Consider the following 72089-nt stretch of genomic DNA (forward strand, 5'->3'; position numbering starts at 1 on the left):
CCTTCATATCGTTAGAAACATGAGTCGTACATCCAGAATCAATCCACCATGTATTATGGGGAACTTCAGTTAAGTTTGATTCAAAACACACAAGAGCATTAAGCTCACCTTTCTTTTTGAACCAAGACTTATGTTTTAGGCAATCCATCTGGGAGTGTCTAGATTTTCCACAAAATTGACAATTATTGTCCTTTGATGCCTTCTTATGGATTTGCATAGGATCATCATTGATCTTTAATGACCCTTTGCCTTTATCATGCTTCTTCGCTAATTTCTTTCTAGCTCATTGATTTCCTTAGTGGCTTACATAATGAACTAAGTGACTTTCTTGATTCTTAAGCCTCATTTCTTCCCAAACTAGCATACTGTCCAATTCATGCACATTTCATTTATCTTTCATGTTATTATAGCTCATCTGGAACGGGTCATACTCAGATGATAATGAATTTATAATAAACTGAATAAGGAAGTTTTCATTCACAACCATTCCCAAGGTCTTAAGTCTTACTGTAATATTTGTCATCTCAATGATATGTTCATGCAAGGTACGCAAACCATCAAACTTCATGGTGGTTAGTGTACTCATTAATGTCTCAGCAAAAGACTTATTAGTTGTCTGAGAGCGTTTTTCCACTAATTTCATAAACTCTTTAGCATTGGTCTTATGGAGAGTTGTCTTAATACTGTCTGCAACAGTCATTCTCATGAACATTAGGCTGAGTCTACTAGATCTTTTCCAAGCTTTATAATGGGTTTTCTCTTCATTGCTATTAGCATCAATAATAGTAGCAGACTTCTCTTCCAATATAGCAAGATCAAGATCCAAAATATCGAGATGAAATTGGACTTGCTCATTCCAGTTGGAGAAGTTAAGTCCATCAAAGATTGGAAATAGGTACTGCATAATAAAACTTCAAATAAGCATTTTGGGACATAAAACACAAGTCATACATATAATTTATTCATATAACAATCAATGTATATAGATATTCTCCTTTGGGTGATACACCAACACAACATACAAACATGATGATGCTGATAAAATTCTTAACATTATTTGACAATTAAATATGCATCAATTAGTTGTATCTATTTCCTTTGGGTATATAAATAAAACTAATGATACACACAAATCACCTACAATTATATTCATTAATTATAAGAACAACTAATCAACTTTTGGACGATCCATAAATGTCTTATAACAATGAATTTCAATTACCCATAAACCAATAATCATATAATTTAGCATCCATTATTTTATGAGTAATTGAAATAATCATTAATATGAAATTAAATAACCTTATAAATTTGGCCACTTTAGTGACTAACAAATTCATCATACATTTAATTTCAATCAAATATATGACCTACACATATTTATTGCTATTAACAATTCATATCTATTTTATTAATTTCATTCGAGACCAAATAAATACCATACATTCACATTTTAACCAATAAAATAATAGAAATTCAATTACATTGAAACAAATGCGTAACATATACATATTTACTGTTACCGATAATTTTAGAGTATTCACGTTAATTTAATTTAATTGTAGGATATAAAATTTCAATTCTTTAATCACGTATAATAATAATTTTTGAAAAAAAAATAAACAAATGAGATTGAGAATATCAAAAAGTGAATTGCAAATAGCAATTATAAAGAATTCAAGGAAAGGGACAATGTACATGCTCATCCGTATTCTTTCTTTCTCCAATATTATACTTTATCCATGTTCTTTCTTTCTCCAATATTATACTATTTTTTTCTTTTCCCATTTGAAGAAAATCAAAATAATATAATTTTTCGCATTTATATTTATGATTTGAAAGTTAATTTACTTGATATCCTTTTCAATATAAGATTTCATACTTATTGCAAAAAGATTCCTAAATTTTATAATTAGGATTCATGTATAATTGAGAAAAAATAAATTATTATTGGAAAATCAGAAGTTTCATAACTACTCTGATATCACATATAAAAATTTTAAAGGTTTACTAGGTCAATTATAAGAAATCAACATGATTTTGAAACCTACTATTCTCATAAATGTGAAAGATTAAATAGAATATTTTTTTTTAGGAAAATAACCTTGTTTTACATTAATAAGTATTAATTTCTTTTATAATCACACTACTCCCATCAAACAATGTGACACTGCAATGTTTCTTCATCATCATCGCCCGAGAATTTATCTCCAACTTGAATAAAAAAAATACATGTTAACATTCCTTTACTTTTGTCGTGTATGAAGGGAGATCCTGAGAGATTGTCCTATATATATGCAAGTTAAAAATCTGTGCACTATGTGCTCTTACGCGAATGTCTTATTTTACTGATTTTTACACCTTCGGCTTCAAAAATTTGGAAAGTTGGGTCGATAAATCTTTGCTTAAACTCAAGAAATTGATACTAAAAAGATGTTTCAATCCATGGAAAAGAAATGTCCAACTCAGAATTTTTTTATAATCAAAATAAATTTTATTAAAAGATGAATCACAACTTATAAGACATTGCATCGAGTCTTGCTGTTAAGAAATTGTAAAATATATATATACTGATCTAAACATGCAAATAAATTAAAATGACATATTTAGATATTACGGGCGTACCTCCGACCATTGCAAATTGAACGGGAAGCGGCGCATACACGAACCTGAACCTGAAAGACAGTTTTGTTCTTCCACACCCTTATTTACTCTGAATAAATGATGTATATTTTGAAGTGAGTTTGGTGATACAAAACTGAAAGTCCCATCCTAAAAAGTTAGTTATTCAATACATGATTTGTTACGTTGGGTACGTGATTGGAAATATATTTATAAAGATATGGGTTGAATATAGAAAGAAAATGTAGCAGCTTCAGAAGTAACAAACTTTTTCAAAATAATAAAATATAAAGGAACGTGTAACGTGCACCTAACGTGGGACGTGGGCTTCCAACAGAAATAACTCGGCACTGCCCCACCCCTGCATTCAATAATAAAAAAGTATAAATAATATTATCAAGTGGCTCCCACTGTCCCTTCTAAGATCCGTCAATGGTTCTAACTAGCAAGGTTTCATTAAATATATATCGTAACCACTGGTGGGATCAGATTCAAATTTCAATTGTAGGGATTATATGGGAGTTCTCATTAATATAAATTTGTTAAGACAGGTGTTATATGATTCCTATATTATAAGATAATATATAATTATAACTTGCGTATGACACTTATTATTTGCTAATATATTTTATTCAGTAATGAGAAATTTTAACTATTTTGATAATAAAAGTGTTCTTAATTTTTTTTTTTACCAGAGATTAGAGATGTTCCTCAACCTATTCAATTAGAGATTATTTTTATTTACGACACATGTTATTGTTGATCCAATTTTTATTTATTTATGGTGAGAATTAAACATAAATTTTTCTGCTAAATAAATTGTTTACACTCATATGAACATAATCAAAACTTATATCACTATATTAATCCTTTAGGTTAGTACACTTAATGTTATGATACATAATTATTTGTGTTCGATAAAATAGAAGTAATCTTATAGCGTTTTATGATCAAGACTTGCAGTTTGTTTGCGTCTTCCTTGAAAAGGTCGTTTTGACTCATTCGATGTTAATTTTACATGTTAATCTAGTTTTATGAAAAATAATAATACATAAACATTCTTTTATTTTAAATATCTTATTAATACTTTTTTATATTTTTCTCTTTTTATCACGTTATAAATCTTGTAATATTTATATTTTTGTCTCTTTCACCAAGCCTCTAATAAAATCTCCAATGTTTATTTATCTTTTTGCTTCCACCCACGAAAGTAGTTGTCCAATGTTCACCCGTAGAAGGAAAAGCCAATAAGCCATACGGACGGAATCTTGAAGGCAATTGGGCACTTGGAATGAAGCCAATGAGAGTGTTTGACTCAGATAACGAGAGAATTCATTTTCCTCAAGGTATGACGTTAAAAATAACTATTAAATCCCTAATCTTAATTACATGTTCAAAACAACTTCCATTATTAATTGGAAAAAAAGACACAGCTACAAATGTGATTAACTATTTTAAGTAATAAAACTATAAGCATGTTCCATTCATTTTTTTTTATTTCGCTTAGAAATAATTTAGCATGTTCCATTCATTCTATTTTTATTTATTTCACTTTAAAATAATTGAGCGTGTAGCTCATGGTCATGTTTCTATGATCTTTGATTTCTTCTTTCCTTGCCTTTGATCACATCCCTCTACTTGATATGTATATATATAAACTAAACATAACAGAGCAGAGCAATGAATCATAGTTCCCACATCAATATCACAAAAAATGGCTACCATAAAAGCTTCTCACACTGTGGTTCCAAATCAACCAACACCAAAAGGTCGATTGTGGCTATCCAACAGTGACAATTCCACACGTAAAGCACATTCACCAGTTATTTACATCTACAAAGCAAAACACAACATTGAATACAACATTGAGAGGATGAAAGAGTCTCTTAGCAAAACTCTAGTGTACTTCTATCCAGTTGCTGGCAGATTGAGCTTATCAGAAAGTGGTAGAATGGAAGTGGATTGCAACGCAAAGGGAGTGACATTGATCGAAGCCGAAACCGCGAAAACATTGGCTGATTTTGGAGACTTTTCACCCTCTGATTCCATCAAGGAAGAACTTGTTCCAGCAATTGATTATCACTCTCAACCTATACAAGAGATTCCTTTGCTATTTGTTCAACTAACAAGATTCAAAGGTGACCAACAACAACAACATGGCCTTGCCATTGGAATGGCTTACTCACATCCTGTGGCTGATGGGCTTGCTTGGACTCGCTTTGTCAACACATGGGCAACGGTCAATAGAGGAGACTCATTAGATGTTAATGAAATGCCATTTCTAGATCGAACTATACTCAAATTTCCAACATGGTCATCGTCATTGTCGTTACTGTCACCACCACCACTATCGCACTCTGATCACCCAGAGCTGAAGCCTCTTCCACTCATACTAGGCAGATCTGACAGCACTGAAGAGCAAAACAAGAAGACAACAGCATCTGTGTTGAAACTCACATCAAAGCAAGTGGAGATGCTGAAGAAGAAGGCCAATGATCAAGGGTCAACACCTTGTACCAGATTTGAAGCTGTGGCCGCACATATATGGAGATGTGCATGCAAGGCTCGCGGACAACATCACAAGCAACCAACTATAGTTCGGTTCAATGGTGATATTCGCAACAGATTAATCCCTCCTCTCCCCAGGAACTACTTTGGGAATGCATTGGTAGCAACAGTGACACCAGAATGTTATGTTGGAGAAATCACATCAAGACCATTGAGTTATGCAGCAAGAAAATTGAGAGAAGCAATAGCGTTGCTCAGAGATGAGTACATCAGGTCACAGTTAGAAGCTGTGTTTGGTGAGGAGCAATTGAAGTGCATAAGGGCTTTCTTCTTGGGACAAGGTGAAGGTAGAAGTGAACCGTTTGGAGGGAATCCAAATCTTCAAATCACAAGCTGGATCAACTTCCCGGTGGATAGTACAGATTTTGGGTGGGGAAAGCCTGTGTATTTTGGTCTAGGATATGTGTGTGCACTTGATAGGGGGATTATTGTTCGAGATCCACAAGATGATGGTTCTTTGATTGTGATCATGCATTTCCAGATAGCACATATGCAACTCTTTAAGAAACTCTTCTACGAGGATATATTCACTTCAAGGCTGTAATTCGTGGTTGTTTTGCAAAGACTGATATCCATCACCATGAGGCTTAATTTTGATTCACATCATTATAAGCTTCTTCTTTTGTAATGTCTGCATTGGTCAAATCCTAAACTCTCTCTCCCCTTCAAAATTTGAGTTTTTTTTAATCGATTATTAGTTTTGTCTGTATGAGAAGATGGTCTTTGTGGATGTGACAATTTTGTCTTCTTTGATTGTTTGAATTTGTTGGTATGTATGTGATCATTATATGGGTTATGAGTTGTAATGAAAGTTGAGGGTTGTATGTGATCATTATATGGGTTATGAGTTGTAATGAAAGTTGAGGGTTGTTGAGTGTGGGGTAGGGATAGGGATGCACTCTCAAGCCATAGCTAAGAACTCTCAAAATTGATCTGTTGGATCAGACTCCTTCTGTCCGATTCTCATTAGCTAAGATTTGATTTTTTTTATTAGTATGTTATTATTACAAAATATTCATCTATTAATACTTTTACTTGTCACCAAAGATTTATAAATAAAAATAAATAAATTTTACAAGAATTAAAATAAACAAAAAAACTTTAAAGGACTAAAATAAAAAACACCATATTTTATAGGATCAAAAGTTTTGTTTTTGTTTACAAATAAAAGTAATAGTTTGGACTAGGAGTATTCATAAATCAATTCAATTTAATAAAAAAAACCCCAAAAAAAAAGACAATGTAAAAATTGAATAAATTGAATTTTTTTTTATTGAATTGGATCGATTTTAAATTTAATTTTAAAAACCGATTCAATTCCACTCGAATTATATATATATATATATATATATATATATATATATATATATATACATTTATAATATCTCTCATATTTAATTTTTATTTCTTATATATTTATAAATTTAATTATATAACTTATACTTAATTATGAAAAATATATTAAATCAAATATAATTTTTGAGTTTTTTTTTGAAGAAAAATTATTTGAATTAAAATGCATAAATTATAATTATCAAGTTGAGTAAATTTATTTTTGATATAAAATATACTTAGTAAAAATTTATAATATTATTAGTTACATAATGATATTTAAATAAAACATTTAATATTTAAATTATTTTCATTATACTTATATAAATCGTACACCATTTATTCAATAAAATGAAAATAAGATTGAATCCAAAAATTGATCCAATCCAAAATTGTGATAAATTGGACTGATTAAGATCGAATTAAAATTTTAAATCAAATTAATTGAATTACGAATTAAAAAAAAATCGAAATAATTGAATCAAATACACTCCCCAAACATCCCTAGTTTGGACCACACCATTTGCAATCAAATGTGCATTTATTAAGTAAAAAACTAATAATTTCAGTCATTTTTTTTTTCACTTTAAAATAAGTGAAAGGGTGTTGCTCGTGGGCCTTTCTTTATATTTTATTTGCATTTCTTATTTCCTAGCCTTTCACAACATCTCATATAGGTACACAGAGCAGAGTAATGAAGCATACCCAAAGGTGTGAAAAATGGTAACCATCAAAGCTTCTCACACTGTGGTTCCAAATCAACCAACACCTAAAGGTCGATTATGGCTATCAAATAGTGACCAAACCGCACGCCCAGCACACACACCAAACCTTTACATCTACAAAGCAAAACACAACATCATCGAATATGACATTGAGAAAATGATAGACTCTCTCAGCATCATTTTAGTGTACTACTATCCGGTAGCTGGCAGATTGAGTGTTACAGAAAGTGGTCGAATGGAAGTGGATTGCAACGCAAAGGGAGTGACATTGATCGAAGCCGAAACCGTGAAAACAATTGATGATTTTGGAGACTTCACACCTTCTGAGTCAGTCAAGGAAGAGCTTGTTCCAGTAATTGATTATCACTCTCAACCTATAGAAGAGATTCCTTTGGTCTTAGTCCAAGTGACAAGATTTAAAGGTGATAAAGAACAACAACAAGGCCTTGCTATTGCAGTCGCTGTTTCTCATCCTGTGGCTGATGGGTCTGCTTGGATTCACTTTATCAACACATGGGCTAAGGTTAATAGAGGTGACATGTTAGGTCTTAATGACATGCCATTTATAGATAGAACCATACTCAAATCTTCGTCGTCGTTGTCGTCGTTGTCACCACCACCCTCACCACGCTTCGATCACCCTGAGTTGCAGCCTCTACCATTCATACTAGGCAGATCTGATAGTACTGAAGAGCAAAAGAAGAAGACAACAGCTGCTATGTTGAAACTCACATCAGAACAAGTGGAGATGTTGAGGAAAAAGGTTAATGAAAATGAAAACTTATCAACAAAACAAGGGTCAAGATCAAGATCAAGATCAAGACCTTGTAGCAGATTTGAAGCTGTGGCTGCACATATATGGAGATGTGCATGTAAGGCTCGTAAACTAGATCGAAATCAACCAACCCTTGTTAGGTTCAACGCCGATTTTCGAAGCAGACTAACTCGGCCTCTCCCAAGGAATTATTTCGGGAATGCCTTGGCGGCCACAGTGACACCGGAATCTTATGCTGGAGAAATCACATCAAGACCATTGAGTTATGCAGCAAGAAAATTGAGAGAAGCTGTGGAGATGCTCAAGGAAGAATACATAACTTCGCAGTTAGAAGTTGTGTTGGGCGAGGAGCAATTGGAGTCCATAAAGGCTTTGTTCTCGAGACAAGGAGAACGTAGGAATTCTCCTTTTGCAGGAAATCCTAACCTTCAAATCACAAGCTGGATCAGCATTCCACTATATGAAGCAGATTTTGGGTGGGGAAAGCCTGAGCATTTTGTTCTGGGATATGTGTGTCCGTTTGATAGAGGGATTATTATTCGAGGTCCAGAAAATGATGGTTCTGTGATTGTGATCATGTATTTCCAGATAGCACATATGCAACTCTTTAAGAAATTCTTCTACGAGGATGTATTTACATCAAGGTTGTAATTTGTAATTTGTGGTTGTTGCAGATTGATCCATGAGGGAAAATGTTGATTCACATCAAGCTTCTTTTATGTGATGGATTATGTTTTTAGTACTGGTAACTTTGTGTAAATGTCACTTTTATTCTTAAATAAGATTTTTAGTGCTTTTGTTCTTATACTTTCATTGTTGTATGTCCATTAAGATCTTAATTCTTGATGCTTATCCATGAAGCTTCTGGAGAATCACCAACAGCAAATTCGTCGTGCATAAATAGTGATTCTACCATTGGCTCACTCTTATATAAAAACATTAGGTTCCTTTTTATTTCACATACCCAGATCAATTTGCTACAACTTATTCATTTTTTTTTTTCATTTCTTGGATCTATTGCATCACTTAATTTTTCACTGTTCCTTCCAATTCAGCTTTGAGATTTTGGATTGATATTGTTATACTAAGCAGGATTTAATGCAAATGGGTAAGTATTATTGTTTAGTTAGTAGATAGGTGCTGAGTAATTTGGTTTGCTTGTGTATTCTCTGACAAAATCATATCTTACAAAATCATAACTTATTCTAACATGAGTTTCCAAGACTTAAATCACTTAAGCATTATTAAAAAATAATAATTATATTTTACCTAAATAGTTAATTTCTCATAGGGTCATATTCAATAAGTACTCTGAATTCGAATCATAAACTATTTGATCGTTAAAAAAATACAAATTGTTTCAATTATTGTTGATCACATCAAAATCACATACTCATTCTGATCATTAAAAAATTATTGATTTCGAGTGGTATTTTGATCAAGTCTCATGTCAAGTATTATAAATAAAAAAATATAATTAAAAGAACAAATTTATTAAAGATAATAACCAAAATTAATCATATGCAACCGTCCAAGTAATATGATTAAAAAAAAACATACTAAATTTGGTCTCCTTGACACGACACGCCACGCCATGCACTCAACAGTGTTTGTTGTTGTTGTCTCAGTCTCTTTTGCACACCCAACCGTTCACCAGATCTCACTCTGTTCCGTTCAAGAAGAAAATGGCGGTGATGGCGGTTCATCAATTCGCGCAATGCATCACTTGCCACGCTTGGAGCCCTGACCAATCCAGTGATTACTCTCTCTCTCTCGTCTTTTTTCGTTTGGAATCCGAGAAAATTTTACTGTTTCCAGAGAGAATAGAACAGGCCTTTCACTTTTTTCTTTTTTCTTTTACGAGTTTTAGGAAATCCGATTCGACGGTGGTTTCAATATTGTACTTTTTTTTGTTCATTGATGGATTGTGGAGGTTTTTCGCTTTTGTAGATGCGATTTTGATTGGATCCTTAATACTTGGAATATTGTTGATGTTGGTGTGTTTAATCGTCTAGGAATGATGTGTAACTTGTTTGATTGTTTAGATAATCTGTTTGAGTAATTTCGTTTCTGTTTTGAATTTGATTTGAATTTTGTACAAACTAGTCTGTTTTGTAATTGTGGGAGAATGTGATTATCTAAGGGGGGAAAATAGAAGTGATTATATTATTGTAAACTATAGTCTAGGATGTATTGAAGAAGAGCGTAGGATAACAATGCATATGTGTTTTGTGCATTGTGAAATTTTCGGACAAGAAGGGAAGGGGAGAAGTTAGGAGGTTGATTAATAAGTTTTGTTCCCTTTGTTTGGATGTTTGAAATCCTCCAAATTAGTGTGCCTTAAAAAATGTTTATAAAGGGGGAGTTTTGGAGGTTCACGTGATAAACCCTCTTCCTATTTCCTTAATTTTACAAAACTCCCAAACAAGAGGAGGCTTTACTTAAAACCTTCCCTTCCATTTCTATCTCATACATCCAAACATATCTAGCTCAACGAGAAGGAATGAAGGCCTTCATCATGGTTTTAAATAGCGTTCCACAACCGCAATTGTAGCCGCATTAGCTGCATTTTCTCGCAATATAACCGCAACCATGACTGCAATTTAAAACCAAGGCCTTCATTAATTATGTAGGTGTTATTCAATTGTTATATATCTCATGGTTTTTCTTTATTTCTTTCCATTTTATTGCCCCCAACTCCACTTTTTTCCTCCTTTTAAATGAATGACATTTATTGAAAATCTATGAAACCTAGATGGAGCTTTTGCCATGTATATTGGCCTTAGATATCATTTTTTTCCTTGACTAAATCAAATGTGATTCATGAATATTGTTATTGATTTGATCGTGGACTATACCAGCATGATAGCCCCACCAGGCCTCCAGCTGCAATGAATTTCAGTTTGTGAAGCACTTTAACATCATGTGTGTCGCATTGCAATTTGCAGCCAAAATCGCCGCCATTCTCACTGCTAATACACATGGAGCGTAAAAACCCATTTTGCTCCATTTTCTGACTTTTTGTAACCTATTATTGAAAACTCATCTTTGTTCCTTTCCAGTCATTATTGTTTTAAGCAAGCCTATGGCTTTCTCTCCACCCTCATGAGCTCAAGCCCTCTGATTGCTGGCAGTATTTCTGGTCTCCGGAGTCTCTTGCTACCTCAATGCACTTCTATGCAGCCCATCCGCTCACACTCTGTTGACCTTGATCACCCGCTGTTCTGTTACTCAACCCACTACTGCCCTATTCTTTTGACTGTGACTTATTAATTATGAATGTATTTGATTTGAATATTTTTATTTTTTATTTTTGAGTACTTATGTGTATAATATAAATTATTAACTATGTTATCTACTATCCCACTATAGCATTTTTGGGGTCGTCCACTTTGTGCTACTATCCAAGATTGACATGTTCCTGAAATGTGTAATCAAAGCATGTTTGAACTTGGAAGTATGATTTCAATTAGCAAAAATTATAGTTTGAATACTTTCTGATATTTAGTTGCTTGTTGGCCACGTGTTAATACTAGGAAATTTATTTTAAGTTGTTGTTTTGGACCAAATTGATGATTTTGCCTCTAGACATAATTGTTGTAAAGCTCATCTAACAGTGGAAATAATTTGGATGTCTTTGATTGTTTTGTTTTATTTTATTTTAAATTACTAACATCATCTTTGGGAGTTTTGCTGGTTTATGAATATGATGGGCTAACATTTGAACATTTCATGTATCATTTTACATACTCAAGATAAAAGGTACAGTTTATGGGGCTGGCTTACAATAATAATTCTTTTTTATTTTTATTGTCTTTATGTCATGTTATTGCTGCTTTTCTTAATTCTTCAAATATTATAATATATTTTTCTCCTTCTGTAGTGGTTGCTTTATGCCCAAACAATAATGAAGTGCACATCTATAGGTTGGTTGAAGACAAATGGGAAAAGGTGTATGTTCTTCAAAAGGTACTCTGCTAGTATTTCTCTTGTTTCTCAATTAAAAGAATGTTATTAATTCTTACTCTTGCCTCTGGATGTGGTCACAGTAGAAGATATTCAAAACTGGTCTTTTTGGTGCTTATAAAGTTAATTTAGATTGTCAGAAGTGATTGGGCAGGCAGTAAGAATGAATGCAATTTTTTTGGCAATAAGTTATACTTATATTTTTAGTGTATATCATACTGTTTTATGAACTATCTGAGTCCAGTAGCATTTGATTCTTTGTCCATGAACTCATGTACTCATCTGATCAATCACTGAAGTTGCATTGGGCTTTGTTTGTTATATTCAGTTAATGTGTTTGTTATAGTTAGTTGAGTCAACTGCCTATATAATACACTTATGTGAAGCTTACCTAGTTTTTAATTTAGTTCAAAATACATAAATTAACCTATTTCCATTGTTCTCCGTATTTGGAATTTCTCTCATTTTTCATACTTTCACCATATACCGAAGTCTACTAATTCAACAAAACTGATTTCTGAAAAATGCTTCTAATTTTTTTTTTTGGATTGCTCTGCAATCTCTTTTCTATGGAATAATTTCTTTTGTATTTTTGGCAGAGATTGGATTTGCCCCAAAGGATCCCCATAAGTTCCTTTGTGTTAATGTTGGAGATGTTTCGATTATGTGAGATTATGGGTGATTGTCATAGGTTATGTTCTGATTTATTTGCTATTCTTAGAATGTGAGTTTGAGCCTAACTCAACCCCAAAATGTAGCTAGCTCATTGGGTGAGGGTTGTCCCTCACTTATATATTCTATCTTGGCCTTATCTCCTGATGTGAGACTTGGGTTTTTTCCAATAGTTATTATGGATGTATATTTTTTGTATTTGAAGAAGTTTTTCTAGATCATAGTATATCAGGTTTTTCCCTTCTAGATTCAGGATAATTCTTTCCTTTTTTCTCTTGTGCCTTGTATCTATTTATACATGTATCTCGGTGCTTTGTATCAAGTCAATAAATAAATATCAAAATATTCATTTTTGCTTTGTATCTTAAACAATTCTTCGCTTATCGAAATAAATAAATAATCATAGGATTGTCAGATCCTATGAGTAAACATGCACTTGGACAACCTTGATGCCAATAATATATTGATTCATTCCATTTTTCTATATAATGGATTAACTAATTTGGTTGGAGACTTCGTGAATAGTTTCTAAGTAATTTCTTGGCTTATTTCTCAGCATGACCAGGTAATTTCTGGGATAGACTGGAGTGCAAGATCAAATAGAATAGTTACTGCATCCCATGATCGGAATTCGTGAGTGCCTGCATGATTTAGAACATTAGACTTATCACCCTAGGTCTTGGTGACTTTTTAGCATCATCTTCTTTTATATATACACAATACATAATAACAAATTAAGTTACAAACCATTTGGTCTTTGTAGATATGTTTGGAACCTTGAAGGATCAGAATGGGTGCCAACTCTTGTTATCCTTAGACTAAACCGTGCTGCCCTTTGTGTTGAATGGAGTCCAAAAGGTATGAAGCATCTGGTCATGTTTCAGTTCCTTCCTATATTATTCTCTTCTTAAGTATAGAAATCTCAGAGAGAGAGAGAGAGAATATCACTAACAGAATTGAGGTGAAGTGAAATATTATTCAATCCAATGAGAAAAAGGTTACACCTCAGTTTATATAGGCAGTTACACAGATGTAACTGTCAACTAACTCTACTGTCAACTGACTCTAGTCAATTAACTACAGCAGTACAATAGACTGAAGTTAATGTTGAATGTTTTTGTATTTTTATCTACATTTGGTAGCTTAGTTGGTAAGCTTGTTCAGAAGGGCAGCAGTGAGTTGTCATTGTCATTGCCCTTCTCTCTCTATTGTATTTTATATATATGTAACCTTTTGAATTTTGAAAAAAAGCTAAGAGGGAAAGGAGGGTATTTTTCACTCCTTCAGTTTCAAGTTGGCATCAGAGCGGGTTCGTCCGCCGCCGTCCGCTGCGGCCATCTCCGGCCAGTTTTCTCCGGCGAGACCAGGATTAGGATCGCCTCGAAAAGCGTGACTTACCCCTAGAAGTTGCGCCTCCAAAGGAGCTGCCACGCGCCGCCTTTCTCATGCGCGTCCTCCGGCGCGTGAAGCCCACGCGCCGCCGTGCTGTCATCGGAACTGTGCCGTGCCGCCACCATTCTGTTCGTTGGCCTCTTCTGAGTCTATTCCAGCCCTCAGTTTCGAGTTTTTTCGCCTGGAACGTATCACCCCTCTCTTCTCTCCTTTTTACCCCTTTAGGGTTTCATCTTGTGGGTCAAAATGGCTGCCTCTGGACCTATTTTCTCCTTCTCCGGGACTCCGACCATCACTACTGCTAAGCTGAACTGGAAGAATTATCCCTTGTGGCTGCTTCCGTGGAACTTTGGTTTCTCGGTCAAGGACATCATGACCACTTGGAGAAAGCTTCCGATTCCGTTCCAAATGACAAGAGACCTGAATGGGAGAAGCTTGACTATCAGCTCTGCGCTGTATTATGGCAGTCAGTTGAGCCAGATATTTTGGAAATTCTTAGGTCCTTTAAAACGTGTCGTTCTTTTTGGAAGAAGGCCCAGGAAATTTTTGCCAATGATATTCAAAGTCTGTTTGACGCAACCATGAAGGTTACAACCCTCAAGCAAACTAGTCATGACATGATCGCTCATGTGGGTAAGGCTCGGGCTGCCGTGGAAGAGCTGAGAAAGTTCCTTGTAGCTGATTCATTGGAAGAAGTGAACAGGAAACTTGACAAGTTCTACATGGTCCTTATTCTGAGGAGCCTACATTCAGACTTTGATCATGTTTGTGATCAAGTACTTGCTGGGGACCAAGTTCCATCTATGGATTCCCTCATCACTAGACTTCTCCGCGTGCCTCATTTATTGAAGGATGAGAATCATGTCGATGGTGTGGAGACGTTAGCCATGGTCGCGTCTCGAGGAAGAGGAGGCAACTGCAACAACAGAGGAGGTCGCAGTGGAAGGGGTGGACGTCCTCATTGCACTTATTGCAAGAGGATGGGTCACACCCAAGAGAATTGTTATTCGTTGCATGGGTTTCCCGACAAGGTCGCACAGGTCTCTAGATCAGAGAAGATAGAGTCTAGATTTTCTGATGAGGAGTATCAGGAGTATTTGAAGCTTAAATCCGAGAAACCCAGCAACCAAGCTCAAGCCTCATCTGTACCATGTTTTTCAACAGCTTGTATCTCTCAATCCATTGAAGGTTCTAGTCCTTGGATACTCGACTCAGGTGCCTCTGATCATATTTCTGGTAATAAGTCCTCCTTTTCATCCTTCTCTTTTCCAAAAATTCCTCACCTTGTTACTGTAACCAATGGTTCAAAGGTTGCGTCTCAAGGAAGTGGTCAAGTTTCTTTATCTCCTTCTCTGAAATTGAATTCTGTGTTATTCATTCCTCAGTGTCCCTATAATCTAATTTCATTAAGTCAGTTAACTCGTTCGTTAAATTGTTCAGTAACCTTTACTGCTAATTCGTTTGTTATTCAAGAACATGGGACGGGGCGACTGATTGGAGAAGGACATGAATCACGAGGACTTTACTACTTGGAATCCAGTCCACCTAGGGCTTGTTTTGCAATCTCAAAGCCCAAACCTTTGCATGATCGTCTAGGTCACCCAAGTTTACCAAAACTGAAGATGATGGTTCCTAGTCTCAAGAATCTTCGAGTCTTAGATTGTGAGTCTTGTCAACTAGGAAAACATGTCAGGTCGTCATTTCCTCAAACTGTACAAAGATGTAACTCAGCTTTCTCTACCATTCATTTTGATATTTGGGGACCAAGTTTGGTTTTCGATATTTTGTAACCTTCATTGATGAATTCTCCAGATGTACTTGGGTTTATTTAATGAAAGACGGATCTGAACTTTTGTCTATATTCGTGTTATTCTACAATGAGATTGAGAATCAATTTGGAAAAACAATTAAAATTTTCAGGAGCGACAATGCTAAAGAATATTTCTCTCATGACCTTTCTTATTTTTTGTCTTCCAAAGGTATTCTACATCAGTCTACATGTCCTCACACACCACAACAAAATGGCATAGCAGAAAGGAAAAATCGTCATCTTCTTGAAACTGCACGTTCCCTAATGCTAAATTCAAATGTTCCTACACACCATTGGGGAGATGCAGTGCTTACTGCTTGTTTCCTAATCTATAGGATGCCCTTTTCTTCTCTTGAAAATCAAATCCCTCACTCAATTGTCTTTCCTCATGATCTACTATTTCATGTCTCTCCTAAAGTGTTTGGTTGTACCTGTTTTGTCCATGGTTTGTCTCCTGGTTTAGACAAACTCTCTGCTAGGTCAGTCAAATGTGTCTTCTTGCGTTATTCTCGTCTTCAAAAAGGTTACAAATGTTATTCTCCAACCATGAGACGATACTACATGTCTGCAGATGTAACCTTCTTTGAAGACACACCCTTCTTCTCACCCTCCGTAGACCATTCTTCGTCTCTCCAGGAAGTCCTTCCTATTCCTTCTCCTTGTCCTCTAGATGACTCAAACCAAAATGTCAGTGTTGTTCCATCCTCCTCACCAAATTCACCTGAAATTGTATCTTCACCTTTGATTACAGATCAACCCAGGACAACACAGATTGGATTTCCAGTACCTGAAGCTTCTCCTCGTGACTCTCGTTCTTCTTTAACCAGTCCTCCACTCATGGATCCTTCCACTTCTTCTTCTCATTCTGACTCACATTGGCCCATTGCCATCAGGAAAGGTACTCGCTCTACTCGTAATCCTCATCCTATTTATAATTTCTTAAGTTATCACCATTTGTCTCCTTCATACAGTTCCTTTGTTTTCTCATTGTCCTCCCTTACTATTCCTTCCACTGTCCGTGAGGCACTTGATCATCCTGGCTGGCGACAGGCTATGATTGATGAGATGCAAGCCCTTGAAAATAATGGTACTTGGGAGCTTGTTCCTCTTTCTCTTGGTAAGACCACTGTGGGTTGTAGATGGGTCTACACTGTTAAAGTTGGGCCCAATGGTAAGGTTGATCGGCTTAAGGCTCGCTTGGTGGCTAAGGGCTATACGCAGGTATATGGCATTGATTATTGTGATACTTTCTCTCCTGTAGCCAAACTCACCACTGTTCATCTGTTTCTTGCTATGGCTGCTATTCGTCACTGGCCCCTCTATCAGCTTGATATTAAAAATGCCTTCCTCCACGGTGATCTTGAGGAGGATATTTATATGGAGCAACCTCCTGGATTTGTTGCTCAGGGGGAGTATGGTCTTGTGAGTAAGCTTCACCGATCTTTCTATGGGTTGAAACAATCTCCTCGTGCTTGGTTTGATAAATTTAGTCATGTTGTTCAAATGTTTGGGCTGAAACGGAGTGAAGCTGATCATTCTGTATTTTATTGTCATACATCTCCTGGAAAATGTGTTTATCTAATGGTCTATGTTGATGATATAGTGATTACAGGGAATGATACTACTAAGATCACCCAGCTAAAAGAGCACTTATTCAGTCATTTCCAGACCAAAGATCTGGATTCTTTGAAGTATTTCCTTGGCATTGAAGTGACTCAATCAGGAGATGGTGTGGTGATCTCTCAGAGGAAGTATGCTCTTGATATTTTAGAAGAAACAGGTGTGTAGAATTGTAGACCTGTTGAGAGCCCTATGGATCCGAATCTGAAGCTCATGGCAGATCAAAGGAAAGTTTATCCTGACCCCGAGAGATATAGGAGACTTGTGGGAAAACTCATTTACCTTACCATTACCAGACTTGATATCTCCTTTGCTGTGGGAGTGGTTAGCCAATTTATGCAGAATCCTCATCTGGACCATTGGAATGTTGTCATGCGTATTCTGAGATATGTTAAAAGGCTCTTGGTCAAGGGTTGTTGTATGAAGACAGGGGTAATACCCAACTATCGGGATATTGTGATGTTGATTGGACTGGCTGTCCCATGGATAGAAGGTCTACATCAGACTATTGTGTCTTCATTGGAGGAAATCTTATTTCTTGGAAAAGCAAGAAACAGACAGTTGTCGCTCGGTCCAGTGCAGAAGCTGAATATTGATCTATGACTATGGTTACTTGTGAGCTCATGTGGATTAAACAATTTCTGCAGGAATTGAGGTTTTGTGAAGAGTTGCAAATGAAGTTGTATTGTGATAATCAGACTGCTCTTCATATTGTCTCAAACCCAATTTTTCATGAAAGGACTAAGCACATAGAGATTGATTGTCATTTCATTCGAGAGAAGATTCTGTCCAAGGAGATTGTCACTGAGCTTATTGGTTCAAATGATCAGCCAGCGGCCTTAAGAAGACCCAGAATTCAGGCTATATGTTCTAAGCTTGGTGCTTATGATTTATATGCTCCAGCTTGAGCGGGAGTGTTGAATGTTTTTGTATTTGTATCTACATTTGGTAGCTTAGTTGGTAAGCTTGTTCAGAAGGGCAGCAGTGAGTTGTCACTGTCATTGCCCTTCTCTCTCTATTGTATTTTATATATATGTAACCTTTTGAATTTAAAAAAAAAGCTAAGAGGGAAAGGAGGGTATTTTTCACTCCTTTAGTTTCAAGTGTTAATTCTATACATAGAAGAAGGAAAATCAGTCTATCGAGTAAATATACTCCTATACCCCCCCGCAAGCTCATGAGAGGTTGGAAGTGAAATTTTCAGCCACTGAGCTTGGATCTGTAAGTAGAAAAGTTGGAAGAAGTCAAAGCCTTTGTCAAAATATCAGCCTTTTGACCAATAGCAGGAACATGAACCACTTGAAGTTGCTTCTCCAAAACTTTTTCTCTTACAAAGAATAGATCCAGTTCCATATGCTTGGTTAGAGAGTGCATAACAGGATTGTGAGCAAGAGCAACAGTGCTCAGATTGTCACAAAAGATGACTGGAGAGTGATGTGCAGTTCAGACAGCAGTGACCTAATCCATGTGACTTCTGCTGTGGCTAAGGCTAGACTGCGATATTCAGCCTCTGTACTGGACTTTGCAACAACAGACTGTTTCTTTGACCACCAAGAAACTAAATTTGAGCCAAAGAAGATGGCTGCACCAGAAGTTGACCTTCTGTCGTCAGGATCAGATGCCCAGTGAGCATCACAGTAAGCATGAACTGTAAAGGTGAACCAGTAGAGGGAGGGAGAAACTTCAAACCAAAGTTGACAGTACCAGGTAGATACCTGAGAATTCGTTTTACTGCTGCCCAATGGTGTTCTGATGGATCTGACATGTACTAGCAGACTTTGTTAACAAAGAAACTGATTTCAGGTCGAGTGATGGTGGCATACTGCAAGGCTCCCACAATAGACCTGTATAGAGTGGGGTCAGGGAAAGGCTCATACCCTGACTTAGTCAACTTGCAGCCTCCAGCCATTGGAGAAGAAATAGGATTGGCCTCATCCATTTTTGTTTTTCCCAATAAATCTCTAATGTACTTAGACTGAGTCAGAATAAGAGCACCATTGGGCTGAGGTCTGACTTCAATTCCCAGAAAATAGTCAAGATTCCCCAGGTCTTTGAGTGAGAACTCAGTGTTGAGTTTGGTGACTAAAGGACTTGATGAATATAGGATTGTTCCCGATGACAATAATGTCATCTACACACACAAGCATGTAGATAACAGTATTTTTGGAATCAGTGTAAACAAAAAGGGAGGGATCACACTTGCTGGACCTGAACTGAAACCGAAGATGAGTGGCCTTTAGTTTATCAAACCAAGCTCTAGGAGCTTGTTTGGGACCATAAATTGCCTTGTGCAACTTACACACAAGCTGTTTGTTGGAGTCTTCAAATCCAGGGGGCTGACTCATGTAGATATCCTCTTCAAGAACAAATTGAGAAAAACATTATTGACATCTAACTGCTGAAGACTCCACTTGTGAGTGACAGCAAGAGAAAGAAGAATTCTGACAATAACTGGTTTGACTACAGGAGAAAATGTCCCATTGTAGTCAAAACCAGGTTGCTGGTGAAAGCCTTTAGCCACTAGTCTGGCTTTGTATTTACTTACAGTGCCATCAGGATTTTCTTTGACTCGAAAAACCCATTTGCAACCCACAAGGGACCTATTGGAAGGAAGAGCAGTGAGAGACCAAGTACCGTTTTTCATCAAGGCCTCATACTCAGTTTTCATAGCTGCCAGCCATGTTGGATTAGAAAGAGCAGACTTTGTAGATCTGGGCTCAGCATGAGCTAAAAGAAGAGTAGGCTGCAACCTGGGTTTAACTACACCAACCTTGGCTCGAGTGCACATAGGATGAGTGTTATTAGGTCTGACAAGAACTGCTGGAGTGGGAGCTGCTACAGTGGGTGCTGCTGCTGGAGCTGGCTGAGAGTCAGAATCTGAAACAGAAATTGCTCCCACTGAAGTTGAAATAGCTGGTGAGGAATCATTAACCTCTTTTTCTGCAGGAGTAGGGTTGTCAAGAGTGGGAGGAGTGACTCCTGTTGGAAGTGTAGACAGAACTGTTAAGGTTTGTTGAGAGGAAGAAACAACAGCAGTAGTTGAGGATATTGAGTCTGGTTCTCCAAACAGCCTAGGAAAAGGAAAGGTCAACTCATCAAATATCACATCCTTTGAAATATACATCCTTCCATCTTCAGCCATGCACTTGTAACCCTTGTGTGAGAGAGAATAACCTACAAAAAGGCACTCCTGAGACCTCGGTTGAGGTTTATTCTGATTGTAGGGTCGTAAAGGAGGATAACAAGCACATCCAAACACTTTCAAGAACTTATAATCTGGGAGTCTGTTGTACAATCGCTGATAAGGCATGTCTTGATTAATAGAGGATGATGGAAGGCGATTGATAAGATACACAACAGAAGGAACAGTATGGTCCCAGTATTCAAGAGGCATAGAGGCTTGAGATAACATAGTTAGGGCAGTTTCAACTATGTGTCTGTGCTTTCTTTCGACAACTCCATTCTGATGATGAGTGTGGGGACAAATCAATCTGTGTTGCACACCAAGTTCTGCAAGAAATTTAGTAAAGGGCCTATACTCTCCCTCCAGTCAGACTGAACAGCTTTTATAGGTAAATTAATTTGAGTTTTAACTAAAATTTGAAACTGTTTGAACAGATCAAGAGTCTCAGATTTATTTCTCAACAAATAAAGCCAAGTAAATTTGACCAAACAGAATTCAGAATGAAACTCAAAAAATACAGAATTATCCCTACAGAATTGATTGACACTGATTAAATTTTTGGTAATGGGAGGAACAAACAGGAGTTTATGAAGAACAAGCGAATTTTGGGATTAAAAGGAGATGAGAAGGAGGATAAACCTGAAGAGTTGATATTTAAACCTTGACCGTTACCAATTGCAATTTGATCTGGTCCTTCAAAGGGAATGGTTTGATGAATATTCTGAGAAACATTTGTGACATGGTGAGAGGCCCCTGAATCAAGATACCAACTTGAAGAAGGGACTGGAGGAACACTTGTCAGATTGGCTTGAGGAAAATTAGTGTTTTGAGGGTACTGATTGTACTGAGACTGATGGGATTGCTGTGTCTGATGGGAATTAGTGTTCTGATTCTGAACTGGTTCTGATTGGAGTTAACAGAGAGGTCTGAGATTGATTCTGATCAGGATACTGACTGGGATAATCCATAGGCTGAGTAGGAACATAATCATCATTGTGCCTATGATGACAGTAAGAAGCCTCATGACCATATTTATGGCAAATTTGGCACTGGATATAAGCAAATCGACCTCTTCTGTGGCCACCATTGTGACCACCGCGATTAAAATTCTGGCTGCTGCTGCCACCGTCACCATGGCCAGCCCTGGCGTTAACGTACCTATTTCCACCATTGGGATTATTATAGTTCGTGCCAGAATACGATGATGAGCCAGAACCTTGAGCAACATAAGCTTAAGGATGAGAATCCTGGTGCACTAAATTGGGGCTAAAATTAGGTTTTGCTCCTTCTGCAAGATTAATCGAAGCAACGGATGAGGCTTGTGGTTTCTTGTGAGCGATTTGAGTCTCATGAACCAATAGGAGAGTCGCAACTTCATCAATAGACAGCGACTCAAACTTGCCACTCACAGAAGTGATGAGCGACTCAAACTCATCTGGTAAACCATCAAGAACGATGTCAACATGATCGGATTCAGACACATGCTCGTCAATCAACGAGAGAGAATCAATAATTGTTTGAATTTGAAACAAATAGTCAGAAATAGAACTATTGTTCAGAAAAATGTACGTAAATCATTGCGGAGTTGCTGCTTTTTCGCACGAACAATAGAGTGAAAGTGCATGTGAAGCTTGTCCCAAAGATGGCACACAGTTTTGCAACTGACAAGCCGCGGAAGCCCTGCGGCAGAAATAGTGGATTCAAGCCACAACAGAAGGAGCTGATCCTGTTGCTCCCAAAGCAAAAACTCAACACCAGCATCACGATCGGCAATGGTGAGATGTTCAGGCGGAATTTGCAGTTGAGTGAGAAGATGAAAAAGATGATGTCCTTTGAGAACAGGTTCAACCTGTTGACACCAAAGGAGATAATTGGAATTGGTAAGGTTTTGTGAAATGGAGTGCAAAAACTCCTTCGCAGTGGTAACCGCCGAAGAACCTAGCAGAGAGCCACCGTTCCCTGGCGGAGGAGGAGGAGGAGGAGCAGAAGCGGAAGCCATGAAGATCGAAAACAGAGCTCTATGATACCATATAGAAATCTGAGAGAGAGAGAGAAAATATCACTTACAGAATTGAGGTGAAGTGAAGTATTATTCAACCCAATGAGAAAAAGGTTACACCTCAGTTTATATAGGCAGTTACACAGATGTAACTGTCAACTGACTCTAGTCAGTTAACTATAGCAGTATAATAGACTGAAGTTAATTCTATACATAGAAGAAGGAAAATCAGTCTATCAAGTAAATATGCTCCTATATTAAGTGAGGATACGATTATATATTCACGAAAATTTATGAAGGGCAAATAATTAATCCGAAAGTTATGAGTAGTGTCTGCCTTCTAGAACTAGACATGCATATTTTTGGTGTCTGAGTCATCTCAGAATTTAAAGCAAATGTGTAGGAGTGAAATCTCTCCTTCCTTCCTCACCCTCTACTGTTGGATTACACTTAGGGCCTGTGTTGGAAGATGTTATGATGGCTAAGAGGCTATCATAAGCTAACTCTAGTTATTCCCTTGTCATGCATTTCTGGTGCAATTTTTTATTTGTCAAATTTTTACCATATTGGAGGTTTGATCCTCCACTGGGCCACTTTTGCCCTTCCCTACTCAGGTGCTTGCTCCTTCTTTGTAATATCCTTTTTCTTATTTTGGTTTTTCCAGAATAATTGGCTAAATATTTTTTGTTAATTATTTTGTGAAATTGTTGTTAAAAGTTATATAGCTCTGATGCATTTCCAAATTCTGTTTTGGCAGAAAACAAATTTGCAGTGGGAAGTGGAGCCAAAACTGTTTGTATATGCTACTATGAGCAGGAGAACAACTGGTCTGTCAGTGTTTCCTTGTACTTGATTTCCTAAGTTCATTTGCATCCTGGCAATATAATGGTTATGTCTAGTTTTTGTATTCTAGATTCACCTTAGATCTGCTTAGACTGTAGTTTCAGACTTGGCTGTTTAAAGGTGTGTTTAGAGTTTAGACAATAGCATGTTGAGTCAAATAATCTAACATGTGAAGGATTGTTTTAACTGGTTCACAAGGCATCTAGTGCCCCACAATATATATCTTCTATTACTGGAATATCTGGTTCATGTTCTTTTTTTTTTTTTGATCAGCCAAAATAAGTATATATATATTAGCAAAGTACCAGAGGTACTAGAATTACAAGCTAAGATTCTAGTCTAGTTCAGCACCATAACAATTTGGTTGCAGACCAGAATAAGTTTCATATTATAAGACTAATACAATTATTGAACCTAGATTCAAATCCTCTTCTGCGGAAGAATCCTTCAGATAGATTTGATGACCACTGATTATAGTGGGTTGTGAAATCCTTCTCAAAATTTTTGAGCCAAGTCCATAACAGAAATACTGCATCATCCACCACTTTATTTGCGTTGAAGGCAGAATTGGAGAAAACTATACTATTTCTGTGCTTCCAAATAGTCCATGTTAATGCTAGCCACCACCCCTTCCATCTGTCCAGCTGTATTCCTTCAAATGCTCCATATATGTGCTGAAGAAAATGATGTCTTGGGTGATGTGGAAAGACACCCACCAGATTTACCCAGGACAGCATTTCACACCATATAGGAAACACTTTGCTGCAGTGAAAAAACAAATGACCTGCACTCTCCTCTATTGTTCTGCAGAAAGGGCACATAAAATCTTGTAGCTCCACATGCTTTCTCCTCAAATTGTCTCTTGTTGGTAGCCTATCTTTGAGTAACCTCCATGCAAACACAATTACTTTAGATGGAACCTTCACCTTCCATAGCTCCTTGAACTCTCCGTCCTGGTCCTCCTGTAATAAGTCCTCTCTAAGCACATTGTAGGCACTCCTAACCGTATATTGGCCACTAGAATCTGCCACCCAAACCCACTGGTCAGCCCTGTGGGACCGAATTCTGTTCCCCTCAAGTTCTTGTAGAAATGATACTGCCATATCTATCTCATTGTCGAACAACGGTCTCCGCCATTTGAAGTCCCATTCCCACCCTGAATCTTTGAATTCTCCCATTTGCTGAATGAAATAATTTTGCTGAACAGATATACTATAGAGCCTAGGGTATTTCTCTAGTAATCTGTTATCTTCCCCTAACCAAGTGTCCTCCCAAAATTTAAATTTATCCCCACGTCCAACCTTCCACGCTATCGAATTATTTAGCAATTGACCCTGTTGAGGATGCTGATCTACAATCTTCAAGTCCCTCCACCATGTAGATTCATTATTGGCTGACCTTGCTTCACTCAAATTCCTCCACCCGCCATACTTTGATTCTATTACCCTGACCCACAACTCCCCCTGATTCTGAAAAAGCTTCCATTTCCATTTTCCCAACAAAGATAAATTAAACGAGCTAATATCTTTGACCCCCAAACCTCCATCTTCTTTTGGCAAGCACACCGTTTCCCACCGGATCCAAGCTATTTTGTTTTGCTCCGACACTCCCCCCCATAGAAAATTCCTCTGCAACCTTGTTAACTTGTTCACCACTTTTTTGGGCACCCTGAAAAATGAGAAAAAATAAATAGGAATAGATGTTAGCACTGAATTTATGAGTGTCACTCTCCCCCCAAATGACAGGTGTCTTTGATCTGGTTCATGTTCTTAACGCGTTCATAGATGTTAGCCTTGATAATATTTAATAATTCAAATTGATGGGGTATGCTACTTTCTAGTGAACTTGGGATTTATGTTGACTTTATTTAGAGTTGTTTTATGTAATGAATTTAGCAATTAGCATGTAAATTTTTTTTTATTATATATGACAGACCCATGAGTTCACTCATGAGTGGGTTGGTTGGATCAGGTTGAAGGAAAAAAAGTATTTCCCTAACAGCCTAACCTTAACTTGACCCAGTCCAATCTACTGCTTTCATGAGCAAGTTGGGTCCAAAAAATCCCAAACCCAACCTTACCATGGATACCCATAGTTGATAATGTAATTGGAACATTAAAATTTCAAACTTCTTTTCTTATTCATTGATTATTTTATGTATTGTATCTTTTTTGCAGGTGGGTCAGCAAACTTATCAGGAAAAGACATGATTCTTCCGTGACAAGTGTTTCTTGGCATCCTGATAATGTTAACCTGACTTTCTCACATACATACATGCATGCATGCGTACATACATATGCAAATACATATATAGAGATATATATTCCAAGTGTTCTTTATTATTTTATAGTAGTTATTAAAAGCCTTTCTTGTATACCAAGTCATCTCTAGGTTAGGTTGCACTTGCTTGGTTTGTTGAAAAATTCTCTGAAATCATTTTTTTATATGGATATATTTGTAGATTACTATTATGATTTATTTGTAATCATCAATATTTTAAATATACAATATTTATTTATCCTCTGTTTTCTATTGTGTCCTCTATTGTTTCACCCAGATAATGTCTTGGTCTGTTAAATTATTTTATTTTCAGAATCAAATCTTAGATAATTGTGTTTTGAAATATATTTGTTATTTGATTTAAAAACCCCTATGCACATCTTTGTTTTTATTTTGTTTTTCTTTTAACCGCAGATTCTTCTTGCTACAACATCCACAGATGGGAAATGCCGAGTATTCTCCACTTTTATAAAAGGCGTTGATGCAAAGTATGATAAAAGCAACTCTGAATGGGGCTGACTTTTTCCGTTTATTTTTATATCATTCAAGTTTAAATGTTGACTTGGCACAGGGATTCGAAAAAGGGTACTTCATCAGATTCAAAATTTGGAGAGGTTCTATTTTAATTCATATTGCAATAGAGCCTGTTTATGGATATATTATTCACCTGTTTTTGATTGTAAAGTTGAAACTGATATTATTTTAAAAAAAAAGCTTTGTCAAGGTCTTGATGTCTTGATTTTTTATATTTCAGCAGTATTTAGCATATTGATCAATGACTGAATGTGGCTAAAAGAATTGATTTGTATAAGATTATAATCACAAACTGAATAGTGGTTTCTAAGTAGTTTTCTTGCTAACAATTGTTCCTCCATCTCCTAAAGAACAGCAGAAAATAGAGAAATAACATGAAAACACCTGCTGGATAAGTGTAGCATCTGCTTATAATACCTTTCTTGTCTAACAGCTGATTGTTCAGCTTGATCTCTCATCGTCTTGGACATTCGGAGTCAAGTGGTCACCAAGTGGCAATACTCTAGCGTATGTAGGTGAGAAAATTCTCTCCTCTGGCTGGTTTACACTTGGTTGGCTTAGATTATGGCTGCAAGCTAAATGCTTTTTTTTATTTTTTATTTTTTCTTCTTTATGATGTCAAGAATTATTTAAGATAAACATGCTGGTATGGTTTTCATGGTGCACAAAAGATTTGGTTTATTTATCTTACTTCTTGAAATCACGGGAGCTTTTGAAATCATTGTATTTATTGTGTCTTTTAGTTGTGACCAACTGTATTTGTTGATATTATACAGGTCATAATTCTATGATATATTTTGTCGATGATGTTGGTCCTTCTCCTTTGGCCCAAAATGTTGTGTTCCGTGATTTGCCGCTCCATGATGTGGGTCAGCATCCACTCTGTCTAACCTTTTTTAGTTTCCCATGGCCTTTTCTCGGATAATTTACTGATATTTTTTGGAACTGGTGGATCATTGTATGACATTTTCAGGTATTATTTGTCTCTGAGAGAAACGTGATAGGTGTGGGATTTGATTGTAACCCAATGGTTTTTGCCGCAGATGAAAGGGGAATTTGGTACGTGCAAATTCAGATGTTTCTGTTTTCCTAGATTGGCCTTATCAACGTGACTTGGCCAATTTGTGTGCAATCTTTCTACTAGTAGAGCTAGAATTATTGAGCCTTTTCATCTTTAAATAATGATACTTTTAATTATCTTTCTAGATGGAAGAAAAGTGATTATTTTGGTTCCTCATTTATTTTCCCTTCTCTTTTGATGTGTTTTTTCTCTAGGAGTTTTGTCAGATATTTGGGAGAACGGAAAGCAGTATCTTCTGGATCAAGATATGGCTCACAGGTAACTGAATTTCTTGCAAAAGATTCTTTAATATTGAGCCATGAGAAACATGAATCTCCAGCTGGAAATCAATTATTAATCTTGATGTCTAACATTGAAATACTGATGGAGTTGTAGCATGGCTAGCTTGATATAGAGAGAATTCCTGATCCTCCTATGTCCTTAACACATTTGATTTGACAAATTAGAAAGATCAAAGAGAAATGTCAGGGAAAAGTAATGCTGTTAGCTCAAGGGGACCATAACTTCCATTTTGATGTCTAATGAAGATACTCTTGTTGTGACAACATTTAGCTGAACCCCACAAACTATTAAAAAAAGTTACTATGATACATGGATAAGAATATATAGTTGAGATTTTTTTAAAGAAAATGAAATTTTATTTTATGGAAAATGGGAAGGTACAATTAGAAGAGGATATAAATCCTCTAAAATGGAAGGGTTAAGTTACTGCTGAAAATTAGAACATTACAATGTAGTTATTGTAAATTGTAACAGAAGATAGCTTTAAGGTTTCCATATCACTTTTCCTTTTTAATCTTGTAAAAGCAAAATCACTGGTTCTAAAGAAATTGTCCAATAGAAAATAAACTGATCCATCATTGACTAAAGCACCCGTACACCTGCCTAGCTACCTCATATTGTCAAAAGGACTATGATAAACTTTTTCTGATCTTCAGTAGCACATATGACATAGCATGATTCAATTGGTGGTTAGCATTGTCTAGGCTCTAAAACAAGCCTTAACAGATTATCGACATTAATCTTAATTCAGAACTGTAGTCCAATGAAATAATGCTGATTCTTTACGTGGATTTATTAAGCTCACACCCCAAGTTAAAAAAATCCTAGATTTTCCCTTTTCAATATATTAAGCTCACACACTACAAAATATTTCAAATTTCAACCAAAATTTTGACTTTCTGTTCCTTTTAAATAATTTTCTATCTCAAATTCGTCCAAGACCTCTAATTATTCAAGTGAAAAACAAGGATTTAAGGGTTTTAAGTAAAGAGAAAGTGATAGAAGAATTTGAGTGTAGCAATTATAATAGAGGGACTAAATACAACAACAATAGCCTTATTCCATTAGGTAAGGTCAGCTACATGAATCCCACAAGTCCATTAGGTTTGGTAAAAACCAAATTCTCAATAATATTCATCATGAAATCTCTTTTATTTATTCCTTCCAATGTTCTTTTTGATTTCTCAATGCTATTTCATAGGGCTAAAACCAATGTGATCTACTTTCTCCATCAGTGCCTCCACGGACCTTTTTTGCCCATTTCCAAGCCATCTTAACTGCTTTTCTGTCATCTTCTCCTCATGTATCTACTCAAACTCATTTAATACTATACTCAAACAACACAATGTGTTACTTTTGGGTAACAACCTAGCATTAGCACACATAACCTGTCGTGAGTGGTCTATATTTGGGGTTTTGAAAAGTTTTATGTTGATTTGTCGACAGTCTAACATAGCCCTCCCTTTTTTGAGGCTTGGGAACAAAAAATTAGCGAGCGACAAATTGCACATTAGACAAAAAAATGCAATCAAGTATATTTTCTTATTATCTAAAACTCATACAGTAATATGAAATTTGACAGATAAATCAAGCTTTAGATAGGTTGGCACAAGGTCATTAGTTGTTGGTACAGCTATGTCATGTAGTATTCCTCTTTATGTTATTAACTGGAGGCTTACACTTTCCTTCATTTGTCAAATTCTGTCTTTTAATCAGTTCTCTGAAGCATTTGGAAAGTTTTATGGCCAATCAAAGCATGGAGTGAGCAATGATGCAGTTGAAACTTCAAGAACTCGTGGAACTGTTCACGAAAACTGTATAAAGTATATATCTCCTTCATGACCTCCATATTTTCTCAAAATGTGAACGGCTATGTTACATATTTTCTTTGTAAAATGCTTAGTTTTTTCAATTCAACAATATGTTAGTGGTTTCCATTGTTCTGTTCAATTTATTATGCTCCTACGTGCAACACAATGGATGGATTCCATTAACAGTGGGATTCAGGCAACTTAAAGTTCATATAAACTGCTAATGACTTGCTGATTTTTGGGCCTGTAGTTGTATTATGCCTCTTGGGGATCATGGCACATTGGTAAGGCGTTTCAGTACATCAGGTTAGTGGAGGGTGGTCGTTCAACTGAATTTTTGTTATTTTTTGTGCTGATAATGTTCTTTGCTAGTTTCAAGTAGGCTGCTTTTGCTAATGCCTACTCGTTGAATCCACAGGATTGGATGGAAGAATTGTTGTATGGGATTTGGAAAACGAGCAAGACCTGTTGGAATTATAAGGTCATCAGTAAATTGTCACATCTTCGTGGTAAAGTGTCTGAAGCTGATTGTCTCATGCAGCATTATACCTTGTAAACTAATTTGGTTATGAGGGATTGAAGTGATCTCTAATCATTATAATCAAGGCTTGAAAGTGTCAGATATCATCAGCCCCTAGATTTATAAACTGTAACTAGATGTTAACGTATTCTCCTTTTCTATATTTTTGGTGGTTGTTTTCCATGCAATGACTCTCGGGAAAACATATATACTAGTAACCAATAATATTCGGGTGATGCTAGGTGCATCAGCTCTATTGCTTGTGCACACAATATTTTTTGTTAATTCCAAAATTATCCTACGTTGAAGATACGCGAGTTTGTGGTTGATCCGTATGGTTTGTACAGATGAACTTGATACGAAAGTATAATTTAAACATACGGATTAACTTGATTCATATGAGTCATACGACAACATTCTCCATCAGCACCATGCTTTGATCACCTAGAACTGAAGCCACTACCACTCAAACTAGGAAGTTCTGATAGCACTGCTAAGCAAAACAAGAAGACATGTGTTGTATTACTGAAACTAACACAAGGACAAGTGGGGAAGCTCAAAAAGAAGGCCAATGACCAACCCATGAAAGAAGGGTCAAGAGTAAGACCTTATAGTAGATTTGAAGCTATTGCTGCTCATATATGGAGATGTGCATCTAAGGCTCGTGAACTTGATGAGAAACAACCAACCCTAGTTCGGTTCAACAGTGATATTCGCAGCAGACAAATTCCACCTCTTCCTAGGACTTACTTTGGGAATGCTTTGGCAGCAACAGTTACACCCGAATGTTGTGTTGGAGATATCTTATCAAAATCATTGAGCTATGCTGCCCAAAAAGTAAGAGAAGCAATTGAAATGCTTACAAATGAGTACATAAGGTCACAGTTAGATATTGTATTAGGTGAGGAGCAATTGGATTGCATAAAGGCTTTATTCTCGGGACAAGGAGAACGTAGGAATGCACCATTTGCAGGGAATCCGAATCTTCAAATCACAAGCTGGATGAGCATTCCACTTTATGAAGCAGATTTTGGGTGGGGAAAGCCTGATTATGTTGTTATGGGATATGTGTGTCTGTTTGATAGGGGGGTTATTATTTGAAGTCCAGAAAATGATGGTTCTGTGATTGTGATAATGTATTTCCAGATAGCACATATGCATCTCTTTAAGAAATTCTTCTATGAGGATGTATTTACATCAAGGTTGTAAATTGTAATTCGTGGTTATTGCAGACTGATCCATGAGGGAAAATGCTGAATAATTATGTGTTTTTTTCCTATACTTTGATTTTGGGGTGTCAAACATCTATTTTAAATCAAACTGCTTTAAAACAAAATTGAATTAAAATATAAAAAAAATGAATGAAATGTTTTATAAAAGCTAAACTGGAATTGTTTTTTAAGTTCATTCGTATAAAACTAAACTGCTAAGAAAAATAGTTTGGTGAACTAAAACCAAACTGTTAATAACATAGCCTCTTAATTCTCATGCGGGGCCTACTACAAACAACGTGGTTCATATATTGCTTAAAATTTAGAATTGTTTAATATCCTTGAAAATAGGACATGCGAATATCTATCATAAAGTGCACCATAGAGACTATTAAAATTTACTGTGTTGCTTAGACCTCAAGAATGAGTAACTGAAATTATATATTCTTATGTAATTCCATTATTGATGAATAAGAAAACACAGTAACTTTATCGAATCTTATTAAATTTTTGTTTTTGCGTGTGATCGCTTTCTTTAGAATTCGTTTATATTATCAACACAATCCACTTTCATTCGACCACTTTTTATCAAGCTCAATCTGTCAGCTAGAGGATAGTAGTAAACTAAAATCTTGCTAAGGAAGTTCCTCATCCTCTCAATGATCGATGTTGCAGTTATGTTTTGCTTTGTAAATGTAGAGAGTGGGTACATGACCTAGGTACCCACTTTGTTCAATAACTGATAGCCATAAAGGATCCTCGGGAGTTGCTTGATTTGGAGTGATATTATAAGATGCCACAATGGTTACCATTTTTGTGCTTGAAGGCTTGAATGTGCTGGAGGTTGTATATGCTTCATAGCTTTGCTCTACATCATATATGCAATATATATAGTGGAAAAACACTTTCCTGTGGCAAGGATTTTTTTTTTTTTCCCAATTTCTGGAATGCAATATTTAAAAGATAAAAATGGGTGTGTACCGTATTAGTCTACTAGTATATTAGATAACATCATTGTCTACTATATATATTGCATTAATATTTTTGTAGAAAATGGGTTGCATTAATATTTTCAACTCAATAGAAAAATGAGTTTAACTCAATCCAATCTATTTCTCAACAAGCTTGATGAAGGTTGGGTTGGATTGGTGTGCATGACAGTCTTATGAAATATCAAACAAAATATAGAATACTAAAAGAGATATGGCAAATGTTCCAAGTTTTAAAGTATATATAATCTTTGGAAGAAGTCAAAATAAGAAGAGAGAGAAAATAACATATCCCATATGAGAAAATAACAAAAAATATAAAATCAATATAAATATTAAGATATGAAAGAATAGAGTTAATTCACCACTATTTAAATGGATCTTTTCGAGTTTCAATTGATTTTTGCACAATGTAATTAACAGTTACATAAATAAAAGAAAATTTTCTTTATCTTATGTCTGAAGAAGGAGAAACAGTGTGAGAAATAAAAAAGATGTTTTCATGATTATCAAATTATCGAATTAACTTATTAATTCTTATTAGTTTACGAGTTCACTTATCTTTTGCAAAACTCTTTTTTTAGTGGATTCTTGACAAATTCTGTAAACTCTAAGTAAATTCGGTGAGTTTACCACCGAGGCAACGGGTTAACAAGTTAAAAAAATTAGTCTAAAATGTAAGTCATTTTTTATTATTTTTTCTATCTATTTAGCATTCAACATACATTCATTTAGCGTGCTATTCTCAAATACAAAATTCTCACATTTAATAATATTAAACTCTTGTTCTCTAATAACATCAAAATCTCGATGAGAATGATCTACCTAGTGATGTATTATTACTAAACTTGATTATTTAAATATTCTGAACTTTATGATTTATTGTTTTATTTTTTTATATTGTTGAAATGTTTAATTAGTATGTTATTTATAGATATTTTGTTATTATTTTTATATGAAATAAACTTTTACTAGTCTATGAGTTAAATTCAGGAGTCGAATTTATAAAACTCTCACGAGTCTACGTAAACTCTCAAGTTTGATAATCTTGAGTGTTTTTGATAAAGAGAAACAAAAGAGGATAGAAATAAAAAATAATATGAACCTACTAGTTATTTTTATTTATTTTTGTTTTAATTTTCTTCACATTTTTAAAAAATTGAAAATTTTCACGGACGAAATTGGTTTGTTTTTAAGATTTATTTAAAAAAATTAAAATGAGAATTTTAGGATGAAAACATAATGAATTAAAATGGCATTTTAGCTTATTTTTAGGGACCTGTCCTTTTGTGAGTGTACGACCCGTGCTGTTATCGTAAAAAATGAATAGGATAATGTGCTGGTAGGTGCTGTAACGTGGAATCTGCTATACGGAATGAAGCAATTCAAATAAATATCTATCTATATATATAGATAATCTATTTAATCTAATCGATAAAATAATATGCACTAATATTCATATGTTTAATGAATAATTGAATAGCGGGATTTTTTGAGATTTCATAGAATCTATTCCAAATTTTTATATTTTGTTTTGATATAGAATGGAATATGTATTCTTATAAATAAACCATTTTTTTTTACATATATAACTAAAGAATCTTATTTTGTTCTATTATTTGTTATTTCCATTAAATGACTAGAAAGCTTGGTGCTGTCATTGAAGATGACGAGATAGAAGCTTATGTGGAGGATATCGCCCATGCTACTTGCGAGACACATCCACGGCCTTGTGTCGCCCATGGCTCTAATGAGACACACAGCAAACATTTATCAACAAAAACCCTTTTAATTTCTACGTACCTGCAGCAACATTATTAAAACAAACTAAAATGACAAAATACTTATTTTGAAAATTATAAAAATAATAATAATAATTTAGGTATAAAATAAAAAACATATTTATTATTAGTGTTTCATTGATAATATGTCTTTACCATTTTTTGTTTTCTTAATAAAATTAACAATAATAAAGATATGAAAAATAGAAGTTTTTTTAGGAGGCCTTAACAATTAATTTGGCCAATGCCTGGGAGCCTGCGTGAGTACTGAGTACTCTATAGCCTAAGAATTTTCAGAAAATCTGCAGGCTGCCACGTTATACTTGTATACAAATACGAAAGTCTAAACATAATTTAAAATGAAATGCCACCTGCTAGTGACATACTTCTGCCAACGCCCATCTTCTCATTTACTTTGCAAGTGCCGCCCATGCCGAGACACATCTGTTGTGCCGCCAGTAGCTCCAGCGAGAGAATAGGGTGACCTTAGAAATTATTGTTTATTCGTGGAATCATTAAAAACACTCCTCGCCAAAGGATCTTATGCTTCCTTCACACCAGTTATAATAAATAAATAAATAAACATTGTCATATGCATTCGATTTTGTAAGTGAAGAAAAGTTTCCGTTAATTATTATGTTTTAATTGGAATTTAAGAAATCAATTTCTTTTTATTCAAACTGTGAATCTCTTGTGATAATTTTTCAGGAAACGCTAGAAGATTAAATTAATCATATTTTAATTCATTCCTTAGTTTTGGACGGACCGAAACTCGTATAAAAGTGAAATATACATAATAAATTCTATATGTTTATTATATAAGTATATACTCAGTACTCACGCAGGCTCAGGCATTGGCCAAATTAATTGTTAAGGCCACCTAAAAAAACTTCTACTTTTCATATCTTTATTATTGTTAATTTTATTAAGAAAATAAAAAATGATAAAGACATATTATCAATGAAACACTAATAATAAATATGTTTTTTTATTTTATACCTAAATTATTATTATTATTTTTATAATTTTCAAAATAAGTATTTTGTCCTATGTTGCTGCACGTATGTAGAAATTAAAATGGTTTTTGTTGGTAAATGTTTGCTGTGTGTCTGGCTGGAGTCACTGACGACACAAGGTCGTGGATGTGTCTGGTCATTAGCACGAGTAGCACGAGTGACACCCTTCATATAAGCTGCAATGGCGACACTAAACTTTTCGTCAACATCAATGGTACTTTTCGTCAACATCAATGGTGGTATCCATAAAAAACAGACACTCGTGACAAATTATTTAAAAAGACACTCTCTTAAAACTAACTCCCTTTAATAAATTGGCCTAAAAATGAGGGATTGTGAGAAGCTCGAGGTACTGTTTGCCTAAAAATGAGGGATTGTGAGAAGCTCGAGGTACTGTCATGGTTCGTACTCGAGGAACACGCTCACTTATTTTATTATTTGAACTAGAAGGTAAATTTTTTGCATGCAAAAGAAATTAATTTAGTTTAATAGGATGGAAGGTTTGTGGTCCAAACTATATATTTTTTGTTTATCAAGAACGAACAGAACTTTAATATTGTGAGTTTTCAGCCGAATCCAAAATCCATAATTAGATATGATTATCATCAGGAAAACTGATTAAAAAGTTAGCTCCTACCTAAAAAAATAAAAAAAATTAATTGACAGTTGAAAGTGAAAAAACTAATTTATTAAATTATTAATATTTAATAAAATTAGTTATTTAAATAAGTAAAAAATATATAAAATAAAAAATAATAAAATTATGATTTATTTTTAAAAAATAAAAAATTTAAATAAATATATTAATGATAAAAAATAAAAAAAAAATATAAGAAGTTTAAAGCTACTTACAATAACATTTCAAAAACTAAAAAAATTATTAAGAAATTATTTACTAAACAGTAAAATAAGTTAATAAAAAAATTAAAAATTTATTAAAATATCTTCTCGAAAATTATATATATATATATATATATATATATATATATATATATATATATATATATATATATATATATATATATATATATATCAACTAATTAATTCCTTTAAAAACTATGCTCCCCAAAAGCACTTGAAGAAACTGCTCTTCCCTTGCTTGGCTCAAAGTCATGACAGCAGTGTTTTTGCCACACCCACGAATTAATGATACAGAATGTCCATCACAATAGAGCCTAATCCCACAATTAAAGAACTCAAAACCATAACTCTGCCCCTCCACATGTATAATCTTAACCTTAATATTCCGATGGCTACTAATTATGCACCTCCACTTCCATACATGCAACTGCATTCCACTCTGCTGCAAAAGACAAATAAGACCTGAATATTATACGTGAATTGTTGTATGAATAACAGAACCCACTATCGTAAGTCTAACTCAACTCAGTTAATTAAATATTATACGTGAATTGTTGTAAATTTTTTAGTATTTATACATCTTCAATTTCTAACAAAAAAAAAATCTAATAATATTACCAATTATTTGTCGTCCCTCCTGTCTCTTTTCTTATCACATTACATCACCACCGATCATTTAACTCTCTTCTCTTCCCTGTCTCTCTATGGGTGGCTACAATCCTTTGGGGTGCTTAAATATCTTTATTCCTCTCCTAATATTAATTAATTAACATTATATCATGCATCTAAAGTGGGTGATAAACCGGGGTGATCGACTACGGTTAATCATTTTTAAAATAAAAGAAAGTAAATCACTTACATGTAATGAAAATAGGAACTTTATTCATCGCATGTAAATTTATTTACCAAAGAGCAAGCTCAGGACAGTTATAAATAATATGTGGATATGTTGTTTATATAACTTTGCAGCAGAAAAAGACAAGACGATTTTGAAGGAAGAAAAGATACCTTACAACAGGGAATGGTAGAAATAATGTGAAAGAAGAGAGAGATATTACATTTCATTGAATTAAAAAACGTACATGTTAAGACCTGAAAAACAATAATTCATCACCAGCTAGCTAGCTCTAAGATCATGTTTTCTAGTCAAGCCACAGTCAAACATCACTTAGTTTGTTTATTTATTTTTTGAACATTATCAAACTCCTAAAGACAAGGAGATTAACAACAGGCTTTGAAATATTAAAAAACACAACAACAAATAATCTGCATATGTATCTGCTACAATGAGGATATATACACATCCTCGTAGAACAACTTTTTGAAACGCTGCAGAATTGCTTCCTGGAAAAACACGTTGACAACAACACCATCTCCATCTGGGCTTGGAAGAATTCCTACCCTATCATCTAGAGACCCACGTGGTAAACCAAATTGCATAGGCTTTCCCCAACCAAAATCTGCTTCATACACTGGCATGGTCATCAAGCTTGTAAGGAGAATAACGTTGTTATGTTCCCCAGCAATATAGGGTGTTTTCATACCGTGTTCTTGTCTCATGAAAAAAGCCCTTATGTGATCCAATTGCTCTTGCCCTAAACCAACACTTAATTGTGACTTTATATACTCACCCGTAATCGGATTTACTGCTTCCCTTAACTTTTGAGCAGCAAAACTTAAAGGGTTCGATATGATATCTCCCTCATAGCATTTAGGTGTCGTTGTTCTTGCCAAAGCATTCCCAAAATAACTCTCAGGGATAGGTGGAGTCAATAACCTATTACGAATATTAACACTAAACCGAACTATAGTTGGGTGATTTGAATTTGAATATTCAGCACGAGCCTTAGATGCACATCTCCATATATGAGCAGCAATAGCTTCAAATCTGCTATAAGGTCTTACCCCTAATTCTTTTGGACTTTCATCATTAGTCTTCTTCTTTAGCCTCTCCACTTGGCTTGATGTGAGTTTTAACAAAGAACAACTTCTTTGCTTTTGCTCTACTCCTTGTGCTTGTGTTATAGGCTTCCACTCCGGTTGATCCACGTGTTGCGATGATGATGAAAATAATTGGAGTATTGTTCGATCGAGAAACGGAATTTCATTAGGGTTTAGTTCTTCCCCTCTAGCCAGCTTTGCCCATCTGTTCATGAAGTGAATGATGCCGGTTGCATCAGTCAAAGAATGAAACATACCAAATCCAACGGCAAGGCCTTCATCACCACCACGGAACCTTGTTAATTGCACTACCAGTATTGGAGTCTCCTCTATAGGTTGAGTAGAATCAATTTTTGGAACAAGTTCATCTGTGGACTCTGAAGGTGTAGTAAAGTCTCCATAATCAGCAAATGTGTTTGTGGTTTCTGCTTCAATCAATGTCACTCCCTTAGCGTTACAATCCACTTCCATTCGACCACTTTTTGTCAAGCTCAATCTGCCAGCAACAGGATAGTAGTACACCAAAAGCTTGCTAAGAGAGTTTCTCAACCTCTCAATTATGTTGTTGCTATAATTGGGTTTTGCTTTGTAAACGTAAAGAGTGGGTACATAACCTTGGAACCCGATTAGGTCACTATTGGATAGCCATAAAGGATCCTTTGGAGTTGGTTGATTTGGAGTGACATTGTAAGAACCCACAATGGTTACCATTTTTTTTTTTGAATGAAGAAGGCTTGAATGTACTTGAGGTTTAGAGCTCTTTAAATAATTGAATATATTTATTTTTCTATTTATCATCCATTATTATTATTATTATTATCATTATTATTATTATTAAAGATTGCATATAGAAAAGAGCTTCAGATAGAGTCCATGAGACACACTCCATAGGGTTTGAGCACCAATTATGGAATGATAAACCAGATGAACATGGTCTCTTATACTTAAACTAGATCTACCATAATCTTCGAATTTGAAAAATAGCACTACTGACATCAGAGGCACTATCCCTTAATATTGCATTATTCATCTGCAATCATAGAACCCATCAAGTAGCATGCCAAATCAAAATTTTCCATCAGCGCATCTTCTTTCCCCTAAGCAACAAACCAAGCTGAGTATTAATTACTATATGCTAAGAGATTAAGTGATTAATCATTTGTGTTTTCAGACACATCAACTAATAATTTTTCTTCTTATCAGTTCTTTGCATTTTTTTTTTTCTCGTTTTGCCTTCGCTTTTTAAATTAGATATTGTAATTGTGAGACTCCAACGTGTTTCTAGACGCAAATATGAGTCCAAAAGCATTGCTACGTAAACTTTGGAAAAACAAATCACATATTGTTCTTCTTCTAATTTTTTAACATAAATAATAGAACCTTTTTCTTAAAAATATTATGATTAAAGTAAATATTCATTTTTATTAAAAATTGATAATTGATATTTGTACTATTGGGTCTTCAAAAATGTTGTTTTTGTCTTTAATTTCTATAAATATTTTTTCTATTATGTTGATGCATTACTAATGCAAGTAATATTTTAAAATATATAATTATAAATATTTGATATAAAACTTGATACATGTATATTTATTAAATAACTTTAACTTTTTGTACTGTGAAAGTCTGGCTCCCTCCTTGTCCTGATTGCATTAGATTGCTGTTTTGGTTCAGCCATCCTTTCTCAATCATGTCTCCTTATGGAATACATTGGTAAGTGGTTCATGACGTTATTTATTTATTTATTTATGATATTGATCAATTATGTAATACATAAATAATTAAAAATATATTTGTTAAATTAAAAATATATTTAGTAGTTATTTAATATGAATTAATTGTATTATTTTTTAATTTAAATAATTTTTAATCAATTTAAAATATTAAATTATTTATATGTCATGATTATTAATTGAAATCATAAATAACTTGATGGACCCTATGATTCACTTTAATAATTTCTCCTCATACATACTGATTGCATTAAAAATAGCTGATGAAGTTGAGATGTCAAAAATTAAATTTAGTGGGACCTCTATGTGTTCAGTTCAGTCTCATAAAGTGAATGCATCGTTTTTATTTTTTAATCTTGAATTTGATATATTTTTCATTCACTCCTCTTCTGTTTTTTTACAGCACTTGTTATTTTTTTTATTCTTTGTTTTGTTGAGTTAATTATCCAAGCATATGATTGTTAAAAACTCTTTTTTTTTCAAGTCAAAAAGCATGCTTTAATACGTGTTTGTTATTATGTGGTTTTATAAACTTTTTATAACTTTTATCTCAAACTTTTATTATAACACAATTTTATAATAAAAATATTTATGTATTATAATTTTAATCATATAAGATAAATTATTACTTTGTATAAATACACATGCTAAAATATTACTTAAAATTAATTTGTCTTTGTTTATATTATCTAATTTTATTATCTTTTAAAAAAATATTTTTTCCTTAAAAAAACACAAAAACATAAAGAAAAAAATAGTTAAGAAATCGGGTTAGGGATCTAACCTCTTAACTTGTTTTGAATTGTTTTTTTGAAAAATCACAGTATAAATCAATCCGAATCTTCCTGAATTTGTACTGTGAATAACAAAATTATATGCTTGTGTAAATAATAATAGCATATTTATGTTTAAGTATATATTGGTTATTTCTAGTAAGTTTGTGTGAAAAAATAACACAGGGACATTTGCACGGATCGAGTCCGTATTGCGGGGAGTGCACCGAGTGTGTCTCACCTTCTCTTTGCAAACGATTGTTATCTTTTCTTTAAATTAAGCAACGGCCACAGAAAGTGATGAATGAGGAGTGTGCAACAAGAAATAAGAAATTAATGATCGTTGTGCTTAGCTTTTAGGAATTTTATAAATCATAATTAATCAATATAAACTACATATTATATTATTATATTTATATTAATTATTTATATTTAAATGAATTTAATATAAAGTGATATATTTAAGTGAGCCCATTGATATAGGCTTAATGAGCGGAAATCAAGTTGACCCATTAGGAGATAATGAGAATTCTAATAGATTTAAAACATAATGCATGATTATGGGTGTCAAGTAAAGAAGTTAATAAAACTCATTATGAACTTTGAACTGGTAATAGGCCAAACATTAAACATTTGCACATTTGGCGTTGTCCAGCTGAGGCCAAGCCTTGTAGACCATATGAAAGAAAGATGGACTCAAGAACAATTAGTTGCTATTTTGTTGGCTATGCTGAACGTTCTTGGGGCTATAAATTTTACAATCCCACCTTAAGATCCTTTTTCGAGACGGGAAATGTGAGATTTCTTGAGGAAGTTAAGTTTGAGAAGGAAGAGAACATAATGAATGTTGTCTTTGAGGAAAAACTTGTTATTTACAATAATCAAGTCCTCGTACCTATTAGTGTTCAAGACACAACTCCAGCAATAAAAGACAATGTTCAAACTATTGACATTGTTCCAGAACAAGATAACAATGAGGTTCTCTCTCAAATACCTTTAGAGCAACCTCAACAACCTCAAGAAGTGTCATCAAGGAGATCGATTAAAGAGAGGAGAAGTGCAATCTCAAATGATTATATTATATTTCTCCAAGAACATGAGGATGACGTTGGTTTAATAGAGGATGATCCAAATCAACTTCAGTCAAGCTATGCGCAATTCCAACTCTCAAAAATGGATTAACACCATGAAGGATGAGATGAAGTCTATAAATGACAATGAAGTTTAAGATCTAGTCGAGTTGCCTGAAGGTGTGAAACCTATTGGTTGTAAATGGATATTTAAAACCAAGAAGGATTCAAAGGGTAATATCGAGAGATATAAGGCTCGTCCAGTTACTAAAGGCTTTGCTCGGAAGAAAGACATCGACTATAAAGAAACCTTTTCTCCAGTATTGATAACTGCTAAATATGAGTTATTTTGATTATAAAAATATCTTTAAAAATATTTATTTAGTAGTTATCTTTGGCTTAAATATTAAGATTTGATATTTTTCTCATTTATGGCTTGCAGATATGAAAATAAGAGATTAAAAGAGAAAAAAATCGAGAAAATATCCAAAATTTCAGGGAAGATATGATTAAAAGCAAAACAAATCCAAGAGATATCAAAAATATCAAAAAGGAAAATTTTTAACATCAGACCCAAGTCCACTACAACAACCATAAAGAGGGAGTCAAACCAAGCAGGAAAACACACCACAGAATCCCCTCTAGTAGGGGTTTCGTTTACGCCCTTTCTTTCTTTCATCCCTCTTATCCCATCAGTTCTTATACCCCATTCCTCAATGGCCATAAGTGGCTAAATCCCTAGTTAGGGCCTAACATGCCTAAAAAGCTAAAAGATGTATTGTACACTTCATATTTATCAATGCAAACAGGTGTTTTCTTTCTTATTATCTTTTCTATTTATATTTTCATGCAATATTCATCTTTATATTCGGTTAGGGGTTAGACGCTCGGAAGAAGGTAACTTCTAAATAAGATTTAGAAAAAATATGCATGCATTAGTTTTAGGGGTTAGACACTCGGAAGATGGTAACTTCTAATAGAACAAAAAGAAAGGATTTCATAAGAAAGTTATTGCTAGACATAGAATGATTATTTTATGCCCATGCATTCTTGCAAACATCTAGAATTCATCCTTCATGCATTTTATTTGTTGAGTCTTTGCAAAGGAATTTGGAAGATAAATAAATAAAATAGGTTTGTCATCCTGAGGAATCAGGAGCAAGTAATTGAATAGATGTGGGTAGAATAGAATCACCTAAATTGATAAAGAAAAATCATAAACTCATACATCCTAGGCAAACAAGGCAGGCCAAGTCCCAACATTATCACTGATTTTATTTCTTTTATCTTCTATTTTTATCTTATCTTATCTTATCTTATTTTTATCTTAATCTTTTATTTTATTTTTTTACTTTTATTTTCTTATTTTCTTTACCTTCTATCTTTATAATCTTTTAATCTAAATCTCTTTTTTTTCTTCTATTTTGATCTTTAAATCTTTATCTTATCTACTATATTTTCTTATCTTTATTTTAAGTTCTTTATCTATTGCTTTTAAATTGAGTTTGTATTAATCTAAGTACAGATAGAATCCCCCTGTGGATTCGACACTCGGACTTTCGAGTACTTTACTACTTGTGACAATTTGGTAAACTTGTCAACGAGTTAACAAGTATCTTCAAAGGATTCTTTTGGTTAATTTGTGTAATTTTAAAATCTTCCATTTATTATATTAAATTGTCTTATATTTTTTGGTTAAATTGATTGAAATAACATGTTGTCAAAGTAACTTCTGTTGCGTAAGTTAATTTGATTGAATTTACATGGATGTTGCATGGAATTATTCATGTGAAGTGTGCTCAGCCCAAAGGAAGACACAATTTGACAGAATAATTACATGCTTGCAATGGTAAACATGTGATGATTATAAATAGTGTGATCTTTCATGTGAATAATGAAATGTTCAAAGATAATCTTTATTTGACCAGAATAATCATCATATAAGATTTTCATGTGAACAATGGAATGTCCAAAGACAACCTTTGTTTGACGGGACTTATCATCAATGTTTGATCAATGCGTTGAGAATACCACTTGTAATTAGTATTTTTCAATCCAAAGATTGAGGATTAATGGTGCGTTAGATATCTTGTTTGGGTCTTGAAATTTACCATAAAGATTATTTGTGAATTACATATGTTTATTGTTCTCTTCTTTAATTGTTGTTGTTGTTACTACTATGGTTTAAATTACTCATATTATGTGAATCCCAAATCTACATGTATAAAATTTAGAGTTTGAAATTGTTTTTGTGGGAGTCCTAAGGTAATATATGAGTAATCTTGGTATGCAACATTAGAAAGTAATAAAGTGCATTATGCATTAATTGAAGAGAACAAGGAACTACATGTTTTCATATCGAAAGTCTAGAAGTTTAGAGATCATTGGATATTATGACTTCGATTATTTCATAATATATTAATAGCAATCACTCCACATAAGGATTTACATTTGACCATGTTGGTGGAGTTAATATTTTGCTACGAGACATACTAGAATTTATGATTGATAAATTATTGTAACTGACTTGCCTGTTGTCGCCAACATTAAGTAGCCATCAGGTGTTTATTGAGACAATATCTTAGCAGTCTTGTTAAGGATTCAACTAAGTATTTTTTTTTTGGTTGACATAAAGTATTTGGTTATTGAATAAAGAATTTAGAAAATACATATTTGTATAGAACATAAAGGAACTCATTTCATGCTAGCTAATCCACATACTAAAGGTATGACACTAAAGTTTAATCTATTTATTTATTTAGTCCATAATATTTAGTAATTTCACATGAAGTGAGAGAATGTTAGAATTAATGTCTCATGTGAAAGACATGCGACTTATGTAGGGACTAATAAATAAATAATTAAGGACTAAATTATAATTGGGTTAAATAGGAGAAATTTCTAGAGGTAACTGTTATTTGATGAAAATAGTGGTAGTGATTATAAAAAGGGTTAATACTCACTAACGTAAAATAAGGTCTTCTTTCCCACATAAAAATGTTTTTTCTATTATTTTTAAGAATCATAGGTTTTATGATCCTGTTGATTTTCTATATATAATTGTTAATTTAGGAAACCTGATTTACAATTATAACGACAACCCTTCAATTTGGAATTGAACTCAAGCGTGTGATGGTGACTCTCTGATTTAGGAATGAACACGAGCACACGACACCAACATACGAATACGACACAACATACAAAACTTCTTTCGATCTCTATCGACAAATGAGGTGGCGAGTTGACCAGAAAACCTTGCTGGAAGTGGACAATAGTGTGTCGGTGCCGCTGAGGAGGAGCTAGAGGATGGATCGAATTTAAGAAATTTTTTTTTTGAAAAAAAAATCTTGTGTTGTCAGATTTATAGTAGTCCCACACTTTTTCCAAGGAAACAAATAGTTTACCGCTAAAAAAAGAATGAAGTTTGGGTGACTTTTCCTATTCCAAAACCATTAATTGTTTGAATTATTATAAGTTATAGGAATTGGTATGCTATTAATTTTTTGAATTGTTTATAGTTTGATAGTTTAAGTTAGTTTATTAAATTAAAACTATTTAATAAATTAATTATTAAAATAATTAATAATTGTAAGATGACATAAAAATATATGCATATAAATTTTATTATTGTTCTATAAATAAAAATATTTTTAAGCAATTACAATTTTAAATATAGTTTTAGGTTGCTGTGACTCAAATTCTATATTAATTTTAAATTTTTATATATTTTAATATCATAATAAATATTTATTCAAAATTAAAATAATAATAAAGTATGTTAAAAGATTCACGTGTAATTGATAAGAGTATGTAATAAAAGTGAGGAGTCTGTAAATTCATATTTTCATAGGCTGTGAGTGAAATGTTGGTTTATGTAACATATGTGTTTGGTGGGTATTGGAGTAGGAAAATTTTTAAGTGATATATACATAAAATAACACATAATACTAAAGTAATATAAATATTAGTAAAAATGTTATGAATTAATTAGTTTGGTTTCAAAAATACAAATTATAAATTAAATCAAATCGATTGGTTTAAAAAAAAAATCATTCAAACATATAACAAAAATCGATTGGAAGCCAAATTAAATGGTTGTTAATGGGTGATAATGACCACTAATGAATTATAACAACCAATAATGAGTGGTAATGACTACTAAATGCATTCTTGATGGTAGAATGCCTATATATAACACATGTATTTGGTCCCTGAGCTCATCCTTTTCGAATTCATTCTGATACACTATCTAGAGAGAGGAAGAGAGAGCTTGGAAGAACCAAAAATAAGAAACTCTTTATGGCAATGGCTGGAGGTATGATTTGATTTTTATTTTCCGCATTTTGTTAATGACCTGTGTTTGTTTTGTAGTTTGTAGTATCAGAGGTTAAAAGGTTTAATCTAACATTTGGTATCAGAGCCACAGTTGCCTCTGCCTTGTCCATTTTGGGTTTTCGGTATTTTTTTGATTTAATTTCGTTTATGGTATGAAGGGCCTTGTTTCTTAAAAATAAGATTAGAAATCTTTATTTTATTTGATTTCCTTGTTTTTGGCTTTTGAATGGTGTAAAATGATGTCCAAATGACGGAGAACCGAATGGGTCTGCATATGAGTCAGGTTTGACCCGCTAGAGGTTGAAGATGATGAATAGCATTATAAACAAAAAAAAAATGAAAAACCCTACATTTTGTGCTAGCTGAGTGTCAAACTCATCACTCATAGGTCACTATAGCACGTGCAAACCACTAAATCAATAAAGCTTTTCTAATATGCAATTGTTTTTCATATGTTATATACTTATTCTGCTTTACAATTTTTGGAATTTTGATTTATTTTATACATGAATATATTCTGGAAAATTTTATTCTATGCATATATATATATATATGAAATCAATTGCATAATATTATGTTTCAATTATAAAATTATATGTGAATCTTATTCATAATTATATTGTATCTTAATTTTAAAATGCATAATACGATTTATTCTCATATAATAAAGTTTTATGTCTAAGTGATCTTTATAATTTTGATTAATTATGGATTAACCACAACATCTATATTTGATTAAAATTATATATTAAGTTGGTTAAAGATCATATAAGGAATTAGACATAATATTGTAATTAATTATACTTATATAATGAATTTTATCCCACAAGAATGTTTATTATAACTGTATAATTAATTGGGATAAAATGACATATTATTTTTCATGATTTACCCACAGGCATCATGAGGTATGTATAATTTGTCAATTTTATCATAAAATAAATATTTTTGATAAAAATTAAATTATTTTCATGTTGTACCTGTAAAGCATGAATTTGAGCAAGTAATTTGATTATTCTATCATAAGGTTTAATTGTTTCTTATTGAATTAAAAATTTAGCCCACAGACAACTTTTATTTCACAAGATTCAATTTTATGGTATATTTACCTTGGTAAAAGATACAATTAAAATTAGTATGCCTCAAATTTTGACATAAACCTTTGAATTTTGCAGTTTCTCAAACTATTAGTTTTTCTGATATTCAATGTGATGTTCCCGAACTCAAAGGAGATAACTATAAGATATGGAAGGAGAGAATTCTTCTACAATTGGGGTGGATGGACATAGACTATGCTATAAGGAAAGACGAACCACTTGTAATCACTGATGAAAGTATCCCAGTTGACGTTGCGCTATATGAGCGATGGGAGCGATCCAACCGGCTCAGCGTGATGTTCATTAAGACCAAAATCTCGGCTGGGATACGTGGTTTTGTTGACCAACATGAAAAGGTCCGAGACTTGCTTAAGACCATTGATGATCAGTTCATCACTTCAGATAAGACTTTAGCAAGCACTTTGATCATGAAGTTCTGTTCTCTTCGGCTCACCAATGTGAAAGGTGTGCATGAGTACATCATGAAAATGCGAGATATTTCAGCTCAACTTAAGAAACTAGAGGTTGATATGTCTGAGTCCTTTCTAGTGCATTTCATTTTGAACACCCTTCCACATGAATATGGGCCGTTTAAGATTTCCTACAACACACATAAAGATAAATGGTCTATCAATGAATTAATGACCATGTGTGTTCAGGAAGAAGAAAGGCTTATAATGGAGATGGGGGAGAGTGCATTGTTGACTATTGCTTATGGGAAGAATAAAATAATTAAGTCTCAAGCTAATCAGAAGGGGAATGGTAAAATACCACCTCAAGCTGATATTAAGAAGGTGACAAAGTGTTTCTTTTGCAAGAAGAAGGGACACATGAAGAAGAAAGAAAGGTAAATCAATCTCATTAGTATGTTATGAATCTAATATGGTTAGTGTTAATATTAACACTTGGTGGATTGATTCTGGATCTACTATTCATATTGCAAATTCTTTACAGGGTATGCAAAACCTAAGGAAACCAGTGGGAAGTGAGCAAAACATTTTATCAGGCAATAAGCTAGGCTCACATGTGGAGGCCATTGGAACTTGCATTTTGACTTTAAGTAGTGAGTTTATTTTAAAATTAGAAAGGACCTTTTATATACCAAGTTTTTCCCGAAACTTGATTTCTATTTCAAGACTTGTACCGTTTGGATATTCCTTTAATTTCAAAGACACATCATTTGAGTTATTTTATAATTCTGAATGTGTTGGGAATGGTATCTTGTCTGATGGTCTTTATCTTCTTAGTTTACAAAATAGTGCCACTTATAGTTCAATGCATGTTCAAACTGGTTTTAAAAGACGTAATATTAATGAGAATTCCTCTATGTTATGGAACCGAAGATTAGGACATATCTCCATTGAGAGGATTAAAAGGTTAGTGAAAGATGGGGTACTCAATACTCTAGATTTTGCTGACTTTAAGACTTGTGTGGACTGCATTAAGGGTAAGCAGACCAACACATCTAAGAAAGGTGCTAACAGGAGTTCAAGCATATTAAAAATAATTCATACTGATATTTGTTGTCCAAATATAGATGCACGTGGTCAGAAATATTTTATCATCTTTATAGATGATTATTCACGATATATGAATGTTTATTTGCTTCATAACAAATACGAAGCATTGGATGCCTTCAAAGTCTTTAAGGCTGAAGTTGAGAACCAATGTGGCAAGTAAATAAAAATTGTGAGATCAGATAGAGGTGGAGAATACTATGACAGATATACTGAGAATGGACAAGTACCTGATCCCTTTGCAAAGTTTCTTCAAGAACATGAGATTATTGCCCAATACACTATGTCTGGTTCTCCAAATCAGAATGGTGTGGCAGAAACAAGGAACTGGACATTATTGGACATGGTGCGGAGTATGCTTAGAAACTCCAATCTTTCCAAACCCTTGTGGGCTAAAGCACTAAATACGGCAGTGTATATATTAAATTGTGTTCTAACCAAGGTTGTCCCAAAGATACCTTTTGAGTTGTTTAAAGGTTGGAAATCGAGTTTGAAACATATGTGCGTTTGGGGTTGTCTGTCTGAGGTGAGAATATATAACCCACAAGAGAAGAAACTTGACCTGAGGACCATTAGTGGGTATTTCATTGGATATGTCGAAAGGTCTAAAGGTTATAGGTTTTATTGTCCACATCATATTACTAGGATTGTGGAATCAAGAAATGCCAAATTTATTGAAAATGATTTGATCAGTAGGAGTGATCAATTGAGGGACTTAGGTTCTAAAATTGATTATATAGAATCTCAACCTTCCACATCAAATGAAAGATTGGTTGTAATTCATACCCCTCAAGTTCAAAGGGATGATGAACAACACATGATTAGAATTCCACAAACTGTTGTTGATAATCCAGTAGATCAAGTTGATCATCAAATTCATGAAAATGATGAACAACCAGTTGAACAACATGATCCCCAAGAAAATGTTGAAGCAACATTAAGGAGGTCTACTAGAGTAAGAAAATCAACTATTCCTAGTGATTATATTGTATATTTGCAAGAATCTGACTATAATATTAGAGCTGAAAATGATCCTGAAACTTTTGATCAAGCCATGAGTTGTAAAAAGTCAAATTTATGGTATGATGCCATGAAGGATGAGATGAATTCCATGCAGAGTAACAAAGTTTGGAACCTTGTAGAGATGCCAAATCAGGCAAAGGCCATTGGATGTAAATGGCTCTTTAAGACCAGAAGGGATTCATTAGGCAACATTAAGAGATACAAGGCAAGACTTGTTGCTAAGGGATTTACTCAAAAGGAAGGAATAGATTACAAAGAGACTTTTTCTCCAGTATCTAAGAAAGATTCTCTTCGTATAATCTTGGCATTAGTTGCTCATTTTGACCTTAAGTTGCAACAAATGGATGTGAAAACAACTTTTCTTAATTGTGATTTAGAGGAAGGGGTTTATGTGAAACAACCTGAAGGTTTCTCCTCTAATAGTGGTGAGCATTTGGTTTGCAAGCTTAATAAATCTATATATGGTTTAAAACAAGCTTCCCGTCAGTGGTACCTTAAGTTTCATGAGATAATTTCTTCATTTGGTTTTGATGAAAATCCCATGGATCAATGCATATACCACAAGGTCAGTGGAAGTAAAATATGTTTTCTTGTTTTATATGTAGATGATATTTTACTTGCAGCCAATGATCGGGGTTTGCTACATGAGGTGAAACAATTTCTCTCTAAGAATTTTGACATGAAGGATATGGGTGATGCATCTTATGTCATCGACATTAATATTCATAGAGATAGATCTCGAGGTATTTTGGGTCTATCATAAGAAACATAGATTAACAAAATTCTAGAGAGACTTCAAATGAAAGATTGTTTACCAAGTGTTGCTCCCATTGTGAATGGTGATAGGTTTAATTTGAACCAATGTCCAAAGAATGACTTTGAGAGGGAACAAATGAAAAACATTCCTTATGCTTCAGTTGTTGGAAGCCTCATGTATGCTCAAGTATGCACAAGGCCTGACATTGCTTTCACAGTTGGAATGTTACAAAGATATCAGAGTAATCCAGGTATTGACCACTGGAGAGTTACTAAGAAAGTGTTGAGGTACCTTCAAGGGACCAAAGATTACATGCTTATGTATAGACATACAGACAATCTAGATGTGATTGGTTATTCAGACTTTGCTGGTTATGTTGACTCTCGTAGATCAACATCTGGGTACATTTTCATGATGGCTGGTGGAGCTATTTCATGGAGGAGTGTTAAGCAGTCTTTGACTGCTACTTCTACCATGGAAGCTGAGTTTGTCTCTTGTTTTGAGGTTACATCACATGGTGTATGGCTTAAAAGTTTCATTTTTTGGGCTGAAGATAATTGATACTATTTCAAGACCTTTGAGAATTTTTTGCGATAACTCAGTTGTTGTCTTTATGGCTAAGAATAACAAAAGTGGAAGTCGAAGTATGCACATCGACATTAAGTACTTAGCCATTAGAGAAAGAGTAAAAGACAAGAAAGTGGTCATTGAGCATATAAGCACTGAGTTGATGATTGCTGATCCTTTAACTAAGGGCATGCCACCGTTTAAATTTAAGGATTAGGTAGAAAGAATTGGACTTGGTTCCACTTTATAATTGTATACTTATATGTTAAAATTGAAACTTTTATATTATGATATTTTCTCATATTTGGGTGCACATTGATTTATTTGAGAAAAATTATGTTTTGGACCAAGAATAAACATTGGGTTTATTCATTAAGTTTTATTACCACTTTGAGTATACTGCTTGGGAAATTGAACATATTGTAATACATGAATGATATTACTCGTTATAAGAGGAACTATAACTATGATCCGTATATTCATTTCTTAAGAAGATTAAGCATTAAGTCAAAATGTTTGGACCAAGTGGGAGAATGTAATAATTTCTGGTCCTAATATGTTGAAAATGCTCGTCAGTTTTGGAAGCCAAATTGAATGGCTGTTAATGGGTGGTAATGACCACTAATGAATTGTAACAGCCAATAATGAGTGGTAATGGTTACTAAATGCGTAGAATGCCTATATATAACACATGTATTTGGTCCCTGAGCTCATCCCTTTCGAATCCATTCTAATACATCATCTAGAGAGAGGAAGAAAGAGCTTGGAAGAATAAAAAACAAGAAACTCTTCATGGCAATGGCTGGAGGTATGATTTGATTTTTATTTTCCACATTTTGTTAATGACCTGTGTTTCTTGTGTAGTTTGTAACATCACAGGTTAAAAGGTTTACTCTAACAATTTGAACATGAACAAGGATGATAATGTAATAATCAGATAAGAGTAAGCTTTTTTATTTTAAAAAATATCAAATCTTTTATTTATAGATATAGCATAGTATAATTATTAAATTTAATAATAAACTTAAATGCAAACTTTTTTTTGGCCACGCATACGCGCTAGAGCAAGCAAATCATACAAAGTCTTCTACTAGAATAATGAAACTTGTTTTGTATTATAAAACCTGTTTGAATATAAGTTATCAACGGTTTTGGGAATTTGTCTACTATAATATAAGTCATTTTTTTAGTAGAGCAAGCAAATCATACAAAGTCTTCTACTAGAATAATGAAACTTGTTTTGTCTTATAAAACCTGTTTGAATATAAGTTATAAACGGTTTTGGGAATTTTTCTACTATAATATAAGTCATTTTTTAGTAGAAAAACTTTTAAAAACACTTTAACTTTGTATTCAAACAAACTTGTTGGATGTGATCTACGGATTTATTGCTGCAGCAGAGAGCTGCATGTGCAAAATTAGTTGCGGCCGGTAGACAATCCGAATGCCATTTGCAGGGAAAGATAATTTAATGGCAAGTTTGTATACCATTTGCCAGTACACTTCATGATTCAATGGTTCACATTATGGTTCTCTTTAAATACAAAGCTTTAGAGCTAATAAATGAAAACAGAGACGATCCAACTAATTTCTTATTTCATTATGACGAAAGGAGAGAATTTTTGCTAACGTTTCCTGGTCCAAGAATTAATTGTTTGAAAAAATAAATTGAAAAGTTGCCTTATAGCTACATATTAAAAGATAGTTTTGAAATTATTCGAAAATTTAACCTAACTTAAACTTTAGAGATACACAATCTTTTAATAACACTCACTAATATTGATTAAAATTACAAATTTGTGAGTATCATTTTTCCTTTCCTAAATTTTAACTCATGAAAAAATATGTATCAAGAAAAGTGTGTTAAAAAAATATGTTGGTTGCACATCTCTAAATTTTAAATAATAGTGCGAAGGCTTAGCACACCAAACAGTACAAACAAGGGAAAGGTAAGCTACAAAGTACAAATCCAGATCTCTTCTCTGGTGGCCATGAGAGCATAATTTATGACATACCAATAATGCATATATCCTAAAATCCAACAAATAAAGTGAGAGGTGCAAAAAGGGAATTGCAAGGTGACTCTGTCAGAAAGCCACATAAATAGCCATACCTGTCACAACATAGTCATTAACAGAATTTGTGATACGCTCCAATATTAATAATGCCACCTACATGCAACCTAAGAAATACAAAAATTTAACTGCAAGATATGTCGTTGATAGATGGCCACGATAGCTCTTCATATGAACATTCCAGTTTCTTACGAGTTCGATTCACTAAATTAGGAATATTTTTACAAACCAAATATTAAAACGAAACTGTTTTTAAATACATTATTGATTTGGAATTTCATGTCATGTAAGTATATTTTATTTATCCAAATTAAGGCAGAATTCCACATGGTATGTAATGTGGAAATCTCAGTTCCAACAAGAAATAAAAAAACTTAAACAAGTTTGAGGTTCCTCGATTTTTGTTTTAAATCCTTATAAATTTTTTTCATCACATAGGATTCAAAAGAAAAAATTACGATCATAAAAAATTATACATATATAACTCGTCAATAAGAATAACTAGATAACAAAATTGCTCCTATTAAACACATGTAGGTCAATAACACCCATTTTAAATCGAAAAAAACTTCTGAAATCAATCCGTCCGCTATTATCCAATCCGGTGGTATTTTTACACCCATTTTAAATCGATTAATCATTGAAGCCAGATGGAAAACCATTTTTGGATTTTTTTTTTCTCACCCCTAGTGTTACGTGTTTCTTTTCTAACCATCCAACCATTTTTGGATTTTTTTTTTCTCACCCCTAGTGTTACGTGTTTCTTTTCTAACCATCCAACAATTTTTGGATTTTTTTTTCTCACCCCTAGTGTTACGTGTTTCTTTTCTAACCATCCAACAATTTTTGGATTTTTTTTTTCTCACCCCTAGTGTTACGTGTTTCTTTTCTAACCATCCCCTTTCTCTCACGCACAAGCTGCTTTCAACACTTTTTTTAGTAATGTGTTTAATTTCTACAAGTAAGAAAAAAAACCAGTGCATGCACCAATTGAATTCTTACCCTCAATGCACCATCAATCTCATGTGAATTTGAATTTCATGATTAAGACTTACTTTAATAAATCTCAAATTATTCTCGGATTCACATTATTAATAAAAGGTAAAATTGTATTTTTAATTTCTTAACTTATTTTTAATTTTGATTGGAAATTAAAATTACGTGGTTAGATAAAAAAGAAAGACAAAATTTATTAATAATTTTAAAGAAGACCAAAATCACAATTAGAGATAAATTGAAAAATAAAAATATAATTTTGCCTTAATAAAAACACTATGGCTGTACCATAAGTGGTGGCCAGACCATGTCAAAATATTTCATCGTTTCTCTTCTTTTTTTTTTTCCACATCCGCTATCACGTTTTTTTTATTACATCACCTAACATGTTTCAACGTACTTTATTATTATTTTAATTTTCTATAAATATATTATTATGATATTAAAATATACAAAAATTTAAAATTAATAAAGAATTTCACATCATAGATACCTAAAACTATATTTAAAATTGTAACTGTTTAAAATTGTAATTGTTTAAAATATTTTTATTCATAGAACAATAATAAAATTTATATGAATATATTTTATGTCATTTTATAATTGTTAATTATTTTAATAGTAAATTTATTAAATATTTTTAATTTAATAAGCTAACTTAAACTTTCAAACTTTGAATAATTCAAAAAAGGGTAAATAATGAATTTTGTTCATGAAAGTGTAATTCACTGATAAATGTGTCTTTAAAAGATGAAAATACAAAATTTAGTTCCCGAAAGTGTAAAAAGTGCGACAAATATATCCGATCGTTAACTTTTGTCCGTCACCATTAATAAAAATAGTCTACGTGGCATAGAAGAACGAATTTACTGAAATGATTGTCAACGTGGACATCTCTAATTATCAGCATAGGGACATATTTGTTGTATAATATTTTTATTTTTATTTTTTTGTCTTTCCACTCCGGTGACAAATACATCCCTGAAAGATGAAAATACAAAATCTAGTCCGCGAAAGTGTAAAAAATGCGACAAATATATCCAGACGGTAATAATAGATTGTAACTAATTATTATAATTTTGAAAAATTTATAATGATTGCGACAAAATTTTGGGAGAGTTATATCACACTAATAAGTGTCTGTTTTTGTTATATAATTTTCAAGCTTCATCAATGATTGAAAGTGAAACATGCATAAAATATTGTCAATGAAAGTGGATTTTTATTACTTTGGCGAATACTTCTTACTTTTTTTCAACTACAAAAAAAAAATCAATCCTTTGATTGTTAATTCTTGAATAAATGCTATCAACACAGAAAAAGAAAAAAGAAATTTTACTCTAAAACGATAAGAGAATCAATGTTTCTGTTTAATCAAACACTATTTATTTAATTTTTTTTATAATTTTTTCATAATAAAATATGAATGTCTATTAGTATATGCAATGACATCAAATTACAAATTATAATAATAAAAGTTTGTTGATTTTTAAATTATTTTTTTTATAAATCATACACAATTATTTTTTATTGACTGGTCATTTAAAAAATCATAACCTTAAAAATAATCATTCCAAAGGATGTGAGTGTTTTTTACAAATTAAAAGTGTCATTGCAATTGTAATTTTTCCAAAAAATTATTCATGAATCTAATTTAACTATAATGTTTTACAATAAATATTTTTTTACTTGAACCTTTCATCAAGCATGAGAGTGTAAAAAAATCATTTATAGTTTACAAAATGAGTATTCTTTTTCTTTTAGACTCAACTTAATTTACGAGTTTGTTTTGCAATTACTATAAATTTTTTCAAATTATAATAATTAGTCACAATCTACTATTAATGTTTGAGTATATTTTTCATTTTTTTTACACTTTCAGAGACTAAATTTTATATTTTTATCTTTTAAGGACGTATTTGTCAGCGAAGTGAGAAGATGAAAAATAAAAAAAATAATATAACAAATATGTCCATATGCTGATAATTAGAGATGATCACGTTGACAATCATTTCAGTTACAAATTTATACCTCTGTGTCACATAAATTATTTTATTAACGGTGACGAACGGAAGTTAACTGCTGAATATATTTGTCGCACTTTTTATACTTTTGAGAACTAAATTTTGTATTTTTATTTTTCAGGAATGCAGCGAATTACACATTTAGGAACAAAATGACTATTTACCTTAAAAATATTAATGACATAACAATTGCTATAACTTATAATTCAAACAATTAAATGGTTGGAATAGCAAAAGTCTCCAAAACTTAATTCTTTTTGTCATACATAAATTAATGATCGTTGTGCTCTCTTTGTTTTCTTTTACATCAAAAACTTTGTTGTAGAGAAACTTCAAATGTTGTGATAATGTAAGCCATTCAACCATTTATTGGCAGATGGTATACACACGTCTCCTTAAATTGTGTTTCTCCACAAATTGACCCCAAATATAAGGTAGCATATACAACCTAAAAAATCAAGAACATACCTACAACCAGAAAAATGGTAGTAACCATTGTAGCTTCTCATTGTGTTGTTCCAAACCAAGAAACACCCAAGGTTCGTTTATGGTTATCAGATAGTGACCAAGTAGTGCGTTTAGGTCATACACCCACTATATATGTTTACAAAGCAAAACACAACACCAAAACCATAGAGAGAATGAAAACCTCACTTGGCAAGATTTTGGTGTACTACTATCCAGTTGCTGGAAGATTGAACTTATCAGATAGTGGTCGAATGGAATTGGATTGCAACGCAAAGGGAGTGACACTTCTTGAAGCTGAAACCACAAAGTCATTGGGTGATTATGGAGATTTTTCACCTTCTGAGTCCATCAAGGAAGAGCTTGTTCCACAAATTGATTATACTCAACCCTTAGAGGAGCTTCCTTTGTTGTTTGTGCAATTGACAAGATTCAAAGATGGTGAAAGCTTTGCCATTGGAGTTGCCTGCTCCCATACGTTGGCTGATGGTCTTAGTGCAATTCAATTCATCAATTCATGGGCAAAGGTAGCTCGAGGAGAGACACTAGAGCCACATGAAGTGCCATTTCTTGATAGAACAGTTCTCAAACTCCAACACTCTCCATCAGCACCATGCTTTGATCACCCAGAACTGAAGCCACTACCACTCAAACTAGGAAGTTCTGATAGCATTGCTGAGGAAAACAAGAAGACATGTGCTGTATTACTGAAACTAACACCAGAGCAAGTGGGGAAGCTGAAAAAGAAGGCCAATGACCAACCCATGAAAGAAGGGTCAAGAGTAAGACCTTATAGCAGATTTGAAGCTATTGCTGCTCATATATGGAGATGTGCATGTAAGGCTCGTGAACTTGATGAGAAACAACCAACCCTAGTTCGGTTCAACGGTGACATTCGCAGCAGACTAATTCCACCTCTTCCTAGGACTTACTTTGGGAATGCTTTGGCAGCAACAGTTACACCCAGATGTTATGTTGGAGAAACCTTGTCAAAACCATTGAGCTATGCTGCCCAAAAAGTAAGAGAAGCAATTGAAATGCTTACGAATGAGTACATAAGGTCACAGCTAGACATTGTATTAGGTGAGGAGCAATTGGATTGCATAAAGGCTTTATTCTCGGGACAAGGAGAACGTAGGAATGCACCATTTGCAGGGAATCCGAATCTTCAAATCACAAGCTGGATGAGCATGCCAGTGTATGAAGCAGATTTTGGTTGGGGAAAGCCTATGTATTTTGGTTTGGCATATGTGTCTGCACAAGATAGGGCAGTGATTCTTCTAAGTCCTCATGGGGATGGATCCGTTATTGTGTCCATGCACTTCCAAATAGCACATATGCAACTCTTCAAGAAATACTTCTACGAGAATATATGATATATTCATATCATTCATCTGAACAGTCTTCATCATCAGCTTTGTCCTGCTCAAGTTTTATATTTAATATATGCAATTTCCTATATATGTAATATATATTTGTGGTTGATTTTACTTTCCTAGTTTGTTAGTATTTTGGTATGTGTTGAAATGACTACTTTACCACTAGTCATGTTAGGGAAGTAATAAGGAACAAAAGATAATAGCAGGGGTAGGGGTCGAAATAGCAAACCAGGGGTACAAGAGGAAGCAAAGCCCAACAGAAGAATTGTGAAACCATCTTACCTCAGGGACTATGTCTGAGGAAAGAATGGTAAGATCAGCAAAAGAAGGCACCATGTACTATGAGAAATATCCTTGTGAAACCATCTTACCTCAGTAAATGTTGAACTTTTTATGCTACATTAGTTATCTTCTTTATGTATGTTGAATTTAGAAAAGTTATAGATGCTTGAATTTTGAAGAAATTTTAAGTCTAGTCCTGGTCCCAATGCTTTTGCTTGAATTGAAATGAGATTTGTTTCCTACATTTGAGTTTCTTTGTAAGTACCTTTGCTGATATTTTATGTCTCTTTCTGTTTGTGTATTGTTCCATAAGTTTTTCATTCTTCCTTCTAAATTAGGAACTATACAAGTGTAGAAATTTGCAGCTTTCATTTTTTGTTTGAAGATATAAACACTACTGAAAAAATGACATATGTATTCAAAGAGGATTTTGAATTATTTTTGAAACCAATCTTATCAAAAGTTTTGACTTTGAACAAAAGTTTCATAAAAAATGGTTTTAAAATATTTTATTTTTTAAGATGGTTTATTTTTTAATATCATCATGTATTTTTTCAATAAAATAAATATAAAAAAAAGAAAATTAAATACTCATTTAATTATTATTTTTTCTTATCAAACATACATTACATTTTAATTAAGTATTTGAATTTAGCATATATTAATCTATACAATGAATTCAGAGAAAAAGGAGTTGTATGAGAATAGAAAATGAGACTATACATATATAAATACTAAAAATATTAAAAATATCTAAAATTAAAGGAATTCATATTTCATAATTAGTAAGAAAAAATTCAAAACATAACCACACAATAGTAGATAAAATATGATCAAAACAAGCAGTCATCGTGCCAATTATTCTATACCAACTTGAAAGTCATAGTTTGATGACGGGAACAATATGGCTAGAACAAACCAGACTTGTTTTGCAAAGATGGGCATCAATCAAATACACTGTAGTTAGCTGCATAGATGAATATACATGAGTTCTTAAAATAACATATGGTTTGACATCAGCAAGACATAAAGAACAGAACTATACCCATAGGTTCAATTTCTTTATGAGCTTCAGGATGACATTCTTGGCACTTGAATGGATAAAAAAAAGTTCCACTTGGCCAGGAAAGTCAAAGAGTAGGTAGTGATTTGAAATGTGAATACTATTGTCACGTTAATAGAGTAGACTGTCTGAACTGAATAAGTAGAGCAGTAGTTTGTAGTATATATAAGTAGAGCACAGTAGTGATTGTCAAAAAAGTTTTTTTTTTTATGTAGATAATTAAAGGAAATAAAAAATAACTTAAAATGCTTTCCTGACATATTTCAAGTCTTTTTTTTTTTCTTTTTCCTTTTGCTTTCTCTTAGTCATCCTCTTGATGTGTTTCTTGATTCTTGCGGATTAAGAATATAAAAATAAATTGAAGACCAATTAAATATGACATGAATGCTATATATTTATTAAAATTAAAACTGATAATTTCTATTTCCAGCGGTAACATGACGGACTGATATTATAATCTTCTACAAGTCTACAAATTACTCAAACAATATTTAACCACTAATATCTACTTTCAATAACTTAAAGAATGAATTTCTAGTCAAATATATATTTTTTGGAGGAATCTAGTAAAATATTTTAAAAAAAACGTGAGAACACATGCAAATGTTTCAAGTAGAGATTTCACAGTTCATTCTACGGTGTGACAAAATTCATTTAACCATATATTGTTTAATCATTTAGCGAATATGCCCATTCCGCACACAAAATTACTTTATACACCAAATGATTTTAGATTTCTTTTTTAAAAAAATGATAGACTTAATTTACTCAATTAAAACTTTTAATTTAATGATTAAATTAAGAAAATTTATAAATAAAAATATAAAAGAAAATATTTTTATCAAAACTTACTCCTAAAATAATTAACTTATTCCTTATATATATATAATGATTCACATTGTTTTGAAAAATATATAACATTAATTTTGATTTATGTATTAAATAATTTTTTATTAATGTAAAATTTAGTATATATGATCTACATGAAATTAAATTTTAATATAACTAAGTTTTTTGGATAAAATTATTAAATTAATAGTTATTAAATATTGTATTTTTTTGTGTGAAAATGGTTATATAGTTGGTGTAAATTATATTAACCAGGATCATTTGATGCTTCCCACATATAATAATAATAATATAATTTACACGAATTATAATAAAATATTAAACATAACAACCCCCCTCTTTTCAAGAAGAAATCTATATAAACTCTTTTATCAACGCAAATTCAAAACGGTGATTCATTATATTACTAGACAATCCTAATCCTTGCACTTGGAACAGACCCATAGTTTGACGGCTTAAAGTTGGCTGCTTAGTGTTGTCGCGGGGTAGGGCAAATGTGTTAAAAAACAAAGGAATGAAATGACAAATTTTTTAAGCTGATATTCTGTACAAACTAATGCAACTTCAAGAATTAGACATTCAAACAAAAAACCAATAAAAGTAAAATGATTAGAGAATCACGTCAAATTAGCCTTTGCAATGGAGATCCAATGACAATCTTCATACTCCCAACACTTCGAGTACCATAAATAAATCCTGGCCTCAGACTTACTACTGAAAAAAACATGTAATAGTCCAATCATGTACGAGCATAATACTCCATAATTCCAAGCATCAGGAAATAAATAATTGTTGTGTGTTTGGGGGAGATAAATACCGGGAAAATTTATATCAATGGATCATGAATAATCATATAAGTAAATTTGACACCACACATCAACTCAAAACCTTAAGGGTGGTTTATGGGTATTATCTTCACTTATATGATGTTCAATTTTATCATTCCTACACAATATGATACTTCACCTCACACTTGTACTCTAACAATTTTTCCCTCAAGTGTGAATCTCTTTCACGTAATAATTTTTCCCTTAAGTAGAAACCATTATCATCCACGAGTATTTTCATAGTGGTCATTAGAGTCTGCATTCTCTAGATACTGGTGGTACCACCTCGGCTCTGATTCCAATCGTTGTGCACAACCATATAAGTAAATTGGACACTACATGCTCTAGCTAGATACTTGTGCTGCTCTGAGGGGTAAATGTCGAAGAGATTTATACCAATAGGAAATTAATAATCATATAAGTAAATCAGATAGTACATATTAACCCAAAACCTTAAATGTTAGATTTATGGGTCTTGTCTTCACTTATATGGTGTTCAACCTAATCATTCCTATACGATGTAAGACTTCACATCACACTTATATATATTCCAACAATAATGCATTTAAATGGCAGCAAATACTTATTTTTGATGATATGGAGAGACTCCTTGAAAGAAAACCCTTGTTCTTGTAGGGTCAATATTGTAATAAACCCATTTGCCCCATGTATTCAACGGCTCAACGCTATCTCATATGCAGCCAAGCGATTCATGTCTCTAACCCCTACTCGAATCAAATCCCATCTACAAGCCCAAATAATAAGGAAAAAGAGATAGAAAAGTGTTACAAATTTTTGCATGTGAAATATACATATGATGAAGAGTGTGAAACTAGCAATGGGGTTTTATTTTACATACGGTTGTTTTTTTCCGGTGTGAAGCCACCAATGTCAAGAGTCAAATATCAATATATCTATTCCTTTCCACGTTTGGCCTGCTTGAATTGAATCTAGTTTCAGTACTCGACCAATACTCTCACTAACAATGTCCACCAGAAATGCATTGCGTGAAAACATCACCTTGACACCATAGGTATGCAAATTATGAGATACAATTGAAGTTATGTGGTATTTGACCCAATAATAGAACCTGAAATTAAGATTGTCACTGAAATAAATTTCTAGGCTATGCTTGAAATTTAATTCATGATAGTTAAATCAGGATTAATTCTATGCCAAGCAGGGACCAAACTATATGTAGAGTTGTAGACAAGTTTGTTTTGTATGATTTGCATGAGACTATACATGAGCTAATAATATATACCTACTGTCATACCAAACATGTGAAAATACATGCGTCTAAAAATATGTAGAAATAAAACGATTTGTTTATCATTCATAGAAGATTGTTAATTTTTTTAGGTATGGTTAATCTTCAAAACTAATTTCCAATTTTTTTTTTTGTGCTTAAGTTGAAAGAATAAATTACTAATTATGATTAAATGTATGTATTAGACAATTGCCAGTCTTTTCTCCAACTGCCTAATAATAAAAACATTAATGATTCTAATTAACAATACACTAATAGTTAAATTGAACATATTCATTGTTGAGGCCCAATTTAATGATTAGATAGAAGTTTCAATAATGAAATAGTTAAGCACTAGGTTCTTAAAATGAAGTTGTTTTCAACAAACAGTATAATATTAAGACCAAAAGGTGCTCTGTTTCTTTGGGATGGACTCATTTCAAACTAAAGAAATTAAAAAAGCTTGAACCATTGTTCATTTGCATATAATAAAATATCTTCGTGATTGCTTCAACAATATCGAATCGTATGGTTAGTATGTCACACTATCGATTAATTTAATAACTAGTTATTTCTTACTAATACAATTCTGCTATAATAAAAATTATGCGGATAATCTAACATAATTTGTTTCTTCCCCTACTTTTGTCGGTGTGTTATCAACAATTTCCTTGGTTCTTCTGTTATCTGTGTGGATAATTAAAAAATGTGATTACTCTTCAATGATGGATACATGACTCCAAAGCATTACATCAATCCATATTACTCTTCAATAATTTTGTAGAACATACACAATCTTAGATCATTGTTCAAGAGACATAATTCATCAAACACTGACATTAATTTGAAAAACATGGGGAAATTTGTTGATTGCGGAATTAATAAAAACAAAATACAAAATTAAATCAACCCAAGTATTGAAACTTCTGATTAAACCATCACAATTCTAGAATTATAAGATAAATTTATAATTATGTTATCCAATATTATTTCACAAGATAATCATCTCACGTGTATTAAAAAAAAATAGAAAACAATGGCTTTCTCAAATTTATCCAAATTCAAGCACATCACATATTGACAAACAACAAATCAATTAAGTTCAATATGAGTTTATGAGATAATCATCACTCAAATTCTGAAAAATTTGAGAACAATGGCATTCTTATATTTAACCGAATTCAAGCACAAAAAGTATTGACAAGCAATCAATCTGAGTATAGGATTAATCAATTTTATTCCTATTCCGTATTCAATCATCTATATCTACTCATGATCATGAGTTAAAGCCAACAAATTGGAAAACAAAAAAGGAAAAAAGCATATTACAAATTCAAAATTTAGGCAAAGAAAAACTCAAATTTATCGTAGACTTGGAACCCTTGGATTGAAAAACAAAAAGACAAAATATGACAAAAAACACTTGATTTAAATTTGCAATTCTCTTCTTCACCATTACATGGCTTCCTATTTACAGGGAAGTAAATAAATCAACTAAAGAAAGCAAATCATAATCTTATCGACCTAAAGATAAAATAAAATAAAATCCCAATCCTAACAGAGGAAATAATTCTTAACAAGATAAAATCATCATCCTAATAAAACAATTCTAAAGATTCCTAATCATATAAACTATAAATCTCAATAATCAATGCTAAATATGTGAAGATATCATCAAATATCTTGTTTTGATAAATCTCACGTATAAACTCTCTTAAAACCAACTTAAAAGTATAATTGTACCACTAATTACAAATTATGCCCAAAAATGCTAAAATTGAAAAATACAAGTGCAGGATCACAGTATTGAAGCTCGAATTTGACCCCAAATTAGTCCGAATTAGCCTGAGTTTGTGTTACACAAAATTGTAGATCTTCCTTTTAGCTTTCAAATAAGATAAGAATCACTCAAATTAGAGCTCTGCGTAAGAAGTTATAGCCTATATATATATATATATATATATATATATATATATATATATATATATATATATATATATATAAAATAAAATAGTATCAATAATGAGAAAATGATCAAAAATTAATAAAAATAAACATTTTATCCAATGAAGTCCAATGTTACAAAATTAATCTGAAAGGGCCAACAATAATCATTAAAATATGTTAATTATACGCAAAACGAGCCACTAATAAATGTTAAATAATACTTTATCAGTATAGATATTGTGGTCTCAAAGGGCTAGAATCATGCGAGGTTAGAATATTATTCGGCCCTAGTTGTCCAAGCTTTTGATTCTAAACATCCGCATCCCTTGGAAGTCGTTAAATAGATGACATATATATCTTTATTTCATTAAATGCATCAACTTTAGAGTATCTCATATTTTTAGACAAGACAACACTTGTGCATATAAGCTTGCCTCTCATGATCTTACTGTACAAGACCTTTTTTTGGTGGGACACCATCCCTAGCTTTTCACTAGTTTTGATTTCACACGTAATAAGTTAGATCTCCCTTACTATAGTCTATAGGTTTAAATGACTCTTGTCACTCTTGGCTTGCGTGGGGTTGGTTTTAGGTTCCCTCATGCTTATTGTTTCCTATTTTCTCTTTTTGATATATGATATTTGGGTGCGCAACTTTGATTGGTAGGAGTAGGAGGCCCGTCCTTGTTAGGATGTCTTCTCCTATTGATCTTGCACATTCATTTTTGCTATAAAAAAAAATGCCAGTCCTCAGATTTTTATTCATACTTTTGCTGTTTCCCAACTAGCTAGTAGGGTCCAACATTCAGATAAGAGCAGACAAAGCTTTATTCATTAAAAAAATGACTTAAACACATATCTAGTCCTTAAAATTTAACGTTTTTTTTAATTTTTTATCCTTATAATTTTTTTCGTTCTTAAGCAATAAAAAAAGTTATTTACACAACACTTAAAGGACTGATGAAAATCATAATAAGATTAGAATATAATTGGTTTCATATTTTATCTTTATTATCATATCAGAATTGTATCAATAATATTTCTTATAATTAATTATACTAATTGTAATTAATCTATATAAAAAACAATCACATGGGTTCAGCCAATGCATCTAATTTGTGTAATTAATCAAGAAAGATAAAAAAATAAAATAAACATAATTTATAAGGATAAAAAAATTTTAAAAAAAATTATAATGATGAAAAGAAAAAAGAAAAAACCTAATTGCAAGGACTAAAAAAAGCTGACAAAAAGTGAAGTGAAAATTAAAGTCAAACGCAAGAGTTGGCCAAGCCAACACAAAGTGAAACAGGAAACAAAAAAAAAGAGTAAGTGAAACCGACGCTAACAAAAATTAAATAAAGTAATGATAACCTCGAGATGTATTGTGACAATTTAAGTGTCTGCTAGGCCGATTCTAATTAGTGTCTACCTTCAAAAACCGACACAAGCAAAAATAAAAGTGCAATTAAAATTCGTTAGGAGTTATAGATTTGTGTATTGATAAGACCGTAGTATCCATGGTTTTAGAGTCAGTGTTTAGTTGGACAATATACTAGATAGAGTCGGCTTTTGGCCGATTCTAAATGCAATCATTCTTGTAGTGTTCCTTTGTATTATGATGGCACTGTTTTATCTCTAAAAGCAGAGGTATAGGTATCAAATCTTAGCCTTCTAGGATCGAAATAAATTTCCTGAAAATGAACAAAGTCAAAATAATAAGAAGCAGATAAACAAACATATTTGTATTGTCACTGCTGAGCAAAAAAACATTTGTTTTGTCCTTGTGTAGTTAGTCAAAGTTTCCAAGTGAGCAATGGCATCTTGTCACCATTGGTTTCCTCAAAACAATGTTTTTTTATTTTTTACTTTTCTCTCAGTTTTATCTGTGATCACCATTTTTCCATAAACTTCTCAGGTGAGGGGCAGAGACACCATGGTTGCAGAGGTACTAATTCTGTGCTTTCCTTGTATTTTTTGCACCAATAAGAACAAATGTTTTCTCACATTGTGCCAACTTTCTCCATTTTCTTCTGGCATTCAGCATCTCTTATCCCCATGTGCTACTTTTTCAGCTGGTTTATCAGTTGTTTCACTGTTTAGTCAGTGAAAGATTAAGACATCCTTTGGGGTCTGTTTAATGCAATTAGATCCACAAATGTCAATACGTTTGGACTTTTAAGTGTTCAACTGGAATGAAACTGAATCTTTGTTCTATCTTGTTAGATTATTACTATTCTTGATTGCCAGATTTTATGAGATGTGAATTGGAATCCTACTACTATGTTAGTTCGTTGTTGGTTCAAGGATTTGACACAAAATGTACTTGAAGCGATCCAAATTGTCTTAGAATATGGATTTGGGCTCATACTTTAGAATTCTTGACATTACCGAACACAGTAGTGACATTCGAATCCAAAGAGGTAATGATGATGATGATTAGAGGGAGTGAATACATCAGAAGCAGCATAAACCCATGAAGTAACCACTTGCCTGTAGTTTGTTACCTAAAAGACAATTATCAGAATTTGTTATTTTCATTTCCTGCACTAACTAACTGATCTCTAGTGGGCGGTTATCATCACTTGTAATCATCTATATATAAAACTAATATATTAATTGAATAAAGGAAGAGAAGAATTATGAAAGTACCTGTTAGCGTAGAGTAACATAGTATAGCTTAATCCCATTCGTAACACATGACATATAGGATTAGTTGATCCTGTCGAATCCAGTAGTTGTAATCTTGATGATTAGAGACTGGGCACGTGTTGGTGCCATCGACAAATCCCATCAAGTTGTAGTCTACAAGGAGAGCATTGATTTGCACTCTCCAGGTCGGGTAATTCGGCCCAGTCAGCTTGATAGAGGATTGAGTATATTGAGGACAACTATTGATTGAGAGTTGTCAAGGGGTATGATAACGTTATTAGCTGAGAAGTCATGTTTGTGTCTGTTGGATCAGTGTTGTTAAGCAAAAGTTGCAGATACCATGTAAAAAGTTTAGATATAGTAGGATTTCAATGATAATTTATTCATGGTGCTAATGGGGTCATATATATATACACTTGAATGAAATTGAAATCATTTTTAATTCATTTGTTTCTAAGTATGAAGAATACATTTGAACTTTAATTTTACTATTGTTATTTTTAATTCAAATAAATTTGTTTTATCTAGGATAATTAGATAATCATTATTTCTAATTATTTAAAATAAATTTGAACTTTAATTTTACTGTTGTTATTTTTAATTTAAATAAATTCAAATTGTTGTTACGCACTAATAAATCGGTCCAAAGGCAGTTTGGGGGAAAGGAAAGAGAGAGAAGAAATATTGAAGCCAGAGAGAAATAAAAGACATGTTTCTTGTCTCCAATACAAGAACCGAAACTTTAGCTTTTGTGCTGTTAGGTTTTGTTGCTGGCTGCTTCTTCAACATCCTTAGTTCTGTTTTGTAAAAAACAATGTCTGTACAAAATAATATTCCAAACTGCGACTTAATATAGTCTCTTTAGATGCTTTTCTATTATATTTTCTATTAAGATTCAGTTATGCATCGAAGAAGTTAGTTACTCATCTCAAATTGTTACTAATATGTGCTCCCCTTAACTATTGGCTTTGCCTTGTGATTTGCATCTGCATAGTTTAATTAGAGGCTTGTATGAGTCAGTTCAATGTAGACTCATTTAAATGAGAATCTATATCGATTAATTTGTTTAATTTTGTGAACATAAGTGGATTAGTGCATAATGGACTCGTTGATTCACACACTAAGTCGCTAACCAATAGCCAAGCTCTCTCTCTCTCTCTCTTTTTTATTATCATTATTTAACATATTTTACTTATATTATTAAAACTTATTAAACTAATAATTACTTTTAAATTTTATCTTTTATTCACAAATCATAACTTTCTCAATTTTTTTGAACGTTCCTGTTTACATAGTTTTTTCAAATTCAAATCTCATTACATGTGCTCTTAAGTTATTTTTATATTAATTTTTTTTCAATCACGTATTCCTATTCATTTGCAATCACAAGTTTTAGGCACCATGAACTTGGACATAATACCTCAAAAAAAATCCCTATAAGGTGGATTACTTGTTTTATTTTTTGCACTTGAACCGATAAACGTTCTTTGTTGCTTACTGTTTCTTGATAACAAAGACACCTAAACAAAGGGCTGTTGTTGACTTGGACACCAATTACTCAGAACATCTTCTTGTTTTTGTTCATTATTTCTTCCTAACCTCTCTCCCCAACTTATGTCATTAATATCATATAAGCCACCCAAATATTTCCTTTTATGTCTTACAAACACAAACCATTAGATGACATTAAACTAAGCGGCTCCAGTACTGGAATAGTATACAGCAGTATATACACAAGCTTCTTTTGCCCCTTTGTCTGCTGCTATTATTTTTAACTAGGTGTTTACTGTTTAATTCATGAGGCTCTAGCACTTAAATAGTAAACACCAGTATAATCATCTAACACTGCTAGAGTAAAGTAAAACAAACAAAGTAATATAAGTATTCATAAAATAAGATTGTACCTAGTCTAATCAAATAATAAAAATTAATTGTAAAGTCATATGTGTGTAATATTATTATTTTTATATTAAGTTGTAAGAAGATGCTTTTTCTAGCCCAAGTTGAATTTTCTAACAGCATCGATCCTGAAGGATCAAGTTGCATAAAATGTTTTGCAGCACCTTATTTGTTCTATCTCCTGAACATAGTGATGGGGAGAAGGCAATATACCAGAATTACATCATGAAGAAACTATTGCGGCTAAAGTTGATGTTATGATGCCCTTTAATATAATAGATTTAAACTTGACTTAAACTTAATATAATATATAGTCTAAAAAGGACTTTAGACATTAACAGTCTTAATTCTTCAAGGATCAAGGAGGCTTGTTAATCATTTAAAATTGCTGCTGTCCTTGTGAAAGTGTACAATTGCTGCTGTTCTTGTATCCAATTCTTATGAACAAATGATTTTCGGATATCAGGTCGTTCCTTTTCAAATAGTGTCATCAATCTTGGCATCCAGAATCAATATGCAGATGCCCAAAGCCAACTTGGATTTTAGTTTCAAGTTTTGACAGAGCAGTGTTATTAATGTTTAATTTAATCATTTTGTATTTTACAGCCTACTATTGCAGATTAATCATCTCAGATTGAGCATTCAATGTGGTTATCTTTATCTCCTTAATATACATGTATGTCCCATCACTGACAAGGAAGGAGATGCAGCCTTAGGAAATGGTGGCCTTACTCATCTATCAGCATGCATGGGGGTATGATGTGACCTTCTGATTTGTTGTAAAAAATTTCTAGTAGGTTTGAAACATTAATGTTTTCAGGTTCTTCAATGAAAATTCTAAACAAAGATATAGGCTGTGAGCTTTAAAGTTGGCCTTATAAGCTCAAACTTGAGTTTGATTTTATGTTCTTAGAGGGGCAGCGCGCAGGTGATAAAAAACAATAACTTTCTTTCATCTCTCTATTACTTATTCTTGCTTTCTTTTTAAGCTTTCAAATGCTATATAATTTTTAAGTTTTGCTTTTATTTACCTTGCAGATTTGGCCATTACAATTAATTGATTCTTATTATTACCTGTTCTGGTAGTCGTTACTTTTTCTTTTACAATGCTAGATTGGAGTATTGCATATGTGAAACAGTGTTCTGTCCACTGTAAAGGACAAAAATTGATAGAAACGGAACAGAGTTGTGTATATAAGAAGGCGTTATTTTAATACACCTAGACCTGGTTAGTCGGGAGTAGAAAAGCAAGAAAGTTGATGAGGTAGTGTCGCAACCTACCCTACGACGGAAGTGTGAAGGTCAAATAGATAGGCCAAAAGCGTTCGCCTCCTAGGAAGAAAATGTGTGGAGTTGTCACTAACGTTTATTCGAGGAAAACGTTAGAAAAATCAAAAAGAAGGTTTGCGAATTTTGAAAATAAGTGTTCAGGAGTTGTTTACGCATGGGGAAGATATTAGCACCCAACGTGTTCTTCACAAGAGACGATAGTCTTTAATCGAGTGTGCGCAACGTGACTTCAGAATTATTTTCTTTTTCCTTTTTATATTTTTATTTTTTTGGGGTCGACAAGGGTATTGCCCTTACTTCTACGTATCCTCAGGTGCGATGAGGAATTCAGATTTATGTAGTTCTTTAAGTATGAAAGTTTGTGTGTTGAGTTGGTTTTATGCTTTTGAAAGGTTCATTTTAGTTGCGAACAAAGAGTCGTCTAAGGCGTTGAACCTTGAAACGATGTTTTAAATTTTGAAAAGCGAAGAGAATCGTTAAGGCGTTGGACCTTGAAACGATCTCAAGTGATATTTGATGAAATGAAGTTAGTTATAAGTTGGTTTTATCTTGATTTAGTTTATTAACTTTCAATCTTTTTAACGAAAATTTTATTGTATTAGTGATCGATTAAGATTGAACTTTACAAAGAAAAAGAGATTGACAATGATAGATGGAGAAGATGAATGTGCACAAAACAACAAAGGGGGACCCCTAAGGGTGCATAGATCACATTCAAATCTTAAAAACAAAACTAACCGACGATCGCATGAAGAACACCGAACAAGGAATGATATAGGGATTGGTCACAGTCGTGATTCGGCAGCGTCTCGTCTTTGTTTCCAATTCTTTCTTCTTCTTTTTCCTCTCTTCTCTCAATTCTCTCCACTTCTGAGCCTTGGAACCCTTTAAAACACCCCTAGAACGCCTATTTATAGGCAAATGGTCACTTTGGGGCAGTTGCAACTCGCCCAGGCGAGCTGAAACTTAACCCTGAAGCAGTGAGCTCGCCCAGGCGAGCTGGTTTCTTCACCGTGAAGCTATTTGGTGGCCCAGGCAAGCCAGAGGTTAGCCTAGGCGAGCTAGGGTCCAGGAAAACCAAGGAAAAGACCCTTTTGCCCCCATTTTTTGATATTTTTCACTTTCTTGATAAAAACACTGAATGATCATCTGTTTCACACTGTAACCAACATTCAACACCGTAAGTCTACTAGCAAGGATCAAAAGATAAACAAACGATAGTCCCCGGACGAAATTAGGGTATGATAGGTAGGACTACAAATTAGACATAAACACACATATTAAGGGCTTAATCAAAATTAAATTAAGTCTGTTACCTTTTTTCTAGTAACCCTTGGCTAATTTTTTTTATCGACAAATATTAGTTGTTAATATTGTTTGCAAGGGTGATTTGAACCTGCAATCTCTCCACCCTTCCCTTCTTTCTTATCTCCATCCTTTGTTAATTTTCTAGTTACCCTTTCAATCAAAATGTTTGTACTATCATTTCAATTTTTGAAAAAAAATAATATATTTTTAGTCTTTCAACTAATATTTGATTAATCTTAGTCTCTCATTTATTTTTTCATTTGGTTTTAGTCACTATCATTAAGTGTATATGTTAAATAATAACATGATAGTCAATTTTTAATTATTAAAAACATTTGTGGCGGTTTATATTTTATGGAGGCTAAAAATTAAACCATCAAAATTGATGAGGCATATGTATTGAGCCATATTCCATCAATTAAAAATTGCAAAAAATTGCATCCCTAAGGTTTTTAATGTATTGGTGAATTAAATATCTATCATAACATTAACAAGTTTGAACCCATAACTTCATTTTACAAAAAGAAAACATGAATCTCAACACGGAACTTTTACAAGATCCATAGATCTAGATCAAGGGATCCAAATCTCTAATGGAACTGTTTGTGTCATTTGGGAAAGGGAGATCAATCATGGTTCCTGCGTACTCGTCATCGGTGTAACTAACGTTGACCATGTTGCAGCACCAACGACTTTACAAATCCAAGCTCAGGTTGAATTATGAGGTTTTGTTTTGGTATTTGAGAAGACAATGAGCGAGTAAGTAGAAGAAGTGGGGTGGTAAAAATGGTGTCGTTCGCATAGTGGTGGTAACAATGGCGGTGACACCCTTGCATCAATAGACAAGGCAAAGGGAATCGAGGGCCTTCAAGAATGGAGTCTCACAACAGTGACCAAAATCAGGTTCTCTGGGTTTTTTTGTGTTTCGGAGTCAACATAAAAAGTTATGGCTCGCAAAAGTTGGGATGCCAAAAGTGATTCGGATAGCTTTTTGTTGAAGATTAAGCATGTCTTGGTAGTGTGGATGCATTTTACAGGTGATGCATTGAAATTGGCGGGGTGGGTAAATTCTTTTTGTTAGCTTGGTTTATGGGTTT

At 33.1% G+C, this 72089-nt stretch overlaps 5 protein-coding genes and 1 pseudogene across 7 annotated transcripts; 5 read left to right on the forward strand and 1 right to left on the reverse strand.

The window, feature by feature from the left end:
* Positions 1–4206: 4206 nt before the first annotated feature.
* LOC114423373 (spermidine hydroxycinnamoyl transferase-like) lies at positions 4207–6180 on the forward strand. The gene has a single exon (XM_028390118.1). It carries the CDS (start codon positions 4337–4339, stop codon positions 5732–5734), a length of 1398 nt encoding a protein of 465 aa, XP_028245919.1. The 5' UTR covers positions 4207–4336; the 3' UTR covers positions 5735–6180.
* A 990-nt stretch (positions 6181–7170) lies between these two features.
* On the forward strand, positions 7171–8835 carry LOC114423374 (spermidine hydroxycinnamoyl transferase-like). Its single transcript, XM_028390119.1, has one exon. The coding sequence runs from the start codon at positions 7243–7245 to the stop codon at positions 8671–8673; it is 1431 nt and encodes a 476-aa protein (XP_028245920.1). The 5' UTR covers positions 7171–7242; the 3' UTR covers positions 8674–8835.
* A 752-nt stretch (positions 8836–9587) lies between these two features.
* Positions 9588–30513, forward strand: LOC114423375 (actin-related protein 2/3 complex subunit 1B-like). Of its 3 annotated transcripts, none has more exons than XM_028390122.1 (15): positions 9588–9777; positions 11906–11991; positions 13217–13293; positions 13424–13518; positions 23423–23492; positions 25686–25794; positions 26203–26276; positions 26360–26402; positions 26756–26837; positions 27099–27187; positions 27296–27381; positions 27598–27661; positions 29402–29508; positions 29747–29802; positions 29915–30513. In XM_028390122.1, the coding sequence occupies exons 1-15, from the start codon at positions 9708–9710 to the stop codon at positions 29974–29976; spliced, it is 1170 nt and encodes a 389-aa protein (XP_028245923.1). In that variant the 5' UTR covers positions 9588–9707; the 3' UTR covers positions 29977–30513. The 3 variants fall into 3 exon arrangements, with proteins under 3 accessions (XP_028245923.1, XP_028245921.1, XP_028245922.1); XM_028390120.1 differs by having other exon boundaries at positions 9590–9777; positions 25686–25755; positions 29915–30326; XM_028390121.1 differs by lacking the exon at positions 13217–13293 and having other exon boundaries at positions 9593–9777.
* LOC114424212 lies at positions 30252–31280 on the forward strand (annotated as a pseudogene).
* A 5630-nt stretch (positions 31281–36910) lies between these two features.
* On the reverse strand, positions 36911–38562 carry LOC114423379 (spermidine hydroxycinnamoyl transferase-like). The gene has a single exon (XM_028390124.1). The coding sequence runs from the start codon at positions 38524–38526 to the stop codon at positions 37156–37158; it is 1371 nt and encodes a 456-aa protein (XP_028245925.1). The 5' UTR covers positions 38527–38562; the 3' UTR covers positions 36911–37155.
* A 17522-nt stretch (positions 38563–56084) lies between these two features.
* Positions 56085–58169, forward strand: LOC114423382 (spermidine hydroxycinnamoyl transferase-like). The gene has a single exon (XM_028390129.1). The coding sequence runs from the start codon at positions 56265–56267 to the stop codon at positions 57621–57623; it is 1359 nt and encodes a 452-aa protein (XP_028245930.1). The 5' UTR covers positions 56085–56264; the 3' UTR covers positions 57624–58169.
* The last annotated feature ends 13920 nt before the right edge of the window (positions 58170–72089 follow it).

The sequence above is a fragment of the Glycine soja genome, chromosome 8 (assembly GCF_004193775.1).
Source record: "Glycine soja cultivar W05 chromosome 8, ASM419377v2, whole genome shotgun sequence".
NCBI lineage: Eukaryota > Viridiplantae > Streptophyta > Magnoliopsida > Fabales > Fabaceae > Glycine > Glycine soja.

Bases quoted from the DNA above. Each gene is read 5' to 3' on its own strand.
- LOC114423373 (XM_028390118.1), top strand. From the start codon at position 4,337: ATGGCTACCATAAAAGCTTCTCACACTGTGGTTCCAAATCAACCAACA.
- LOC114423374 (XM_028390119.1), top strand. From the start codon at position 7,243: ATGGTAACCATCAAAGCTTCTCACACTGTGGTTCCAAATCAACCAACA.
- LOC114423375 (XM_028390122.1), top strand. From the start codon at position 9,708: ATGGCGGTGATGGCGGTTCATCAATTCGCGCAATGCATCACTTGCCAC. The intron at 13,519-23,422 runs GTATGAAGCATC...CTGTTTTGGCAG, and splicing joins TGTTGAATGGAGTCCAAAAG to AAAACAAATTTGCAGTGGGA. The intron at 25,795-26,202 runs GTACATACATAT...TTTTAACCGCAG, and splicing joins ATACATACATGCATGCATGC to ATTCTTCTTGCTACAACATC.
- LOC114423379 (XM_028390124.1), bottom strand. From the start codon at position 38,526: ATGGTAACCATTGTGGGTTCTTACAATGTCACTCCAAATCAACCAACT.
- LOC114423382 (XM_028390129.1), top strand. From the start codon at position 56,265: ATGGTAGTAACCATTGTAGCTTCTCATTGTGTTGTTCCAAACCAAGAA.